Source organism: Papio anubis, chromosome 2 (assembly GCF_008728515.1).
Source record: "Papio anubis isolate 15944 chromosome 2, Panubis1.0, whole genome shotgun sequence".
NCBI classification, from domain to species: Eukaryota; Metazoa; Chordata; class Mammalia; order Primates; family Cercopithecidae; genus Papio; species Papio anubis.
This window is the reverse complement of record NC_044977.1, coordinates 46509724-46579248: the sequence shown is the minus strand read 5'-3', so window position 1 is coordinate 46579248 and position 69525 is coordinate 46509724. Positions and strand designations below refer to the sequence as shown.

At 59.2% G+C, this 69525-nt stretch overlaps 1 protein-coding gene across 2 annotated transcripts; it reads right to left on the bottom strand.

The window, feature by feature from the left end:
* Window positions 1–15314: 15314 nt before the first annotated feature.
* PLXNA1 (plexin A1) lies at window positions 15315–66876 on the bottom strand. Of its 2 annotated transcripts, XM_017955231.3 has the most exons (31): window positions 63957–66876; window positions 62216–62398; window positions 50377–50517; window positions 49159–49259; window positions 48863–48986; window positions 48628–48781; window positions 47688–47787; window positions 45994–46108; window positions 41795–41995; window positions 39837–39933; window positions 39578–39771; window positions 39325–39476; window positions 39128–39248; window positions 38643–38779; window positions 37287–37454; window positions 36934–37027; window positions 36313–36552; window positions 36085–36228; window positions 35454–35688; window positions 33631–33773; window positions 31630–31886; window positions 31154–31220; window positions 24668–24814; window positions 24414–24573; window positions 23641–23744; window positions 23201–23297; window positions 22671–22861; window positions 22320–22489; window positions 20123–20335; window positions 19885–20035; window positions 15315–18804 (listed from the first exon to the last, which is right to left on the bottom strand). In XM_017955231.3, exons 1-31 carry the CDS (start codon window positions 65280–65282, stop codon window positions 18709–18711), a joined length of 5823 nt encoding a protein of 1940 aa, XP_017810720.2. In that variant the 5' UTR covers window positions 65283–66876; the 3' UTR covers window positions 15315–18708. The 2 variants fall into 2 exon arrangements, with proteins under 2 accessions (XP_017810720.2, XP_009198429.2); XM_009200165.4 differs by lacking the exons at window positions 62216–62398; window positions 63957–66876 and adding an exon at window positions 60555–60640.
* Between the last annotated feature and the right edge of the window lie 2649 nt (window positions 66877–69525).

The window sequence follows — 69525 nt, the reverse complement described above, 5'->3', positions numbered from 1 at the left end:
GAAAGGGGACAGATTTTTGTTTTAAGCTTGATAATGCTATGATCTGAATTTTTAAGCCATATATATTTTATTTTGTTAAAAAAAACTACAAAAAAAGTCTCTATTCACAATGCAATAAAACCAGATACAACTAATATAAAGGCCCCTTGCTTGGAAATTTTAAACCTCTCTTAAGCAAAACTTGGATCAAAGAAGAAATAAAATCCCAAACTGACATATCCAGAAATAATAAAAACACTACATTGGAGCTATTGTTCCTCAGAGGAAAATTCATAGCCTTAAATGTTTATATTAATAAACAAAAAGCAACGCAAATAATTGAATTAAACGTCCAACTCAGTAGGTTAGAAAAAGAACAACAGAATAATCCTAGTCATTGTTTTTGGCTGTCCTGCAACGTGAATACTTTTTCTGTGAGCAGAGCCCCACAAAAGCCCAGGTCCTCACCTTCTCTACCTCACAGTACCTCACTGAGTGAGGCCAACCTGTGTAGTGACACATGTGATTTGCAAGGTTAAGCCACAACATGACTTTCTCTTGGGTCACTCACTCCGGGGAAGCCAGCTGCCATATTGCAAGGACACTCAAGCAGTCCCATGGAGAGTCCCCACAATGAGGAGCCACAGCCTTCCGCCAACACCAGCAGTGAGCAAGTCACCTTGGGAGCAGACCCACCAGCCCCAATCAAGCTTGCAGCTGGCGGCAGCCTGATGAGACAGTGAAGCAGAGCCATCAGCCCAGCCACTCCCTGGCCCTCAGAAGCAGTGTGAGATCATCAACATTTGTTGTCTTAAGCCACTGAGTTTTGCAATCATTGTTATGCGGGAAAAGATAATGAATACAATGGGAATCTAGGTAAAATGCAGGTTCTCCCCAAGCCTCATTGGGGCCTGAGATATGGGCATTAATAAGCTCCCAGTGGTGCCCAGGGCTAGAGAGCAGGACCTAGGCTCCACCATCAGACCCCCTCCCCCAACTTTGACTGGGAAGCTGGTGACACAAGCAAGGGCCACAGTGAGGGCATCAGAGGCTGCTGCAGTTGCAGCAGCGACTGCAGGATGGCCAAGGGCACTGCAACACTGGCAAATGCACAAAGGCAGCAGCCATGTGTACCTCAGTCCAGCCTTGCAGCACAACTTTGGCTGCATGGACTCCTGGAGGCTCTGTAAGGTCCCCTATAGCCTTTCAATAGATTTCATTCCCTTCAAATCAGAGCTCGTTTCTGTTTGCCTGCAGCTGAGAACTCTGGCTGACACAGTTGCTCTGTGGCTAGGGAACAGTTTTTGGCCAAAGTTGCACTGCAAGGTCACCACACGGGCCATGAGAACATCTCTGCTGGGCCTCCTGGGCATGCACGCCAAGGATGGTGCCAGCGAAGTGTGTGTAAATAACTTAGCACTCATGAAGGCCCAACACTGAAGGAGTGGGAGAAATCCCAAATGAAGACCCACCCAGGACTCAAGCTTATGACAGCGGAGTGGGCCCTGGTGAGTGGCAGGGCCCCTGGGCTCTTAGAGGATGTCTTGGAAGGATTGACCCATCACTGGTACCTGAGTGTACAAAAGGGAGGCACGTGTAATACACGTAAGCTTCCCAGCGTGCGCCCCAGCACGACGGAGCCTGAGAAATCCGGGGAATCATGACATGCACTAGTGATGGCATGAATCGCACGTGCTGTGGTCCACCAGGGGCTTGGCACCCACCGGGCTGCCTGCAGGAGATGCAAAGACTGTGTATTGGGGGTGGGTAGGTGGAGGAGGAAAAGCCAGCATCTTTGCCCAGGAGGACGTTTTTGTTTGCTGGGATGTTTCAGGAGCTCTGGGGAGCCCCAGGCAGGTGTGGGGAGAGTGCCTGCGGTACCAGCAGGACTGAAGTGGCAGAGTTTGGGGATGATGTGCTTAGGTTCAGAAAAAGCAAGTCCTGGGTTGAAGACTGAGTGGGAAGGGAAAGAGCCTGTAGACAGGGGCCATTATGCTGCCCCAGAGGGACACATGTTGGCACATTATTTGCCATCTGGGAGTATACACAGGTCCTCCCCTATTTCCTGACCCTGCCTTATCCAACTGCAGAGAATGGGTGTCCTGGGTGACCCAGAGAGAAGCGCTGTCTGACTGGCCAAGCACCTGGTCAATCTGACTCCAGGGCCTGGCTCACGCAGGGACCTTGACACCATCAAGGCTCTTAGTTGCAAACATGGGAGGCTCTATGCACTGACAGGGCTAGCTCAGAGGCTCTCCAGGAGGCCCAGAGGAAACAGGGACAAGGCAGGAAAGGCCACAGCCAGGACCACAGCCAAAAACCACACCCCAGCCCAGGCTGGTGTGGAGCCCCCTGGTGCTGCCATGGAGCTGTGGGTGCACCTTTGCATAGCCATGCAAGGGAAGATTGAGCCTCGGCAGGCAGAGCCGCCTGGGGTCGGGAGGGAGTTCAGATCCTGGGCAGCCAAGCCAGGGCAGTACTGTGCACTCCAAGGCCGGTCCTAGCGTCGGCCGCAAGTGTGGGAAGGGCTCCAGGTCTTTGGCCTTTGGATGCACTCTGAGCGAACAGCGAACTGGAACACGGAGGACCTTCCAGACTCGGCCCCAGCAGCTCCCCGACCTGTTCTCCTGATTCCAGACAGAGCGGCACCGCCTTGGGGCCGACCACCAGCACTTCTGCCACACTTTATGGGCCAAAGTGGGTCACGGAAGCAGCTTGGTTTCATGGGATGGGAAATGGACTCTGTGTCTTCCTGCAAGGGGCAGCACGGGATGTGATGGGGACACCTTTGCAATCACGGCCCTGACAGCCTTGGCACCTCCTAACCTGAAGCCCACAGTGGCTTCTGTGTGGGGAGGTCCTGTGAAGCCTGCACTCAAAGCTCTGTGGACACAGCAGGGTTGGTGACCACAGTCATGGCCCCACAGAGGGTGGGGAGGCCTGTGGTTCTTTAAAGCACAGAAGTTCTATCCAGGGATGGGAGAAGTTGTCCATTGTACCCAATTTTCGGGTCTTGCAAAGCCCTGGGAATGGTTGTGTAGACAGCTCATGCCACCTTGGAGAGGTGTCTGTGGTGCCAGGAGAGTGGGGGACAACTTTGCACACTTGTTTGGCTGGAGATAGGCAGAGTATGCGCACAGAAGCACGGCCGTGTGTGCAAAGACCAGCGTTCAGTTGTCATTCATTTCTCCATTCACTGGGTATTTACTAAGGACCTACTGTGTGCTGGGCACTGTCCCAGGGGCTAAAGACACAGCAGGAACTGAGACAGACAAAACCCTTGTTCTCACAGGCCAATAAATCAGATAGATAAAATGATGGCGATGCGTGCTTTGAGGAAAAGACGGCAGGACTGAGGGACAGGGGCCACTGTTGGAAACAGCCATTTGAATAGGGAGGGAGTCTCTGAGAAAAAGGTATTGGAGTAGTTGTGGTGGATGAAGAATTCAGACCAGCAAAGCTTAGAATTCCTAGGCCTGGTGGCTATTAATTTCTAGAGCCCAGTGGTCAGAACCCAGAAACCCAACCCCAGGATGACTGGCCATCCACCCTCATCGTGCCCCTTGCTGTGGATCTGCAAGCCTCCCAGGCACAGAGCAGCGGGGAAATTTCTCCTCTGAACTCCAACCCATCCTCACCATGGAAGGCATTTTGAGAGTCAGTTGCTATGGGAAGTATTTCAACTGGCAGGAATTCAAAAGTCAAGAATGACTGCCTATCAACCCTCAAGGGCCCCCACCTGGGAGATTTAATGGGCCTTTATCGGGCCTGCTGGGAACTCGCCCTAGGAATGAAGTGGCTCTGCAGCCATGCAGCAGCCTCCTAATCCAGGATTACGCTGCCAGGAGGCAGGGGCCATGCTGCCTGCCCTTTCTATTGATGTCCAAGCAGGCACCCCCAGCCATCATCGACCTCTGTGGGTGGAGGCAGAGGGGACAATTTCAACTACTGGATGGTTAAGCTACAGAACATGCCAACCTCTCACCTGCTGGTGGCTACAGCAGCTCTCTGGGTAACAGATGCCTGTCCCAGGTGCAGTGTCCAAGACTGCAGACAGAGATGGGCTTCTGTTGGTAACCTGAGCTACAGACTGCTGGAAAAGACCCCGGCTTGTGAAAAAGGCCAGTGAGGAGCCCTGCTGGTTAGGAGGAGCTGTCAGACTGGGGATGGGGTTGTGACAGTAATGCTTCCCCACCCGCATCATGCCCACCCTGGTTCAGATCTCTAAGGAAATGACCGTGATCAAGCAGCATGGCCAGCCTCCAAATGAGGCCAAAGAGGAGCTCCCTGCCTCCCGCACCGTGCTCCCTCAGTGGGTGGGAGCCAGAATGGGAAACCCTAGGGGTGGAGAAACCCTGGGGGAAGTGTGAGCCCCACCCCTCAAGACATTCATCAGGGTCAGGGCCTGTGGGACTTAGAGGAAGGACAAAATGCTGGTCACAGGATCATGGCAGGGGGTGAGGGCCCCTGTCCAGTAAGGGTTTGTTGCACAAAACAGACACCACTGCAGCGACTCAGGAGAAAGGTGTGGAGCGGTGGGAATGGCATGCTCACTCCATCACTGGGAAGGCTGAGAAATGACCTCTGGTGGGCTCCCTAGAAGACCCCCACTGGAAGTGTTGATATCCAGAACATTCCTCCCCAGCTGTGAGGCAGGGGTCGACAAGACATTGTATCCAAATTGCAGAACACCAAAGATGAAAAGAAGATCCTAAAAATAGCCAGTAAGAAACAAAATCACCTTTGAGGAAAAATAGTTTGACTGACAGCCCACTCCTCAGGGCAGCCACCGAGGCCACAGAACAGTGGATTTGTGTCTTCAAAGTGCCACAAAATGGCTCCACTTAGCATTGCATACCCAACAAAACTATCTTTCCAGAAAGAGGGTGAAATGAATCAAAGGTAACTTCAGAAAAAAAAAGACGGTTTATTACCAAGAGACACGTCAAAGGAACTTCTGTTCCACATTCTGGTGTCCATCATTGGCCTTCCTGTTTTCCCTGGATGCCGCCCTCCCTGCAGCTCCTCCTCTGTCTCCCTGGGAATTGCCCTCCCTGTCTGCGAGCTCCTCCTCTGTCTCCCTGGACCCCGCCCTCCCTGCCAGCTCCTCCTCTGTCTCCCTGGACCCCGCCCTCCCTGCCAGCGCCTCCTCTGTCTTCCCTGGGCCCCACCCTGTCTGCGGGCTCCTCCTCTGTCTCTACTGGATCACACGCCCTACCACTGAAACTAACTTCAGATTTCTCATTCTCTTATTAGAAGCAGTGCATTGAAAAGGCACCATTTAAAAAGTGAAAAGACAACTCACATAATGTGAGAAAAATTTTGCAAATCATACATCTGATAATGGATTTGTATTTAGAATATATATAGGACTATTATAATTCAATAATAAAGAGATAAATAACCCAATTTAAAAGTGGGAAAGGGACTTGAATAGACATTTCTCCAAAGAAGATATACAAGTGGCCACGAAGAACACGAAACGTTGCTCAAAATGACTAGCCCTCGGGGAAATGCAAATCAAAGCCGCAGCAGGGTCCCCTCACACCTGCTAGGATGGCTAGAATAAAAAACCCATAAGAACAGGCGCTGACAAGGAAGCAGAGAAACTGGGACCCTCATCGATTCCATCCATGGTGGAATGCAAAATGGTGCAGATGCTTTGGAAAATAGACTGGCAGTTCATTAGATGATTAAATATGGAGTTACCATGTGACCCAGAAATTCCACTCCTAGCTCTTTACAACAGAGAAATGCATGTTCACCCAAAAATTATACCTGAATATTCACAGCAGCATTATTCAGTTTAGCAAGAAAGTGGAAATAGCACAAAAACCTATCAACTGCCGTGTGGATAAACAGGGTGTGCTGCACCCTACAGTGGAGTATTACTCAGCCATAAAAAGGGAAATACTTACACATGCTGCAACCCGGGTGAACCTTGGAAACATGCGCAGTGAGAGAAGCCAGTCGGAAAGAACTACTAATTTATGATTCCACTTACATGAAACATCCAGAATGGGCAAATCTGCAGAGACAGAACACAGAACACTGGTTGTCAGGGGCTGGGGGATATGGAGGAAAGGGGACATACATGGTTTCTCTTTGTGGTAATGAAAATGTCCTGGAATTGGAGAGCTGTGATGGTTGCACAACTCTGTGAAGATAGAAAAAGCCATTGAGTTACACACCGTAAGTGGATGAATTGGGTGTTATGTGAATTCTGAGTAAAGCTGTTGAGACAACGAAAAACAAAGCATGGCCGGGCGCAGTGGCTCACACCTCTAATCCTAGCACTTTGGGAGGCCGAGGCCGGAGGATCACCTGAGGTTGGGAGTTCGAGACCAGTCTGACCAACATGGAGAAACCTTGTCTCTACTAAAAATACAAAATTAGCCGGGCGTGATGGTTCATGCCTGTAATCCCAGCTACTCTGGAGGCTGAGGCAGGAGAATTGCTTGAACCCGGGAGGCGGAGGTTGCAGTGAGCTGAGATCGAGCCATTGCACTCCAGCCAGGGCAACAGAGCAAAACTCCATCTCAAAAAAGAAAAAAAAAATAGGGTTTGGTGGCATGTGCCTGTAGTCCCAGCTGCTTGGGAGGCTGAAGCAGGAGAATCCCTTGAACCCAGGAGGCGCAGGGTGCAGTAAGCTGAAATTGTGCCACTGCACTCCAACCTGGGCAACAGAGCCAGATTCTGTCTCAGATAATAATAATAATAATAATAATAATAATAATAATAATAATAAACAAAAAGGCGAAGCATTTCTTCTCTTTTTCAGTTCTAACCCAAAACTTGCATATGAGATCCATCATCTACCCAGAAAGCCAAGCGCCACTCTGCTTCGCAGAAATCATTCTCTTTAGAAGCAGCTGGTGTTAAGATAGATAGCCCCTCCCCACACAAAATTACAATGTATATTCTTTCATACCCAGAAAATGGGCCTAGCCCTGCCCTGTCTAATGGAAATACAACATGAGCCAGGAGCATAATTTTAAATTTTCTAGTGGCCATATTTTAGAAAGCAAAATAAATAGGTAAAATTAATATTAATACCATATTTTATTTAATCCAATATATCCAACATTATAATTTCGAAATGTAACCCATTAAAAATGTTTAATATTATACATCTGATGTGTGTTTTGCAGACACAGGACATCTCAATTCAGACGAAGCATATTTGAAGTGCCCAGCAGCCACAGCAGAGAGCTGCTGTCTGTAAGTCCCAAGTGACAGACTGGCTTAGGCAAAGGGAGAAATGGGACTTGGCAAACCTAACTAAAGGCCCCGACAGTTCTAGTCTTTAGACACCACTGGATCCAGAAGTTTAAACTTTCTCTCTCTCTTTCCCCTCCCCTCTCTCCCTCTCTACCCACCCTCTCTCTCTGCCTCTGTCCTTTCCTCCTTCCCTCTCCCTCTCCTCCTCTCTCTCCTTCTCTGCCTCTTTCTCTCTCATTCTCTTTCCTCCCCTCTCCCTCTCTCTCTCTCTCTCTTCCCCCTTTCCCCTTCCCTCCCCCTTCCTCTCTCCCTCCTTCCCTCCTTCTCTCCCTTTCTGTCCTTTTCTCCTTCCCTTTCTCCCTCCCCATCGCTCTCTCCTCCTCTGCCTCTTTGTCTCCTTCTCTCTTCCCTTCGCTCCCTTCCTCTCTCCCCATCTCTTGGTTCTGAATTCCTCTGAATTATCTTCTCTCCTCGGTTCATGGAGTGGCCCCCAGCAGTTCTTGGTTTACAAACTCCCCGCTATGTAAAGGAGCAATCTCTTTTTCAGGGGAAGAAAATGTCCCCATGGACTGGCATGCTGAGCCCTGACAGGAGGAAGGGATCTTCTGATTGGCCAATTGGGCCCCATGTGTCTGCTGGGGGTGTGACTTCCTCTGCTGCTGGCAGGGCAGGAGGAGCAACATCCCCCACCCTCCACCTGCACCTGAGCCCGGACTCTCTAGGGCTGAGAATGTACACAGCTCTGCTCAGGCATTTTGTTAATGGAGCTTCTTAATTGTCTGTAACTTACCTAATTTTGCTCCCAAGCTTCTGTCCTACTGGGAAGCAGGAACAACATTCCAAACTTTGAAAATAGCTTAATCTAGTGCTATTTAAATGATCTCTCTTGTTTTCATAGTCTCTTGTGGGAAAATGGTAAGTTCTGGTCGCGGTTCAAGTTCCTATCAGGATCTTTCTCCCTTTTCTTCCTTCTTCCCAAGATGACACTGGGGCCTAACGCAAAGCTCCAGGGTCTTTCTGGCAGTAGGGAAGGGGAGGTCAGCTCTGTGGGCCTCCTGTGGGAATGCCTCAGCACACTCAGGGCCACCATGTACAGCTGTGCGGGTTGTACACTCCATGGGACGACATCAGGATAGACTAGAGTGTATTTGGTACTCCCTGGAGTTGTCTCTCCCCTCTGCTTCTCAGTCCTGAATGCCCCTGGCTTCTAGATGTGTGCTGGCTCCACAGCCCCGCCCAGCAGCCCCCTCCTCCTGACTCCAGGCCCTGCTGGTCTGCCAGGCTTCTCAGCACCTCTCTACCCCTTGAGGGGCCATAGGGAACTTCTGGGTCACTCACCCCTTCACAGGAAACAAGGGGTGCTGTCTCTCAGGGGAGAAAGCAGGCCTCTTCTTCACACCCACCTTTCTCAGTCCCACCAGGAGAGCTGGGGCCTCCCTCACCATGACCCCTGACTCTGCCAGATGTAGAGGGTTAACTGAGTCTCTTCCTATCCAAGCTTTGCTTTTGACAGGTGAGGCAGCAGAAGGGTTGGGCGACCCCGGTTCCCTCTGTCTCAATGGCCTGTGACCAGGAGGAATGAGGGCTTCTTTGTCCCAGGCAATATCCACCCTCCAGGAAACATGGGTTTAGAAGGCACGAAATCATCACACAGTTCCACCCCACCCTGCAGGGGAGGGCGCTGGCCATTATAATTGTTCCTTCATTCTACAATGGAGAAACTGAGGCTGAGAAAGAGACAGAGACTTGCTCCGAATCACAGGAGGCACAGGCCACAAGACCAGGATCCCCAGTCAGGCCTGCCCCTTCTGCTCTCGGGGACTGATCATTTTAAAAAGGAATTTGTGTCTTGAAAACTACTTTTTAAGGAATTTGTTTCACTAAGAGACAAGAGGACTTCTGGCTGTCTTTCTTGGACTTAAAACTGTTTTTGCACCCTCCCTCAGCCTTTCAGGCTGGCAAATGTGCAAAGAATGACAGGAATGTCGCACACCTGTGGGTGCCAAGTTGTCTGAGAAACCAAGCCCAGGGGAGGTGAGCCCCACTCAGAGCCCCACTTGGAGAGGTGGAAGTCACCGGGCAGGCTCGGCCACGTGGAACAAAAGACGAAAAGTGGTGGGGAGGGCATGGCAGGGGCAAGGGAATGCACAGGGCAGGCTGGGCCCCAGCTCTGCTCACACCAGGCAGCGTCTGGGTGGTTGATGACAGCCTTAGGTAGGACCCCCCGCCGCAGGCAGCATCTGGTGGAAGGAAGGCGGATCGGCAGAGGGAAATGCGTCAGGGTTCTCAGTAGCTATAGGTAGACAGACAGGTTGTTCTGAGTTGGCCTGTGGTCTCATGGAGGGTAAGTCCCAGGGCCTGCAGGGCGAGCGTGAGAAGAGCCAGGAGGCTGGCTGGCTTAGGACTCAGGGAGAGTCCATGTTTCAGTTCGAGTCTGACCCGTGTCCCAGCCCAAAGGCTGTCAGGCGGGAGGAATTCTCTTCCTCTGGGGAGGGTCAAGCTTTTGTTCTCTTTAGGCTCTCGCCTGATGTAGGAGGCGTACCTGCGTCTGGGAGGGTGGTCTGGTTCACTCAGTCTCCACCCAAATGCTCATCTCATCCAGAAACATCCTCACAAGCACTCGGACAAGGCCTGGCCACGTATCTGGGCATCCGAAGCCCAGGCAAGTTGACACATCCAGTCACCATCACAGGGCACCACAAAGCGGGGGGGCAGCAGGAAGCTGTGCTCATCCAGGCCAGAGGGGCAGGGAGAGGAGGGGCTGTCACCGGCACAGGCCAGCACAAGGGAGGATGCCCACCCCAAGGGAGAGCCAGGGAAGCTGAGAGCGGAGCCTCTTCTCTCTCCCACCCAATCTCCCTCCAGGCAGCCAGTGGAGGGGGCTGAGAAGTGGACTTTGCAAGGTCACACGTCCCCAGAGAGAGAGAACGGCAGACCAGAGACAGACCCCTGAACCAGCGGGTAGAATGTAGCCCAGAGATCCGTGCACCAAGAACAGAGCCCTGCCAGGGTCTCCAGCCTCTCACTAGCACCTTGCCATTGATCAGAGGAAAGCCTTTACGTGGGCAACAGCTTTTTGCTAGAATTTAAGATTATTTTTACCTCTTGTAGTTATTTGTACAGACCTCCTCTATTAGGAATGGTTCTGTCCTATTCACGGTATCCACTCAGTGCCATCAAGTTTTCCATTTGAACAATTTCTTCTAGTCGAAAAAGGGAGAGTGTTTTCAGAGAAAAAGTCCAGATAGATGGAAGACCTGGGTGCATGGAGCGAGAGATGCGAAGGCGAGGGCATGCCAAGGCTGTGCCCCGAACTCCTGGTCAGCCCGACTTCTCTGGGGCCTCCTGGCAGGTGTGGCAGGGAGCACTGCCTGCTGGGAGATTGAACCTGCAACCCAGCAAGCAGGGATGGAACCACTTGTCAAATGCCACCCAAGTCCGTGGTGTCCAAGTCTTCAGACACATAACCTGGTTCTGCAATTAAAATGGCTGGAAAACAGAAGGGGAGCACTGGGGATCCAAACAGGGGAGACAGAAAACCAAGCGTAACAGGGGGCCTCATCCAAATCTAAGCAATCCCTCTGTGAAAATTCAGGTTTGAGACAGTTAAGGACATTGGAATATGCAAACATTGATTTTGTTAGTGTGATAATGACACAGTGGTTATATAAGGAGAAAATGTCCATTAGAAAAAATACAAACAGTCTCATAAACAAAGAAAAGCGTATTTGTCAAAGCTGGGCTTCAGGAACATTCACCTGGGAGCAATGAGTTGCAAGGTGAAAACTGGAACCTGAGATTCTGGGCAGAGGCACAGATTCGGAGAGAGTTGGGGATGTCCCTGGACAGGGGCACAGCCGACAGGACTCGTGCTGTCTGGGAATCTGAACATCCTGAGCTCCTTCTCCATCCTGGCCCTGCCTGGGGTGGAGGCCATGGTGCTGTTCCTGGGGTAGCCCTGCTGCCTGTGACTGCAGCCCAGCGAGGGATAGGCCTGCCACAGACAGCATGTGGCAGGTCACCCAGGCAGGACTGCTTGGTGGGGCAGGATCTTCTGTGGGGTTGGGAGGGTTCCATCTGGAGGTGGCTTTGCCAAGATGGGGAGCCCATGATGGGGCATGGTAGGGAGATGAGAGGCTCTGCCCTGGACATTGTGAGCAGCAGCCAGAGATGCCAGCATCCCTAGGGCAGTGAGCAAGGAGAGGCCAGGGCTGCAGGGAGGCTGGGGTGCCAGCATTGCTACAGCTGGCGGTGCGTGTCTCCTGCTTGAGGACAGTCTGTGGCATTCGTGTCCACACAGTGAAACTCAAACTCTTTTTTAAAAACTTTATTATTAGTTTTAAATGTGAGAAAACACATGTAACATAAAATATAACATCTGAACCATTTTTAAGTGCACAGCTCAGTGGCACTGAGCATCCCCATTGTTCTGCAGTTATCACTGCCATCCGTCTCAGAACGTTCCTCTTCTCCACTGAAGCTCTGTCCCCATCCAACTCTAAGTCCCATCCCTCCTCCCGCACCCACCATTCTATCTCCGTCTCTATGACTGTGACTACCTAGGGACCTTTAGGGACCTCGTGAAAGTAGAGTCATACCGTATTTGTCTTTTTATGCTTGGCTTATTTCAAGTTCATCCATGTCGTAGTGAGAATTTCCTTCCTTTCAAAGGCTGAATGGGATTCCACTGTTTGGATGCACCACATTTTGTCCATTCACCTGTCGATGGATGCTTGGGGTGCCTCCGCCTTTTGGCTGTGTGAATAGTGCTGCTGTGAACGTGGGTGTGGAAGTGTCTCTGAGACTCTGCTCTCCATTCTTTTGTGTGTTTACCCAGAAGCGGGGGTGCTGGGTTGCATGGTGATTCTATACTTAACTTTTCAGAAGCCGCCACACCTTGTCGACGACAACTGTACGGTTTTCCTTCCCACCAGCAGTGGGGAGACCCTCCCCTCCACCTGCGCACTTCTCCACAATCTGCAAAACCCTGCTGTTCAAATGGACTAATCCCTCCTCTGGCATGTGGCCTGGGTTTCCCAATCAGAGCACTTCATCCTTCAGGCCGGAATGACTGGCTCAAATAGCAAATCAAGACATTGCCCCAAACATTGGCCAATGAAATCCCTACCTGAATGTGCACGATGACCAAGCATGTCCTGTTTTCACCGGGACTGCTCAACTGGTAGGCCTAGAGCTGCTGGTGGTCATCACTGCCCCCCACCTTGGGAAGAGTTGGCCTGAGAATGAGGCCCATACAAAGGACAGAGAAGGAAGACAGACTCCTCATGACCTCTAGGAGCCCCTGGACCCAGCCATGCCTGAGGTAGATGCACCCTTGGACTTTTCAACTTCAAGAGCCCGCCAGTTCCCTTTCTTGCTCTAGACAGCTTAAGTTTCTATCATTTCTAATGCAGGGGGGCACCCAGCGGGAACATGTGCTCAGGTGCCTCTCAGGGTGGTTTTAGCTGGATGCAGCAATGATGGCTGGAAAGCCCATCTCTCAAACAGACCCCACACTGGGGAGAGTGCATGAGTCTCCCAGCCACGGGGGCAGACTCAACGGGCTGTGGCTGGTGGTATCTACAAGGCAGCTACAGGGGAAATGCTCCTGAGAACATGCTTTCCTCAAAGTTCCCAAAGCCCCAGGGCTTCGCTCACTGCCAGCTGCTCATGCCCGTCTGCTCTGTGTCCAGACTGTGGGCATCAGGCCCTGGTATTGTGCTCAAGGAGTCTCCAGCCACTGGAGGAGCACTGCAGCACGAAGTAGAGCGTCTGAATTTGAATCCTGGTCCCACCATGGGTAAATGTGTATCCTTGAGGGTAGTGACTTCACCTCTCTGCTCCCAGGTTCTCTTCCCTGCAATGGGGCTGGTCCTGGTACTGACTTACAGCCTGGCAGCCTTGTATGCTGCAGAAACCACTCCCCAACATCCGTGTACCATTCCCCAAAGGTCTGTGGTGCACCTGCCTACGTGACCAGTGCAGGCTGGCTGGAGGCTCTACTCCAGGACTAGACGTTCAGCCTGAATATGACCCAAGTCACTTCCATCGACAACTCCATGATGGTTGTCCTCAGAAAGAACACATCTGCCCCCAAAGCTCCACCATCAGGGCTGATGGCTCTCCAGGGAGGCCCTAAAGGGGCGCTGTGGACCATGGGCTCTGGGGACACCTGCAGGAGCCTCTTGGTCTCCAGCCTCCTCTGGCCTCGTCCCGAGACTGCCAGATACGAATCAGAGCCCACCCTCCTCACTCCCCAAGGCATAGCACCTCCTGCACCTCCCTGCACAGAACTGACCTGGCCTCTTCCGTTCCTCCAGACACAGGAATGCTCTCCCCGATGTCACCTCAGCTGGCTCCTTGTTTCTCAGGCCTCGATTCCTCCATCCCTCCCCAGGCCTTCCCTGCCCACCTGGCCAGGTGGGCACCCTCCCATGCCACCAGTTTTCTTCAGGGCACTGCACCATCTAGAGTCACTGTATCAGGTTTTAGCCTGGCCTGTTATTTTTTATTTCTGCTCAGAGCCTGTGTTTGTTCTCGAGCTGTGGCTGCTCTGGGGCCTAGGTGGGAAGTCCGAAGTCACCTCTGGATCTGCTCTGGGTGGGGAGGTGCCTCCATCCTGCCCAGGCCCACAGGCTGACCTCGCCCTTGCCTTGAAGAGAGCCCATCCAGGTGCCCTGCTCAGAGCCACCAGCATTAATAGCTGATGGTTTAATACCCTCAGGAGCCAGTGCACTCGCGCAGCAATCAGAAGGCCCCATCACCGCTGCTGTGTAATTGCACCCGATCACTCGCACAGTGAGCGCTGATTGCGGCTCAGAGATGGCTCAGCTTCCAGGCTGACGGGCCGGAGCCCTCGGAGGCCTAATGAGGGTAATTGAGGCAGGGCTGATTGTGCCAGAAAAAAAGCTGAAGGGGACTGAACCATGAGAACAGGCTGCGTCACACCCTAAACGGGACCACATTTGCTAAATTTGTTTCCGATGCAATTTTGTGGTGATTACACTGATTTCTCTCCAGTTACTGAGCCTGGCACGGAGCTGGTGCTTGCAGCACCACTGTCAAGATGCGCCTGTTTGGGAGTGGGAGGTATTGATGATGACTTATGGGCCACTGTCAGCCCTAGCAACAAGTCCATGGAGAGGCTGGAGGGAGACAGGTGGGAGCTTGGGGGTGGTGGGGAGGGCCTGGGGTCCCAAGGGCCTAGGTTTGGGCAGGCTGCTGCTTACCACCCTGTGGCTGGGACACATTGTGCAACCTCTGTTTGCTTCAATTCCTCAGCTTCAGCTGCAGCTGCCACCAACCTCACAACTTCCAGGGTTGCTGGAAGTCCCAGTGAGTTCACTTACAGGCAGTGAGTACTCAGATGGTCAAGCCTGGGGTCTGCCTGAAGACACAGCTACAAAGCAGGTGCCCAGGACCCTTGGGGATGTGTCACACCTGACCCTGCACCCACCCTCTGTGGCAGGAGCAGCCACCCCTGTTGGTCCATGGATGAAATGAGCCCAGGGATGGGGCCACTGACCAAAGCCATGCACTGGCAGAAGCTGCGTCCACACCTCCATCATTAGTATCTGTACACATTTTCAGGAGATGAAGCAGCATAGCCTGTCTCTGTTGGAAAGACCAACATTTTTCAAACCCGGTTCCTTGCCTGCGAATCTGGGAAACACAATTCCAGCCTTGGCTACTGAAGGCAGGGGGCCCAGGACTGCAGCCTCGGATCCCCCAGGCTGTTGCCTATGGGCCCCTCGGGGTCAGAATCTGATTTTAGTTAACAAGGCACCCCGAAATGCCTGCCTTGCAGCATGGGCTGGAAGCAACTGCTCCGAGCTAGGGGTGCCACGGGAGAATCGCCTGGGGAGCATATAAAAGTGACCACCGCTCAGCCCCAGGAAGCTCCAAGGCTCCAGTGGGAGTCAGGCACTGGTGTTTTAGCTTCCGCCAAGGGCTCCAATGTGTCACCTGGACTGAGCGCACCCAGCTCACAGAGTGTGGCCATCTGTCCTGGGTGTGGCTGAGTCTCCCAGGGAGAGACGCTTTGGTGCTTGGGATGTGCCTGCGCTCCTGCAACCGCCCCTGCCTCCCAGCAAGGAAAACCTGGAGCCAAGAGCTTTTAGCAAAAATGTTTAATCTCTCCTTAATGTGTGTGTTTATTTACAAGTACTAAATCTGAAGAACAGTAAAATAGGAAATAGCCGTATATGTACACATCTGAGGGCCGGGCCCACAGTCATTGGTGCTGCTTCTGCAAAGAGCCCCGGCTGAGGGTGCCCGCCCGGACCGTCCGAGGGATCGCTCTTCTTCTGGGAGGGGGTTCTGCGGCGTTAAAGGACAGCTAATTGTGGGCTTTGTCTTAAAAATATCTCTCTCTCTAAATATATCTATTCTAGCTGTGTAGCACCAACGTGAGCCACTGAATCCAGACAGGGAGAGAGCCAGGGCGAAGGCTCTGGTGGGATGGCACGCCGCTCCGGGCTCTGCCCCGGACTCCACGCTGCAGGTCTTGGGGCCCCCAGCTCTTCAGGCCAAGGGGCCGGTGGTCCTGGGGCTGGGGAGCACAGGGGAAGCTCGAGGTATATCAAGAGGCCAGGCTCCCAGGCGGAGGCGTGAGCTGTTCCAGCACTCCTGAGCCAGGCGCCGGGAGAGGGAGGACACGGAACAGGGTAGGAAATGCTGTGGAAAGCAAGTGGCGGCAGCAGCACGCCAGGTGGGTGTCGGTTTCACAGCACATGTGCCGCAGCCCCGGCTCCTGCAGACACAGGGCCCACGGGAGCCGCTCACTGCTGCTGGGCACAGAGCGGACTCCAGCGGCAGTTCCTACCAGGGCCTCCAGCCCCAGGCCAGAGCTCTCGGGTGCTGCAGTTAGGCGCACAGTGGGAACCAGTGACAAGTGGGAACTGGGACCCAACTCCACGACCTGGCAGAGGGAGGTATGGTGTAGCTCGGAGACTGCTGTCCCAGTAGACAGCACGGGTAGTCGGCTTGATCCTTGCGCATGTAAACAGATACTGCTAAAGTGCTTGCGCCTAGACACAGCCATGTGCTCTGTGGTGGCCAGGCCCCCGCCACATGCCCCTGTGGGAACTGCTCCATATGAGGCCTGTGGTGCACCCCCTTCATCACCACTGTCGTCCCCACCTCCCGCCCATGCTACTCACATGGACAAGGGCACCCTGGCAGGGTAGAGCAGGGCACAAGGCCTGAGGGTGGGGGTTGGAACTGGATTCTGAAGGTGATGCAGGAGCCCCTATCTAACCCGTGAGGAACTGGAAGAACCAGGGACTTCAACCTGAAGCCAGCATCCAGGGAAGACTTCGGGGGAAACTGAGGTTCCCACCCCACCGCAGCCAGGAAGCATCGGAAGATAGGTGGAGGCGGGACGGGAAGGCTCATTTCATCCATGGACCAACAGGGGTGGCTGCTCCTGCCGCAGAGGGTGGGAATCCCAGACAATGCTAGGGGCTACTGAAAAAAACAGCCCAGCCACTATATATGGACTGGCCCCCAGAGTCAGCTCTGGCCCCCAAGTCTACCCAGGGAGTAAGCCCACCTCCTCAGTGGGCTGGCGGCAGAGGCGGGCCCAGGCCTGAGCTGGGCATGGCAGCAGCAGAACGCCCCAGCCCTGGCACGGTGCCCACGGGGCCAGTGAGCTCCGAGTCAGCAGTCACCCACTCCACACCGACCCACGTTCAGGGGAGGGGCGGGTCTCTGCGGCGTCATCTGGCTCACGCTGCTCAGGAGGGGCGACTGCGAGACTGGCACACCCCGTGGGGCCGAGTGCTCTCCTTGGGCCTGGCCGAGGATTCGAGGCTGGGGCTGGCCACAGTTAGCTGTCCCTTAAAGTCCATGGGATCTTCGGTACCATCAAAAAAGTGACCTTGAAAAGGGGATGGACCGCTTGTTTGCTTTTACAAGTGACTAATTAAAAAACATAAAAAAAGGTCTAACAACCTCTAGTATTCAACACTTGCAGTTTTAAAAAGATCAACTCAGACTAAACGCTAGCACAATCATGCATGCCCCGTGGTGCCACGGCACCCCGGAGGCTCTCAGGGTCAGCAGGAAGTCCTTTCCTTGTCATGTCAAACCAAAACAGCGGCCCGCAGGTCAGGGGACTTCAGGGCTGCTCCACTCCAGGGAGGCTCCGGCCACTTTCTCCACAGTCATTTGGCATTGCTTTCCCACTGCCTTCATTTTTTTGTTCAAATCGTCTTTAAAATTCCTCTTCAGTTAATGTACAGTACCCCACTGGGGCTGGAGCCTGAGGCTAGAGCCACATATATATATGTGCATATATATACATGTACAGCTTTAAGAATGCATTCTCTCTTGCTGAGGGCAAGGGTGGACACCGCTGGCCTCCAGTCCCTCTGGTCACTGCCCGTCACTCATGGCCCAGATAGATCCAGGCCACTGCAGGCCAGAGGGCCCCTGCCACAGACCTCAAGGCCCAAGCAGAGTGCAGCAGAATTTTTTCCCCTACAAACAAAAACAGTCCCCAGATGTCCCACTGCTCTGGAGGGGCCAGGACCCTGCTGAGATGCCACACTGGAAGCCGCCGGGGCAGGGACAGAGAGAGTGGAGAGAGAGGAGTGCTCAGGGGCTGCCCTCAGGGGCTCCATGGCGGGGAGCTCGGCCTACCCTTGAAGGCAGCTGCCAGGGCAGCCTGCGTAGGACGCGGAGGGGAATAAATAACGGGAACGTGCTCTCTGTGACCCAGGGCCCCTGGCCCAGTGGCTCCCAGAGGCACAGCCCTGAGGACGGAGAGGGGCTGCCCGGTCCGTCTGGAAGCCACCCAGGAGTCTGAGCAGCCTGGCCCACAGCCCCTCCATAGGAGGGAGCAGGGACTCTCTGGGGCGAGGTGGATGTGGTGCTCCGGCCTCGGCCACGCAGAGCACGCGGTGAATCTGAGGATGGCAGCGGTGCAGCGGGCGTGGGTGCTGGATGTGGGAGGCGGTGGCAATGGGCTCAGACTGACTTGAGCTCCTCTTGCCCGGCTATGGGCTTTTTGCCTCTTTCTCCAGCTGCCAACCGGACCCCCAGACCCTCAGACTCTGCCGCCTGGGGGCAGCTTGGGAAGCCGGGAATGCTGACACCCCCAGCCTCTTGTCCCGGTCTCAAGGGGACAGCCCAAGCTGGCTACCCCTCCCCCTGGAGGGCCCTGGCCTCACCCCTCAGCCCCTCAGAGGTCAGCCCTTCTCCCATGAAGGCCACCAGGCAGCTCTTGCCAGGCAATGAAGGTCCTTGGCCGGCCTAAGCACCCTGTGCTGTCCCGGCCCCTGAGCAAGCAGCTGTGTGCGCAGCTGTGGTGTGGCAGGTACCATCACCTCCACACAGGAAGAGCCGGGACCTGGCCGGGCGAGGCAGGGGAGGGAGGGCCGGGCAGTCGCTGCACTGCGGCGGCCCGAGCACCACCGGACACTCCACACGCATGCGGCGAGGGCTGCCCCGGTCCCTGCTCAGCCGCCCTCACGCTGCGTCCTGCTGGACGATCACAGCCGGGACTCAGCTGCTCAGGGCCATCGTGTCCACCACCTGCTCCAGCTTGCTCCGCAGCCGCTGCCGCCGCGCCTGCTCGTCCTTCTCCAGGGCTGCCAGGATCTGCAGGGCCAGGAGAGCTGTCAGCATGCCGGGCCACCAGCCTCCACACACTCAGCAGGCCCAGGACGGATGCCTCCAGAACAGGTACCAGAGGTTCAACCCCATCTATCCCTGGCCAAGGGACCTTGGTTGTGAGCCTGGACCCTCCAGGACCCCAATACGGAGAATGAGCCCCACCCCTGTCATCATCCTACCCTCACCCCCTAAAACAGCAGGCTCTGATCCTTTGGCTGCCTGGCTATGCTGCTGACATGTCTCCATCCAGTCCTCACACCCTGGGGTTTCTGTGCCCCTTTAAAGCAGAGCTCCTCAGAGAGCCTCAGCTCCCATTTCCCTGGTGAGCCCCAGGACCCCAGGCTTTTGTCTCCACCCCCCACCCTAATACATATGGTCTCTGGTTGCTCCTCTGCTCCCCTGGGGCACCTGCCTGAGGACAGCCCTCTGCCTCCTGCCTGCCTCCTGTGGCACCCTGGGAAGGCTCCTTGCCTCTGCTGCACCTGCCCTGGCCTCCCCAGGGTGGCTCTGGTTCACTCCCGTGGCCTTCCCAGCCCTCAGAGCTTTGGCACAGGCTGAGCCTGTCCTGCCTTCTGGCCCTGTGCTCTTGTCCTGTGCGGCCCAGGAGCCAGTCCTTCCTGGATGTCTCCTGTTCCCTTCCCCAGTTCCATGTACGTGGCCTCACTCCAAGTCAGCAGAAAAGATACTGAAAGGAAAGCTCTGCCAAGACCCTATGCCCAGCCCTGGAGACGCTGGTCCAGCCTGGAAAACCCTGAAATGTGCCCCTCAGGGAAGTTGCTCACCACCCACACACCCTCTCCCTCAGGAAGAAGCTGCCATCCCATCTTCCCCACCCCTGACCCCACATGGCTGCACACAGTGACTCCACCACGGCCTTCTCCGCTCAGCCTGGCAGGCTCCCTCCTGGCACCAAGGAACCAGGTGGCCAGCGGGTACAGACGAGTGAAGGTGGCCCGTGGCAGCCCAGAGATTCAGGGAGAGGTGGCAGGGTTGGGCAGAGCAGGTGGCTGTGACAGGGGCCAGCGAGTCCTCCCAGCCCAGCCTGTGGGCTCCCATGGTGTTCACCTCATCCTTGTACTTGCTGATGTAGGAGTAGATCTCGTGCAAGGCGCTCATGCTGTTGAACTGGCTCAGGTGCAGGCGGGACTGCTCAGCCAGATACGCACTCATGTCCTGGTCGCTGATGGCCGGCATCTTGGCGATGTCCGCATAGTACCTGCAGGTGAGTGGCCAGGTGGGCACATAAGCAGAGTCCAGGCTGCCCCCCAGGCCACTGCCCCCAACCCCTGCCCCCTCCGCCCACCTCTCCACCCAGCTCTTGTAGTTGGGGATGTCCTTGGCGTAGAGCAGCTTGTTGGAGGGCGAGTCCTTGCCCAGCTTGTGCTCAGAGGTGGAGCAGGAGTCCATGAAGGTCTGGGCCACCACCGACAAGCAGGCGTCCGTGATGCTGTTCTTGTGAATGTCGAACACAAACTGTGGGTTCTTGATCACATTCACCCAGAAGCGCAGGGGCAGGCTGCAGGTGAGAGTCCAGGCGCCGCTCAGACAGGCCTCTGCTCCCTCCTGAGCAGCGACCTTGTGGCCCTCCTGGCTCCGAATCCAAAGTGGGCATGGCTTTCCATGCAGATGAGGAAACGAGGCCCACAGAGGTACAGGGCCCATGGGTAAGTGAGGGCCGTCCCCTGTCGCCCAACCAGAGATGTGCTGCTCCCACCACCTGCATCTCACGCAGAGCATCACAAGACAGGCGTGCTCAAATGCACTCGGTTGCACAAGGGCAAGATGTGACCAGGCCCTCAGGGGCCCACTCCACACAGCCACCGCCCTCCTAGGCCTGCATGCTGGCTTGCACTCCTGGCTCCTGCACTGAGACCTGCAGCTCAGCTCTGGCTCAGGAGACCCATTCCTACAGAGACCAGCCCTCTGTGCCCCAAACACCACCTAAGGGACTGCCATCAGCTGGGCTGCCTGGCAGCATTGGCCACATGTGGCTGCTTAACTTAAATGAAGTTAAGAGCCCAGACCCTCAGCCACACCAGTGCCATTTGAAACGCTCAGGAGCCACCACCCTGGACAGCACGGGTCTAGAATGTTCCACTGTGACAGAACATTCTCCCAGAGCATGCTGATCTGGAGACACTGTGTCCCTGGAGGCCCCCCTCTCCTGCTGTGCCCAATCAGCATGGCCCAGGAGAGGGGCTTCGTGACACTTTATCTCAACCCAAGACTCCGCGAGCAGTGGGTGGAGCTGGGACAGGTTGGGGTGGCTGCATCCCAGGTTTGGGAAGCAACACATGGGCTGGACAAGACCAAGTCAGGGGTGGCTGCTGGCCTGGGAGCCTGCAGAGGTGGCAGGGACAGTCCAGGAGAGAGGGGAGCTAAGACAGTGGAGGTCTCCCTGGTGGGAGATCCCAGCAGGATGCAGGGTGAGGAGGGGCACTTCCTGGTGAAGCAGGGTCCAGCCATATAGGTGACGGCATCCACCTGACCCCAAGTATGGGGGAGCAGTCCCACCCCAGAACCCCTGGGCCATGCAGTTTGTGGGGGCTGGTGCACAGAGAGGCGCTCCCCTGCAGCAGGCAAGGGTGGGGCTGTCTGCTGGGGTGGGGGCCACACACACACACACACACACACACACAGCAGGGACCTGCTCCAGGAGCTAGGGTGTGGCTAGGGTGTGCCAACCGGGGCAGGGGGCTACAGACCAGAGCCTGGGGGTCCTGAGTAAGAAGTGAGGCCAAGGGCTGGCCTGCCTGTGTGGCAGAAAGCCAACATTGCCAAGTTGGGCAGCCCATGACCAGGGAAGAAGCAGGTCACTGTCCCAGAAGTAGGCCAGGCCAGAGGAAAGCAAGGGACTAGCTGGCCAGGGAGGCAGACACTCTGGGGAGAGGCCACTCAGAGGCTAGGTGCCTCTTCATAACGAAACTCAGCCTCACAGAGCCCCAGCTCACATTGGTGTAGCTGTGCACGGTGCAGTCTGGGCAGGCCCTGCTCTGTACTCCACCTGCTCCGTGAGATCGTGGCAAGTGGCTGGGTCTCTGGGCCTCAGTAAGCAGGCTCTGGCCCGGCCCTGCACTGCAGTGGGGAGGCTGTAAATTCTTCGCACTAAAGAGTACCAGGAGTACCTGCAATCCCTGTTGCCCTCATCACTGCAACCAGCTGGCTCAGGGCTGGTCCAGTGTGCCCTGTTTCTCATGCTGCAGCCCACACTCATATCTGCACAGCTGTGCACACCCAGGGCCACTCACACCTGCACACAGTTCCTGCAGCAGTGGGAGGGGCTCAGCAGCTGGAGCAGAGGGTGAGCCATGGGTCAAGGGGCACAGGCAGATAGGGAAGGCCAGTTAGCACAGGGCTGGCCTGCCATGCCCCTGCTGGGTTGTGTCCCCACGCCAAGGAGCCCCAATTGCGGGCTCCTGATCAGAACAGGCCCTCGGGCCCTGGGAACGCATCTGGCCTGGCCCTGGGGGATGCCGCTCCGCACCCCCACCCTGCGTTACCAGTTGCTCTTCCAGGTGTGGCGCACGTCGGCATCGTGGATCTGGTGCTTGTCAGCCTGCTCGTCCAGGAAGTCGAACATATACTTGATGGCCAGCGGCAGGGCCGAGCCCCGGTGTGCCGTGCTGAAGATGGTCTCAAACAGGTCGTCCACAAACTTCTGCAGCGTGCCCTGCGGGCGGCAGGCAGGGACACTGAGCTCCAGGGCTCTGCCTGGCTGCCTACACCTCCTGGGTGACTAGGCAAGTGGCCATGGGAGCAGCGTGGGGGTGAGGGCCTTGCTCCGGGCTTGGCGCTTTCTCCGAGCTCGGTTGGCCCAGCGTCCCCTGCCCCCATCTGCCAGCCAGGCCCACCTTGGTGGCCAGTAGCCGCGTCAGGTAGATCTCCGAGACCATCTTGCTGCCACGGTCGCCCTCGCGCTGGTCCAGGTGGTCGTGGTTCTTCACCAGGTGCCACAGCTTGGTGCCGCTCTCCAGGTCCGGCGTGATCATGGGTGTGCGCGAGCGCAGGCTGTCGGGGCTGCTGGCCGTGCGCAGCATGCTCTCTGCAGCACCAGGCTGTCAGCGCCCGTGTTGGCTGGCACCCCACGCCCCCCGCCCGAGGCTCAGTTTCCCCATCTGAAAGCTGGGGATGGCACCCCCACCCATGTGGGATTTTGGGGCAGCCAATGACACCACAAAGGTGGCATAATTGTGTATGGACACACAGTCGGGGGGAGGCACAGCCTCCGGAGTTGGAGGGTAGGGTCAAGAACGCAAGTGACAGGCTTGACACCGGCCCCTGGGTCCTCCCGTCCGGCTGCTGCAGCGTGGGAGCCCGGGGGACGTCCTGCCCAGGCCAGGGACCCATATGCTGCCCTCTCGCCCGCTGCCTGGCCCCTCACCGTATCTGCTGAGGGACTTGGTGAAGGTGGAGGAGTTGGAGATGTTGTAGGCAGACGTCTGCTTGGGCACCAGTGCCACCGAGGACCCGTCTGTCACCTGTGGGCAGAGGGCCGGGGACCCTGTGACCCACCAGGGTGCCCCTGCACCACCAGACTCCTGCTCCCTGGCTGGGAACCCAAGTGACACCCTAGTGCTGTGCCTGGAGACAGCCGCCTCACTCAGTCTGGGTCTCTACATCAGGACAGCCCAGGACTGCCGGGCAAACCCACAAGCCCAGCTTGGGTCCTGGGATGGTCCACACACATACGTGACCACCTCCCCTCCTCTCCCTGACAGATCTCACTGCTGTCCAGCCCACATGCTGCAAACATTGGCAGCTGCGCTGTGGAAGCCCCAAGGGGAGGGAGGCCTGTGCTAGGGTCGGAGGGCCAGGAGCCACCTGGTAGTGAGCCAGTGTGTTCAGCCTCTTCCAATCGTTGTCAATCTTGGTGGTGACGTCCTCATCCTGCAGGATGATGCGTGCCATGCGGCCCTGGCGCCACTCTGCGGAGAGGAGGGAGTTGGAGGGTGGGGCCGCTGGGGCCTCTTTCCCTCCTCCATCACAGCAGTGATCCATCACACAGGTGGGACGGGGCCCACCTGCAGCTCCTAGCGCCAGCACAGACCAGGGACACATCTCCACACCTGCTGCAGCACCCTTAACCTGCCATAGCCCCCCGCAACCTGCCGCAGCCCTCCCAATCTGCCATAGCAACCCCAGCCTAAGGGGGTCTGCCCTGCCTTCCCCAAGCCTCAGGGCCCCAACTCCTCAGCCTGGCACCGAGGCTTCTACAGGGCCCCAGCCTCTCCAGTCACATCTGCTGCAGGACTCTGGGCCCCACCCCAAACCTGTCGCATCCCCTCTGGCCCTCAGTTGCTCCACCTGCCCCTCTCATGAGCCTGAGTATCCCCCTCAGGGCTCCAAGAGCCCACTGCCTCCCAGAGTACACTGGAACCCACCACCTCCCAGAGTCTCTGCCCAGGGCAGGGCAGCCACCCTCTACACCCAACCTGGGACTGGACAGCCCACTTGCCATTCCACTGTCCTCCAGACCAGCGCCAGCCTGGTGCGGAGGACTGGCCTGGACTTCCCCGCCAAGCTCAGTATTGGGCCATGGCCCTGCCCCTCTGCTCCAGCACACACCCCGGGCAGCCACGGCCCTGCCCGCTCACCCAGGTCCATGTCCGCGGCCTTGGGCCGCTGGGAGTAGGGCACGCCCTTGTAGGCAGCGTCCAGCAGCTTCTCCTTGGCCTGGGTGACTGTGTCACAGTCCAGCCCCTTCACCGGCACCTCAGGTGCATTCTCGTTCTCAGGGTTCACACAGTTCAGGGTCTGCGGGCGGGGTGGAGCAGGGCAGCAGTGTCAGCCCCACAATTGGGGGGTGGGGGGCACCAGGGCACCCAGGACAGAGGGTGGTCATGCTCACCAGCGTCTTGTAGTCAATCTGCTGCCGGATGAGCTTGTCCTCACTCAGGGAGTAGCGTGCCTCACCCGTGATGGCGTCGATGGGGCCCTTCTCCATCTGCTGCTTGATGGCGCAGTAGAGCATGAACAGCGGCTCCCCAGCGCACTCCTGTGGGGGAGATGGCATAAGGCTGCAGCCAGGACCCCCAAGTCTACTCCCTACCTGCCCCTCCACCCGTCCAGTGCCAGCCACGGTGTTCCCGGCAAGGAGAAATGAGCAGCACTTCCCAACTCTTTAGGAGGCAAGTATAGCCTTAGTCCCAAAGCCCAGCAGAGACTGCAAGAAAATCAGGAAACAAAACATACCCACCCCACCCTACAAATATCCCATGAAAACCCTAAATTACACACGAGCCAGGAGACGCCGTAGCATAGCAAGGAAAATGGCGTGGCACACGGGGCCTGCATCAAGGAGGGCCGAGGCCTGTCTATTTCACCCAGAAGTCTCCACGGGTCTCAGCAGGATCCCCGCCCAGCCCCAGCCTCCCAGGGGCCTGCTCCCCAGCTGGAGGTGCGCAGGACAAAGCTCCCCATGGCCCGCCGCCCGCGGCACAGGCGGACCCCATACTACACAACGTCAAGTGTGACTGTGATCCGCTGGCCTCTGAGGGACCACCCAGCTAGGCCCTCCATATTACTCTGGGACATACCTATGGTGTGTCATGGATGCTGATATACCCACCGGGGGAGGCTTGCTCACCCAGGGAGGTTCACCAGCACCCAAGCGCACAGCACAGGGCCAGTAGCACAGTCCCGGACCCTCAGCGGGCACCTGACCACTCTGACCCCTCACCCTCTGGCTCCCCATGCTGTAGCATGAGAACTGCCTCCTGTCCCACCTCAGGGCCTTTGCAACTGCTGCCTCTACAACCAGAAATTTCCCCTGGTGTCTTCATGGGCCCTTCTGGACACAACCCAATGTGCCCTTTCCAGAAAGGCTTCCAGGGAGCTCCCAGCACACGTACCCCCAACCACCACCCCACTGGTCTCCCCCGCCATCTGTTGTTCTCTGAAGGAACCTGCGCACCCCTGCCAACCCCTCTAGAGTGGGAGCTGCCTGGCCTGCTCACCATACCCTACTGCCAGCACTGGCTGAGCCTGTGCATGGGACATCACAGACACTTGCTAGACGAACTGAGTGAATGGAGAGCTGTCCCTGAGAAACATTCACATCTGGGCTGGCTGAGTCGGCCACAGAGGTGAGGCCCACCCAGAGACTAGGCACACGGTCTGCTGTAGGCCCTGCCTGCCCAAGGGCCTTCAGGTGTGTGTGCACCTCAATGGAGGGGCAGGCTTGGCAGCCCTGCTTCCTATCCAGCCCTGGCAAACAAACAGCAGCTCTGCTCCTGTAACCAGAGGCTTCAGGCACCTCGTTAGCATCTGCGGTAATTAGAGAGACAGCTGTTAAGACCATCCCAGACCTTCCAACAACATGCCTGTCTTTGAAATTATGTTTTATTTGCAAACTTGGTTTCATTAAGTTAGCCACGAAGGAGGAGGAAAAGGGGTGCAGATCTGGATGGAGAGCCATTAATGCGACAGGAAGACAAGAGCCTTTGAGGGTTTCCCAAAGTGAGACACCTGCCCAAGGGTTCCCAGGTCTGGCCTCAGAGAGTGAAAGGACCGCAGCTAGTCTCTGAAGGTCAGGGGAGTGCAGCTATTGGCCCAAGGTCACACAGCAAGAAACTGGAGAAGCCAAGATCTGAACCCAGATCCAGCTGACCCCAAAGCGCCTGCCCCATACAAGCCAGGTGTCCCCAGAGAAGGCTCAGGCTGAGCCGGGCATTTACACTCAACCCAGGCAGCAGGCCCCGCCCCACTCCACCCACTTCTTCAGCCAGGCCAGCCTGGAGGCTGCAAAGCAGGTTCCAAGAGCTCAGAGGCCAGGGAAGAGGAAGGCCCAGTCCTTTTCTTGTTGTAGCCTCAATCTCTTGTGCAGTGATGGGGGAAAAGGAAGACCTCAGACTCCTCCCAGCACCAGTCAGGAATGTGCAAAAACTGCCCAACAAAAAGTGCCACTTTTCTAATAGAAGGATAATACAGGCAGTTCCAGAAATGACATTACCACAAGCACTTCTCCACGGTGGGCATGGGGAGGTGGGAGGATCAAACCAGATCCCTACCCCACACCACATAAATAAAAATCATTTCTCAGTGGAACACATGAGCTTGAAAAGATGGGAAGTGTGTATGTTAAAAAGTTCCTGGGTGCGGTGGCTCACACCTGTAATTCCAGCACTTTGGGAGGCTGAAGTGGGTGGATCACCTGAGGTCAGGAGTTTGAGACTAGCCTGACCAACATGGAGAACCCCGGTCTCTACTACAAATACAAAATTAACCTGGCGTGGTGGCACATGCCTGTAATCCCAGCTACTCGGGAGGCTGAGGCAGGAGAATCGCTTGAACCGGAGAGGTGGAGGTTGCAGTGAGCCGAGATCGCGCCATTGTACTCAGCGTGGGCAACAAGAGTGAAACTCTGTCTCAAAAACAAAAAATAAAAATTCCTATAATCTAAAAGAAATGACCCTAGTAAAACAAGCAAAGGGTAAAAATGGACATTTACAAACTTGGCTTCAAAGAAAAAATAAAAGCAGCCAATCAAATATGTAAAAAGATGTCCAAGGTTTGTTAAAGAAATGCCAACTAAGGCAACAACCTACCAGTGTGTACTTTTCAAATGGGCAGAGGTAAAAAAGATCAATAAGACAAGTGCTATCCCAGGCCTGGGTAAGATTCTCAGATGATGAACTGGTACATTTGCAACGTTTTTTGGTAGGATAATGCAGCAGCATATATTACAATGAAAAATGAGTGTGCCTGATCACCTGCACTCACTCTTCTGGAAAGGCACTTAAACAGGACCAGGCAAGCAAAGACAACTGCATCCAAATCCAAGCTGTGCAGCCCTGGCCATCAGCGGTGCCACAGTTAAACAAATGATGAAATGGCCACACCATGGAACATTATGCAGTTGATAAAAACACAAGGAAAGTATTTGTGTGCTCACCCGAAAAGGTGGGCCTAACACTATGGCCAAGGTGAGGACAGAGCGGGAGCGAGGCACAGTGAAAATTGTGGTACTGAAAAAATTTAAAACTCTCTAATGAGAAAAAAGGTCTGATACTAACCTTCATCTTAATATTAAAAAGCATAGTCTATTCATATTTGTTTCAATTCAGACCCCAGCCTGGGAGGACAGGCACCAAAACTCTGGTGGTCATTACCACCAGAACCGCAGAGGGGAGGGGAGTTCACCCCTCCATCCTCCCTTCCAGGTTGTTTACATGTGCTAAAATGTCATGGGTTACTTTTGTAGTTAAAGTTTTTGTTTCTAAAGACAGCAAGGAATGAAAAGTATTTGGGTTGTTTAAAAAGAGTTTGTGTTCTCAAAGTTCATCCATGTTGCGGCATGTCAGAATTCCCTTCCTTTTTAAGGCACTACTATCTCATTGTATGCACAGACCACATTTTGCTTATTCATTCATCTGTCGATGGACACCTGGATTGCTTCCCCATTAAGCTGATGAAATTAAGCCAGCCACGAAAGGACAAACAATGCATGATTCCACTCATATGAGGTCCCTAGAGCTGTCAGATTCACAGAGGCAGAGAGTAGAATGGTTCCAGGGGCTGGGGAGGAAGGAACAAGGAGTGGGTGTTCAATGGGGACAGAGTTTCAGTTTTACAAGATGAAGACTCATGGAGCAGGTGGCCATGGCCAACACTGCTGTAAATGCATCCAATACCACTCAACTGTGCACTTAAAAATGGTTAAGATGGTAAATTTTATGTCATGTGTATTTCGCCATAACAAATTTTTTTAAGTTTGTGGCACACTAAAAAGAAATAAGCTATCAAGCTATGAAAATAAATAAAGGAACCTTCAAAGTAGATTACAAAGTGAGGGGAGCCAGTTGGAAAAGGCTACAGTAATAGTGCACGATTCCACTATGTGACATCTAGAAAAGGCACAACTTATGGAGACAATGAAATCAATGGGTGCCAGGGGCTCAGGGGGAGGGAGAGATGACAGGCGAGCTTGGGGGATTTTTAGGGCAGCAACACTATTCTGTGTGATGCTCTAACGGTGGATACATGGCATCGTACATTCATCCAAACTCACAGAATGCAGAGCACCACGAGTGAGCCCGCGTGGAAATGAGGGGCACTGGGTGGTGAAGATGTGTCCTGGCAGGTTCATTGACTGGACCAAATGCACCCCTCTCCTAAGGATGCTGACAGTGGGGAGACTGTGCATATGTGGGAGCAGCAGGTGCATGGGAAACCTCTGTATCTTCTGCTCAATTTTACTGTGAATCTGAAACTGCTCTAAACAATAACATCTATCTTAAAAAAGACAAAAACAAAAAAAACCCCAGATATGGTGGCAAAAAAAAAAAGTCACTGGCTGGCTATGTGGACGGAAACAGCCCTGGGCCCATCTCAGTCCCATCCAGGGGGTGCCCAGCTCCAGCATGGGCACCTCTCAGCCTTGGGCCATGTCCTTGCACCCAGTACATGCCCTCCCTTGCATATATAGGGGTCCTCCTAGAACTGGAGGAGGGCAGTGATGACCTAAGGAGATCTAACAGCTCCTGGCCCCTGCCTGCCCCCTGCACTGGGACCCCACTAATAACGAGGTGGGTTGGGGTCATGGGCATGGGCTGTGAAACCCCCAACACACAGCCTGCACCCCCTGTACCTGCACCACTCCCACCTAAATGGTCACCCCTGCCTCCCTCCTCCCTGTGTCCCCTTCCTATGGCTCCCTTGGCCAAGACTGGCCTCCCTCTCCCTCCCTCCACTGCCCACACATCCCTCAGCGCCTGTCCCAAATGTCCCCAGCTCTCCATGGAACTCCCGATCCGGCCTGAGGATAACGCCTCCACAGCGCCCCACTGCCACCCTCTCTGCTTATAGCACCCTGTGGGGACACACTCTGCACTGGCTGAGGCTGCCCCCTGTATCCTGGCATGAAAGATAATCCACACCCAACGTCAGTGCTTACAGGCATTTGCTGCCCTGAGCCCTGTCTCTGTGGGTGTGGAGAATTGGGATCAGATGGGGACCCAGGTGAGCGGGGCCCTCTTCACCTCACCCAGGGCGCCTGCTGCTTTAGGCTCACAGAGCCCAGCTCACCCAGCATGCACACATCTGTGCAGTCTTCATAGAACTGTACTTTCTACAGGACATGCACGACTTTGTGTTACCTGCTTCCAGTTCTGCCTAAGGATGTTATAATCTACTGGGCACTTGCTATGTGCCAGGGACTGCTATATACACGTAAATGTCCCACCTCCAGAGATGACCTAGGACAGACAAGCCCTGCCCCTGCCTATCCCACCTGGCGCCTTCTCCTCAGTAGCCTCTTCTGCCTGGGACTCTTTTCCCTCTCCCGGCCTGGTCTTCAGACCTCTGCTCGAATCCCACCCTCCCTGCTCGGCTCTGCCCCATGGCCTGTCTGCTGTATTTCCTGTCCAGTGTTTCTCTCCACAGTGAGGATGCCCAGCCAGGACTCCGCTCTGTGCAGGGATCTGTGCGCTGATCACCTGAGTTCAGCAGTATCTGGCTGCAGGAGGCCTGAAAGCCCCACGGGCCAGTGGAGACAGATATGCCATCCCTGGATTCCATAAGGAAACCAGGAGAATCGAACCCAGGCAGTCAGCGCCAGCTCCCACCCTCAATCACTGGGCTACACTGTCAGTCACCCTCACCCACAGAGCAGCGGCAGGGACCACTGAAGCCAGGCGAGGAGCATGCACTTCACCATGCATACACTGGGCTCCTCCCACCTCTCAGGAGTGGGCTAACCAGGCCTTTAGACTTTCCAAGAGAAGCCATATACCCGAGTCTGTATAAGTTCCAACACTGGAAGTGCAGACAGCAATTCAACTGCTTATAGCCCAGTTAAAGCCCGCCCAGATCCCCATCCAGCCTGGGCCCTGGCCTGCAGTCTCTGGCCTACACCCTATTCCTGTTCTGAAAATGGCAGTGTCCCTCTGCTGGGGGGTTGGAGGGGCTTGAATGGACAGCACAGGGGAAGCCCAGTGCAGCCACCTGTCCCCATGATAGGTGGTGGACTAGAGCCTTCAGGCACCCCCAGGCTGGCCCCACGCCGGGTGCTGGACTCTCAGAGGCCCCTGCCCAGGGTGCCTCCACCCTCCTGAGCCCAGGCCAGCTGTAGGCACTGAGAGCCTGTATCTGAACTCCCACACCTACCTTGGTGGGCTGTGCAAGGGCCTGACAGCCTCAGAAGGAGGGAGGAGGGAGCCGGGAGCCAGAAGCCGGGAGTAGCTGCATGTCCAGGGGCCTAGGCCTGAGCCAGAACTCCACCAAGACCCCACCTGCTGTCATTCTCCAGCACCTCCCACTGATCCCCACCTCTCTCCATTTTCCCCTCCCGCTGTTCAATTGCCTCTGACACCTGCTTCCTCCCGCCTCTGCTTACCTTGAGGAACTTATACAAGAGGAAGGTGAACCAGTTGGTTAGCATCTTCTCTGCCACCGACTCAGTCCTGGGGGGCACAGAATATGGGCAGAGTGGTGTCATTCCAGCTGTCCAGCAGGCACAGGGCCCCTGCAGCCCTCATCCACCAATCCCACCCCACCCTGCCCCGCTTCCTGCAGCACCGAAGGTCAGGTCTCGAAAGGCACCCACATGAGTGGGCAGCAGGGACTTCCGGGGCTGCCATGGAGACCCCAGCCCTTCACCCAGAGCCCCGGCCTGTAAGTATGAAGACTCAAGCCTGGGTCCTCACTATCAGTACCTAGGGAGGTGGCAGCTGAGCCTCAGAGGCCAGGTGAGTCCCCCCATCCCTCCCCAGTGGGAACCGCCACAGCAGTGTCTCTGGGCCTGCTAGGCCGGCCTGTCCAAAGCTGGAGGCATGGGCCTGCCTCCCCCAATCCCAGTGCCCCCAGGCTCACCGGCGCAGTAGCAGCTTGGGGTGGTTCTTGCTCTCCAGGTTCTTCTCGATGAGGTCGGAAAGCAGCTGCTTGAGCACGCCCGTGGCATATTCCATCTCGCCCTGCAGGGCCGTCATGATGAGCGAGGCCACGTTCCCGCGGTCGCGCATGGAGAAGCTGCGTTGCGCCTCCAGCGTGCGGATGAAGGTCAGCAGGAAGTGCTTCTTGGTCAGGAGCTGCCCGAACAGTGTCAGCGACTTCTCCACATTGGCCTGCACCTGAGGGAGCACACGGAGCTCAGACCACAGAGGAGCACCCAGCCCCAGCCCCAGCCCCCAAGCTGACCGGTGAGGGGCTGTCCAGGCCTGGCTGGTATGGCAGGGCCCCATCAGAGGACAGACCTGGAAGGCAAGTGACAAGTTGCCCTGACTCCTCAGCTCAGCGGGTCATTCTCAAGCTTCACCTGTCCTTAGCAAAATGGACATGACCTGGGTGCTGCCACCACTGTCTGTTGCCATCAGGGCAGCCCTGGCCACAGAGTCCCTGCGGCAGCCTGAGAAGCCCACCACAAGCCAACATGACAAAGGTGTTAGCAGTGCGGCTGGGTGGAGAATGAGCGGGGCTCCTCACACCACCCACTCCATGGCTGGGCCCTTTGAACAGCAACCTCCACAGCTGGCCTGCAACAGCTCAAAGGGAGTCCAACTCAATGCCCCCATACACTGGGAACCAGGAGTGCAAGTCTACCATCTCCCTCCGCCTTGACAATGATAACCAATGCACAATCAGCCTCTGCATATCATGGATGAGGACACAAGGTTGGAGACAGGAGGAGGTTTGATTAGGGCCACACTGCAGGTAGGAAAAAGGAGTGGAGTAGAGGCACAGCTGGTTCCAGGGCCCCTACTCTCTTTCTCTCGTTCATACTAAGGTTTATCAGGGCAAGGTGTTCCCTATTAGGCAAAGCCCAGAGCCACCAGTGATACCAGGCTCCCAGCCAAGGCCAACAGGTATCAGGCAGACAGGTAATGGCCCAGGTAGAACACACACAGTCACGGCTCAAAGAGACAGTCTGACAGACACAGCAAATGGAGGCACTGAGAGAGAGATACAACCTGGGGAAGCTGTGGAGCCCCGCGTGGCAGCAAGCCCAGGAACAGGATGGCAGCACTCAGCCACATGCAGCCCCAGGGCCCAAGGTGGGAAGGCCTGCTCAGTATCAGCTCAAAAGGGACTACCCACCAACAGAGCCACCACAGGGGACATGGGCTCCCCAACATCCAAGGTACATGGTGGGGGGGTGCCCTCAGCTGGAGAGTGTGACCCAGCTGACCTGCTGAGTCCCTGGCTGTGGCTCGCCGAGGACTGGCTCCTAGCCTGCCTGCCGCTGGGGGCCCTTTGGGGACGTGGGAGCCAGCCCTCTTTTCCCTCGCCAGGCCACTGCCAAGGTCCACGGGGCAAAGCCCTACTCTCTGAGGCCCTGGTGCTATGCCAGCCACACGCTCCCATCCCAAACTGCCATAGCCGACTTCATCAGCCACCCGCACCTCCCAGCACACGGCCCCCGCCCAGCGAGGCTTCGCATCCAGAACCACCCAGCAGACCAGGCCAGCGGAGCCGCAGGCGGGAACCCCCGCAGAGGCAGGGCCCAAGGGGCAGCCACCGGAGAGGTGCCAGAAGCCCAGGCTGACAAGTGGTTTGCTGAGATGAGGCCTGGCATCCCATGCAGGCCGTGGGGCCAGAGCCTCCTCCTGCCCTCTGGAGGTACTTCATGGAGCAGAGCCACACTGGCCATTCCCCTGCCCCGGCCCCAGGGCTGAGGGCCCCACTGTGCTGGCCTGGTCTTGGTTCTGCCTCCTAGCACCTGCTCCCCACTCGGCTGAGCCCAGAGCCCTGCAGGCCTGGACCCTCCCCCAGGCTGCACAGGCTGCCCCATACCATCCATCAGCACCTAAGGAGCCCCAAAGGCAGAAGATAGCAGCTGCCTCTGAGTTCCTGTGACCCCAGAGCCAGTGGTCCTACCTCCATCTCCTTGAGCACAGGGTGGTCCTCGATCCCAGGAAAGAGCACCCGCATGGCGTATGTCCGATAGTCGAGGAAGGGGATGCCGGCACCGTCCAGGTCGTTGGTCAGCTCATGGATGTCTGTTTGCAGCTCTGCAAAGGCTGTGGCCAGATGTGGCATCAGGGGCAGCATGCCCTGGTGGCCCTGCTCCATGCCCCAACCCTCCCACTCTTGGGGCCTACATCAAATTCTGGTTGTGACACTTACTGGTTTCATGATCTTAAGGAAACTACTGTGACTCTCCATCCCCCAGCTACTACAGCCCTAGCACAGGCATAGTAACTCTCCTCTGTGAGCTTCCCACAGGATCAAGCAAGACAAGAGCAGAGAAAGCATCGGCACCAGGGGCAGGCTGGGCGGGGCCTCCTGCATCTCAGACACTGGCAGTTAAGCGTAGAGCAGCTTTGGAGTTCGGGCTCCTTCCAACCGCTGGGAGGTGCTGGGGTGCGGCCAGGGGTGAGGTCCCAGGGCTGCAGGCTGTCCCCAAGCCCCCACACCACTGCATGCACATCTCGGGCCTGGTGCGCCCTCAATGTGGCTCACTCTGCTCAGGGCCAGCTTTGCCTCTGTCAGGAACAAGGGCAGGCAGGGCAGTGAAGCCCCTGACAGAACATTCCAGAGCTGTGAGGTGTCAGCCCTGCAGCAGCCCGAGGATCACGCTATCTGATCAGAAGCCAGAGGAGTGCCAGACAGGCTCTGGGGGACATCTGACAGGTTTAATTAAGAGCTGGAGCCTTCGTCTCCTGGGCACTGCTGCCAGGCATCTAGTTATCTGCACCTGGCTGGCCTGGAGCAGCCGCCAGCCACCGTATCCACACATGCCAGCCTCACCAGACAGCCAGCCTCAGCAGGTGGGAGCACAAGGGAGGCCCAGGCCACCTGCCTCCCACCTGGCCCCAATACACACCTGCCTCTGGTCCCACCAGGGCTGCCCAAGAGGTAGGGCCACCCTCAGCCCACCACAGGGCCATGTAGGTTTGTCTGGGACTGAGAGGGCTCCCAGGATGCAGAACTTTGCATTTTAAGACTGGCTGAGTCCTGTGCAAACAAAACACCCCATCCCAATAGAGTCCCAGTGGATATCATGACAACCCCATGCTGGACCACATGGCTAACGTCCTCCACTGCAGCAGCAGCACTCCTAGTATCTGACCCCTAGAGCCCTAAACATGTGTGAGTTACTATCTGCAAATGGTCAAAGTCTCGCCCAACATGGAACAGATTTCTGCCACTCACACCTGCCATGGATCAGGAGGATGGTGTGGCCTGACTCCCCCTATAGACATATCAAGGACAAAGGTCAGCTCAGGCCAAGATCTCTATGTGCCCAGGGACTGCCAAAGCACAAGGGCTCCCCATTGCTGCATGGCAGAAGCACCCCTCTCTGTTGCTCCATTGGCACCAGCCAACCCACCACCACTCCCAGTGCCTGGGGAAGTAGGCACTGTCACTGTGCTCACTCTACAGATGACAAGACTGAGGCACAGAAAGGTAAATAGCCACCCCCAGCCTTATAGCCCAGCTGGGATACAAACGCAAACAGTCTAGCTCTGAGTTCTGTGTCACAAGCAGCACCCTGAGGATGTGGTACCTGCTCCAGGGCCAGGCCCTGGTCAGGCACCCGCCCACTGCCCTGGGACCAGGCCTGGCACAGCAAGGCTATCAGGAACATTGTAAACTGAGCCAAAGCAGGGTGGGGGTGGTGGGAGGTAGGTGTGGGGATGGGCCAGGGCCTGGTTTGGAGGTGGCAGCTGCCCCAGTGAGCCCCAGCCCCAACAGACCTTCCTTGCATTCGAGGGCCACGCGGGACTCCAGGTTGTCCATCTGGAGCTGCAGCCGCTTTAGTGTGCGGTCAGCATCTCGTGACTTGCGCTTGTAGGCGATGAGCACGGCCACGATGACCAGCAGTAGTAGACCCCCACCCCCGCCGATGCCCACGATCGCAGGCAGCGTCAGCAGGCTGTCCGAGTACACCTGCAGTGTCCCTGGCGAGAACTCGAAGCCGCCAGCCCGCACCTGCCGGTGGGTGGAGGCCACTCAGGAGCCACCCATGCTTTCCACTAAGCTTGGGAGCCCCTCCCGATGGGCAAGACCCTCACACACACCTGCCTGTGGGCAAGGTCCCACCGACAGGGGCACAGAGTGGTCAGCAGGGTGACACTGGGACCCAGGGCAGGCGCCTGTCCAATCAGGGCAGCATTGGCATGGCAAGGGCTCAGGGTGGGTAGGCAGTCTGGGGGGCTCAAGGAGGTAGCAGGCTGAGGGCTAAGGCAGGGCCTGCACTGGAGCTGAGCACCCTCTGAGCTAGGGGTGAATCTGGGGCAAGGTCAGAGCTGGGGCTGTGCTAGTGGGTCAGGGTCCACAGGTGGGGCATGGCTCTCCCAGCTCCGCACCCCCGGTGGACAGACGCACCGTGACCTTGTGCTGCCCTGTGAGGTTGGGCGCCTCGCACAGCAGCTGCGTCTCCGACACAGTAAGGGTGCAGGGTGTGGAGCCAATGAGCACTGTGTAGTTGAGTCGGGAGTTGCCGGGCGCAGGTGGCAAGAGGTTCCGGCCCTGTAGGAGGTGGGGGTGAGCCAGAGCCCAGGACGAGGGGCCTCCTCCCTGGCACGGCCCAGCCTATGGGCAACGGTGACCCACCTTGAGGATGAGTGGGGAGCTGGGCTTCAGCTCCAGCAGGCCAGTGGGACTGAGTGGCTCCAGTACGGGGTCAGGGTAGTAGAGGAAGGAGGTGGAGTTGAGCACAAGCAGGGAGCGCACGTTGTCCATGACGAAGCCCAGCTCATCCGGTCGCTCCCCCAGCTCCGGTGGGCTGCGCACAGGGTTGGCCACAGACGGGGCGCGGCATACCATGGTGGTGTCATTGTACACCAGGCAGCCCTGGAGACACAGGGTAGGGATGCTGGGCGGGACCTCCCCGAATGGCCCGGCAACTCCCAGTGACAGAGCCCCTGGCCTGGGGGCTGCCTGCTCCCTGCATAGATGATGCCAGGCACCAGCAGGGCAGGTCCTGGGCCACCCACCCCACATGGACCAGGGACATATGGCCTGAAGGAGAGGCGTGCACAGCCAGCAGCCCAGAGCCAGACCTTCCACCCGCCAAGCAGGACAGATGCCTCCCCAGGGGTCTCCAGGCACAGCCAAGGTTGGCATAAGCTGGGAAGGGGCAGGTGTAGGGGCAGGGACATGAGCATTTATAGCAGGAGCCCCATCCCAGGTGAAGGCCTGGACCGAGGTGGGCAGCTGAGGGCAGGGACTCACGTTCTCCCTCTCAATGCCTCCGTACTTGGCCCGGATTCGGGGCTCACGGACAGTGGCCAGGTTGGTGCCCGTGACCGTTAGGAGGGTCCCACCACTGGAACAGAACAGGGGTGGGGGGGTCACCAGATGATGCTGGGGCCCAGTGAGCTGGAAACACAGGCCACAGCTCAGCCAGGCAAAGCCTGCCTTCCCCAAAGACAGGAAACAGGTAAAAGCTCTTGGCAAGGGGTGTTTCCCAGCAGGACAGTACCCAGCATGCAGGAGGGACACCGGCAAGTGCCTGGTGGAAGAGCTCCTGGCTCGGCGCTGCTCTCAACAGCTGGGGACAGGGAATGGGTGCTGCTGGGCCCCACCTGTTGATGCTCCACTCCGGGTCGATCCTCAGGATGGTGGGGTCCTCGGTGTAGTTGTACTTCACCTCGGGGTTGGTGAGCTGGGCACGGTTGATGTTGATAATGATGGGAGCGCTGCCAGGGCTCTGCCCGGGGGGTGTCAGGCACCGGATCTCACGGGAGTTCCTCCTGGAGGTGCCCGAGTGGGACAGTGAGGAGCACACAGGCGGAACTCAGGCAGGTGGAATGTAGATGCATTGAGGAACAGTGGGCAGGGTGCCATCTGTCACAGGTACTGCCTTGGGTGGCTGCATACTATCACTGCTACTTTCCCTCCCGGGACTGTGTATGTCTGTCCTACCCTCTCCCTGGCTCCCAGCCCCTTCAGGCCCCCACTGTTGCCCAGCCTGGCATTTGGGACCTGGTCTGCTGCCTCTCCAGGTCTGCTTTCATCACAGCCTCCCTGTCGCCCACACCCACTCCAGATGACCCTGGCCAGGGCTCCACACCCACCAGGCCTCTGCCTCCCCAGAGGCAGTGAGCAGCAGGCCCACCCCACACATGCCAGGCTGGGAGGTAGGCTCACGCTGCCCTCCCTCTCTCCCTGGGGAGGGCCGGAGAGACTAAGCCCTGGCCTGACCTTCCCTGTCTGTCCCAGGGCCACCCTCACTCAGCCTGTGCTCCAAGTGCTGGGAGCCGAGTGCCCATTCCTACTACCCTGGGCCAGGCAGACACCTTCCCTCTTGGCACCTGTCCCAGTGGGAAAACCTTGCCCTATCCCTGCATCCCAAGGGGCTGTGAGGAGACTAAATGAGCTGGCCCAGGTGTCATGGGGACACCCCACTGGGCAGGCAGCCGGGCATGGCCCGCACCTGGGTCCGGACCTTCAGCTCTTCCACCACTGCCAGGAGCCCCACAGCCGCCAGGCCCCCTCAGCTGCAGACACCAATGATTAGTCTGATAACGGGTAATTACCACAGGAAAATATTTAAAGGGACGTTCCATTATCATCCCTAATCTAAAATTATCCACTTCAAGCCTCAGGGCTTTTGTTAAGATTTCTGCTTTCTCTCTTAAAAATTTTTTAAAATACTTCTTATTTTGTACCCAAGGGATTCCCCATACCCACAGGGAAAAACCAAGGCAGAGGCAGCCAGGTTGCCCCGCCCCCAAAGGCAGGCCCCGCCCCCATCACCGCCCAGTCCTCCCACTCTGGAGGTAGCCTGTTTCCATGGCAACTTCCGCCTCTGGGTTTCACAGTGATCACCCCAGCCAGGCTCTCCATAGCCTCGTTGCCCAGGCAACAAGAAGGGGCATGCAACCATCTGAACCAGGAGGAGGGGCAGCCAGGCCCCCACCCCCACCTGCACCCCGTACCAGGAGAAGGAGCAGGGCCGGCCACCGACCGACACAGCCACATCACTGCCTGCATTCAGGTGACTTCCCTCGATGCCAATCCAGGTGCCCCCTGACAGAGGCCCGCGGGAGGGGCTCACACGGTAGAAGGTTGGTGTCTGCAGGAAGAGGGAACTTGCTGTAGCTCTCAGGAAAGTCCCCTGGGGGCCACATGGGGACAGGCCCCACTTGGCCTGCTTACCCCTCCAGTTCCCCAGACTAGGAGCCCGCATGCCCGGGAGCTGCACTTCAGAGGCAGTACTCCCAGGTTTCTCAGGCACAGCCCAAGGTAAGCCAGGGAGCCCTGGAGCTGGCCTAGGCACAGGAGGGGAGGGGCGGCACCCAGGCCGTGGAAGAGCAGTGGCAGAGCGTGGCCAGACAAGGGGCCCTGAAGAGGAACAGGAGCCCTCAGTGGCACCCTCTCAGAGCAGCAGGGAATAGGGAGACAGGGAGGGCGGCAGACTCACCACAAAAGTGAAGCGCTTGGGTGACAGGGCGCGGTAGTGCGGTGAGCAGTCTCGCACGCACACCTCCACCAGGGCATCATGGGCCCGCACGGAGCTGGCGTCCCCGATCTCACAGACGATCCTGTGGGCAGGCGGGCCTCAGGGGTTGCAGCTGCCCCGCCCCGTCCCGCCCCGCGCACACCCAGGGCTGTACTCACTGCTCCGCACTGATGTACTCGCTCTCCACGGGGCTGCACAGCACCTTGCCCACGCGCACACCCAGACGCACATCCTCAAACCGCAGGCCCAGGTTCTCGCCTGTGATGGTGAGCCGCGTGCCACCCTGCCTTGGGCCCGTCTCGGGGGACAGCTGCGGAAGGCAGAGGCTGGGGTACAGGCGTCCCGTCGGGCGTAGGGTTTGGGGTCGTGTGGAGCGGGGCATGGGGTGTGAGGCAGGGCTGGGGGCCCTACCTTAAGGATCTTGGGGTCGGCGCAGCGACTGCTGCCGTGACGCGCGTGCATCCAGGATGCAGGTGTGTCGGCCGCGCAGTGGTGTCGCAGGGAGCAGCGGCGCTCGGCCACGCACCATCCGCATTCGAAGCGCGGGTCGGCCTTGAGGCAGAGGCCGCAGCTCTCGCGCAGGGCCGGGCACTTGTAGAGGTGTGCTGCGGGGAGGGGTGCGGTCAGCTCGGGCCTGCCCACTGTCCACCCCGCCCGGGCGCCCACTCACCCTGGATGTTCTGTGGGTTGTCGATGACGAAGTTGCCGTTCCACACGACCGACAGGTTCACCGGCAGGTCGCTGACGTCGTTCCCCTCGTAGGAGTACTGTTGGGTGATGGCAAGGTCAGGCTTCCCAGCTAAGCGGCCTCCAGGCTGGAGCCTCAGGTCCACAAAGCCGCCAGGGTGCTAGCTCCAGGAGAAGTTTCTGCAGCCACAACCGCTCCCTCTCCACCCTCACCCTACACAGGGCTTCCTTCCTGGCTCTAGAGGTCCCTCTCTCCAGCCTAGCAATCATGAGGTGCCCTTCCGGGGAACCTCTGTGCTTCCCACAGTCACCTCTGTGGCACCCCCTTGGAGACCACCTCCAACCACAGGCAGCCTCTGACCACTCCCTGCAGTCAGCCAGGCTGGGAAATCAGGACTCCCAGCTGGCCCTAGAATAGGCATCAGCATGCTCTGTGAACCTCAATATCTTTGCTGAATGGGCCAGGAATGCCCTGCCTTGAGGTGGGAGATCTGTGTCCCTGGACTGGGGCATAGACAGGCAGAATCACTGTCAGGTGCAGCCCTGCTCCCCGTCCCCTCCCCAACAAGGCTGGGCTGGGCCCAGGGGAACTGCCCCTCTCAGGGAGCCTGGCTAGGGCTCCAGCTGTGCCCGACTTTCTGCCGCGGATGACCTCAACTCTGTTCCCGTGCTGGGGCGGTGCAGGGAGCCCAGCGTCTCCAAGGGGCGGCCCGGCAATTCATCATTATTTTATCTGCAGGAATTTAATTGGATCCTATCAAATTCCCCGATACTCCCTCTTCCCTTTAAACACAGCTGAAGGGAAGATTAATGTGGGCCTGGTGAGAAGGGAGGGTGGGGAGGGAGACGCAGGTGGAAGGTGCAGGGCGGGCGAAGACTTGGTGATACAGCAGAAATGTCTGGAAAGGCTGGACGGCAGAGGGAACTCCAGATAGCTGTGGTGGCCAGGAGTGATCCTCATGGCAGACCTGCAACCCACCCTGCCCCAGGAAGCCTGTCGTGACCCTCCAGAGCCTACCCCACGCTGCTGGGACAGACCAGGAGTCAGCCAAAGGGCTCCAGACCTCTGACCCCATCAAGGCCCTCCCCAGGGCTTCCAGGGGATGGGGTCCAGCCAAGACCTTGTCGACAGACCAGTGCCCCACACAACAGCCCAGCCACCTGCCCCTGCAGTGAGTTCCTGGAAGCCCACAGCTCCCTGGATCACACCCGTCCTGAGCAGAAGGTGAGACAGAGGCCTGCGGGGAGTGCAGGACTTCAGCCCAGGCCTCCAACTGCTGGGCAACTGGGCCCCACTTCCCCACCACTCAGGAAACAGCTGGCTCTATAGAGATCCCCTGTCACTGAATGTACTGCACCTGACAGTAGAGCTTTTCAAACACTATTGTGTCAAATCTGAAGGTCCACACATACTCTTCTAGGACCACAGGCAACACCCATCTGCTAGTGTGCAAGTGCGGGCCAATGGGAGTGTTTTCTGCATTTGGCCAGGGATGGACGGAACCATGCGCTCTGGCACCCTGACCTCTGCCCTCCGGGAGCACAGTGATGAAGGCTGGCTGCCACCTGGCTATTCCTGCACACACTCAGACCTGATGATCAGCCCATGCCTAGGACCCACGGAGACTGCAGTGTGCGAGTCCCATGAGTCTGGCTGCTGTCCACTCCCACACTCAGGCTGCTCCTACCACACATCTGGGTGTTCTCAGCAGCTACCAGGACAGCATGGGTCCCTTGCAGCCCACTTGCCCACATGACCCAGGCACATCTAAAGGGCCTGGCAATGGCCTGGGGAAGCCAGGAGTGGCTTCTGACTCATCAGAGATACATGTGTGCACGTGCACTGCCCTTTGTGAATAAGCACATGCCAGGACCCAGGGCCATGAGGATAACCGGCCCATTCCTGCTCATGGCCCCCAGCCCCTGCCGTGGCCACCTCACCGAGGAATTCTGGCACTGCAGGCTGGAGCTGTTGAAGCGCAGGGCGGTGACACGGGCCGGGCTGCCTGGGATGTGGAAGAGGCACTCATATCCACGCTGGCCTGACTGTGGCTGTGGCAGGTTCCGTGCAGCCAGGGTGATGGGCTTTACCACTCCCACTGGCACATAGATCTGGGTGGAGGGCAGGATCTGTGGGCAGTCCTAGGGATAGGAAGAGTTTGGCTGAGCCCGGGGGTGGAGACCAGTGAGCAAGGTGCACCTCACTGCACTCCAGATGTGCACTGGGCCTGTGGTGCTCCCAGCCAAGCACCAATGTGCCCATTTTATGCACTGGCAAACCGAGAACCGCTGGCTGGGACAGTGACTGCATACTGTGATCCAGACTAGCTCTATTACCTCTGGCCCCTGAATGCCCTGCCCCATGTTCTAGGACCCCCACCATTCCAGAGACCAAAGGAGCCCCATCTGGCCAGCAGCTGAAAAGGCCCCAGAGGCAGGAAAGAGTGGGGTTCTGGGGCTGCAGGCTCTGCACTGGGGGCCCCGGGAGTGTATAAAAATAACCAGAGCCCAGCAGAAAAACAGGCCTGGCCTCTGGGGCCAGCATTTCGGCAACAATAACTGATGCAATGGCCCGGCTTCCTTGCAGCATGGCTGCTGCTGGCCTCAGGAGATGGTCCCTTGGGAACACTGAGAAGCTGGGCTTTAAATAGGGATGCTGAAAACAGGCTGTAATCCCCAAGCCCTGCAACAGCCCCCAAGGCAGGCAGGCAGGCCCAGGCCCAGCTCTGCAGAGATTTTCCAGGACCCAGGAGGGGGCCTGGACTCTGGCCCAGCCCCTCAGGAGCTCCAGGGAAGCAGAGTTAACAAGGCCCAGCTGGGCAAGCTGACCACTAATCTCTGGGTCTGCAGGGATGCTCCTGTATCCACCAGGGAGAAGCAGGTGGTGGCACCTTGCAGCTAGGGCCACTGGCCCCAACTTAGGGGCTGCACTTGCAACTGTGTGTTCCCACCACAGCTGCAGCCGGAAGGCACAGGCACACACAGTGGCCATACCTATGCCACACCTCCCTGGCAGTATGAGGTGCACCCAGTGACTCTGCATGCTGAGGCTTAGGCTGGAGTCTCACTGTGACACGGGCCTTGTCACCCTAGGGCCCCAGCCATGAAAACGGGTGGCTCAGGGCACTGAGACTCCTTTCAGTCCAAGCTAGGCTGCCTGTGAGCTCCGGAGAATGGTCAGTCTGAGACCAGCTGAGCTGCCCCCACTGTCCACCCAACCGAAAAATGCCCAGAGGAGCCCAGGCAGCTCAGCCTGCAGCAAGCCAGAAGGCGACTACGGTGAGGCCTGGGCTTCTTTGGTGCCTGTAAGTCCAGGAAACCTCTTGGCACAAGACATGAAGCTGGCTCACCCAGCGTGAGGTCTCAGTCATGGCCCACCCCTAGAACCCAGGTCCCAGCCAGGAAAAAGCACCACCCACCACAACACCAGTGTGAGTGTGTGGGCCCAGCAGGCATCGAGGCCAATGTCGCTGGCCCCTACCTGCCTGCCCCATCACCCTGAGGCTGGCCTGTCCCCTCGCCACCCCTGCCCTCTGCCAAGGGCAGGAAACTGACTGGCTGCCTGGGCCACACCCGGTCCTCTCAAGTGCTCCCCGCACCCCCACCCCATCTCCTCCCCAACACCAAGCTGAATGAGAACCCAGGAAGCTCTGCACCCATGCGGCCCACTGGGTCAGGCCTGGGCTCAAACTCCAGTGATCACCTGACTCCACTTGGCCCGATTCTGACCCAGGCCCACAGTGGTATGGGTCTCCTGGGATCAGTGACAGTTCAGAGCCAGGTCCAACTGCCCCCAAAGGCTCTGATTACAGCCTTTTCCCTAGTGCATAGTCTCCCAGGTAAAAGGCTGGAGGTCCCTCTTCAGGGCCAGGTCCAGTTGTCCCCAAAGACTCTGATTACAACCTTTTCCCCAGTGCATAGTCTCCCCGGAAAAAGGCTGAAGGTCCCTCTGGGAAACGCTGGAGGAAGACTAACTGGTTGCATTTTGCCAGCGCACCAGGCTCCTTCCTCAAGGGACCCCAGTCTCCCCTTCATGCAAGGAGTCTACAGACCTGCTCAGGTCTGGGAGCTGACTGGCAGGGCACACAAATGTTATGTGAAGATGCAAACCACACCCCGCCCTTTCTGCAGAGTCCAGAAACAGGCATTTCTAAGAGAAAGTCCTGACTGAGCGCATCTCATGAGCTCTGCTTTGGTGGGGGCTCCATGTGGGAGCCCTTAGGCCCTGGCACACAGAACCAGCTGCCTCCATGGGCTCAGTCTGGCGGCCCTTCCCATCAATATGCACAGGCCACTCCGCCTTCAGACAAAACACACAGACCCCAGTGTGCACGCAGGCACAAGAAGGGACCACAGAGACCCCCTACCAGCATGGGACAGGGGGCGGGCAGCAGCCTTGGGGGTTAGGCCTGGCTATCTCAGCAGGAAGCTGGATGTAGTATGCTCCTGTCTCAGGAGGTGGCTTGAGGAACCCACCAGAAACAGAGACGGAAAGAGGGCTTGTGAGGGGTGGGGACTGCCACTGGCCATTGTGCCCTGAGTCCGGGAGGACTCACGTCACGCCCCTTAGGAAACAGCTCCATAAAAATCTGGGACTCAAGCTAAAAAAAAGAGTAAAGTATTTGTGGAGAGAATCCATTCCCCACACAGTCCTGCGACCCCCTAGCCCAGCCCTGCCTGCTCTGCCTCCCCATGCCCTGAGGCCCAGGGCCACTACTCCAGGGTCCGTTTCCTCCAGTCCCCAAGGGTGCCCCGAAGTTCATGGCATGGATGGGGAAGGCTCAGGGAAGGCCACCACTGAGGAATTGGGCTATCTCAGCCCCAAAACCACCCCAAGCTGCCCAGGGCCCTGCTACCACCCCTGACGACCACTGTGCTTTCCCCACCGCCTGAACCCTAGGCGGCTCTCAGCGCCAGAGCCAGTGCATCTATACACCCACCCCACAGTGACTTCACACCCAGCTCTCCCTGGCCCGAGAGGCCCCAGGACCACCTCCCGCCTCAGATTCCACCTTGCGCTCTGCCCACACCCCAGGATACCTTGGCCTGGCTCCTCGGGCGGGCCACACCCCCAGGGAAGCCCCCCACTGTGTCCCTGGCTCCCACACACTCACTGTCATAGGCAGTCACCTTGACACAGGCACCGTGGTCCCTGCGGCCCCGGGCTACCCTCCACTGCTGTCCTGTGCCCTGATGTCATGCCAGGGAACAGAAAAGTCCAGTCCAGAGGGTGATGCTAGGGGCCAAGGGGGCCTCTGTGACAACGGACCCAGAGGAGAGAAGGCCGCCATGCAACTTCCTCAGCCCCCAGCCCCCAGTCCCCAGCCCGGCAGGGAAGTGCAGCCCAGCTGCAGCCTCCAAGGTCTCCCTGGCAAGCAGAATCTGCCCCCTCCAGCCAACGGGTGTAGTGTCCACAGCAAAGGAAAGGGACCTGGCTGCAAGTCCTGGCTCCACACCCACAGCCAGAGCTGGTGGGGGTGGGGGCCGCCACAGCTCCAGCCCCAGCTTCGCCACTCAGCGCCTGTGGGCCCTGGGTCCTGCCTTGTCCTGCTTTAAGTGCCTCAGGTTCCAAAAGGAATAGCCCGCTGCTCATAAAGCCAGTGCCTTGCCCAGCCCGGAATAATTACTACCTAATTACTAGCAATTACTACTCAGCGCCTGGTGACTCCAGAACTCACCAGCCTTCAGGCATATTAGGCCAGCAAGCTCCCCTGCCTGACACGGAGGCCTCTGTGCCTGCCAGGCACCCGCACCCCAGGCTCTGCACGCACCCGCTCTGCAGCCTGATAGTGCCCCCCGTTGCACCCAGGAGCCTGTGTCTGCAGCCCCCACACAGAGGCCCAGGGGCAGAACTCATCTGAGGCTTCTCCCCCTCCCTGAGTGTCACAAAGGACACCCAGGGGTCACCAACAAATACCACAGGCCTGGCTTCAGGCCAAGACAGTGACCCCACAGGCCTCCCAGCTGGCATCCAGGGTCACCTTGCTGACCCAGGCTGGTGGTGCATGCACCACACGCTGACATCCCAGACACCCACAGGCGCTCCCTGGGCCAGGCCTCAGGTGACATCCAGATGGGATGTTTCAACCCAATTCTGCTCCACCTCTGAAAACCTGAGCCTCACCCTTGCCTGGCCTTACCTCAGACACGTTGACACGGCCCTCCAGGAAGGCGCAGTCAGCCACGTTGTGTGTGCACACGTGGCGGTATTTGCACCAGTGGCAGGGAAAGGAGCCGTTGACACAGGACAGGCAGCTGCAGGGAAAGGGTGGGTGCTGAAGCCTGGGGACCCGCAACCACATGGGGTCACGCACAATCAGAAGGACACCATGCCGCCCCTGCTGGTATTCATAGTGCCACCTCAGGGCCTTGGCACTGACTGCCCCTGGCCTGTAAAGATCTTTCCCCAAACCTGAGTGTGGCTGCCCCTCTGCCTCCTCACACCTCCCCGACAGCTGGTCTTGCCTGCCCACCCTCCTGACCCCAAGCTCCCTTTCCTCTTTGCCGCTTTTTCCTCCAGAGCCTTGATCATCATCTGACTGCCAGCCAGGCATGGATACTCACACCAGAAATGTGTTAGTGCAACTAAGGAACTTCATTTTAAGTCTTGACTCCTTTTAGCAAACTTAGATTTAAACTGAAGCAGCATGTGCTGCCACAGAGCTGAACAGGGTCATGCACATCACCTCCCTGCAGAAAGCAGGATCGCCAGGGCAGGAGCTTGTCTGTTTTCCTCTGATACACCCCAGGGTCTGCCAGGCTGGCCACTGTAGGTGCTCTGCCCACAACTCAGCCTTGCACAGGGCTGGCACCTTGCCATCTCAACAGCCTCCAGGAACATACCACCTCCATCTCCTCTCCAGGATCTCCTGACCCGCCAGCTCCCCTAACCACCCTGCTTCTCCTGCAGCCCTTGGCCCCCTCCAGGCCTCTGTCCCAGAGATCCCCCACCCCACCTGAGACACGAGATGCTGCATCCTGGAAATAAAAAGCCTGCCTGGCTCACGGCAGTTGCTCCACAAAGAGCTGTGACAGAGTCCATCTGTGAGTCAGTCAACAAACAAAGACATACCCGAAAAGCCAGGCACCTCCTGTCTCTGAGGCCAAACCCTACTGCCTCAGCCTGGGTCTTCTGGGTCAGGGAAGGAGTGAGGGCTCTCCTCTGGGCTCACAGTGGGACTCATGGGAGGCCCCCAACTCCTCCCATCCTTCCTCTGAGGCTGGGGATACTCACAGCCAAAATGGGCAGCAGGCATAGCAGCTGCCTCCCAGACATACTCCCTGCCCAAGCCAGGGAACTGCACAGGGGCCAGCACCAACCAGAAGGGACCTGGATGCTACATCATCCAACAGTAGCCTCCCACAACCAGAAGCAGCAGGCACCCCCTGCCCAGGCCCCCAAACCAGCCCTCAGCTCCTTCCTGAGCGCCTCCCCTCCACGCCAGTGCCCATGGGCCACTGTCCATACCACAGTGGCAACAATGCACAATGTGCCCTTGTAGCCATACACAGCCAGCTGGGGCCCTACAAGATCCCTGTGTGGCAGGCACTGCCGCCCACTCTGACTACTGCCCCCTGATGTGCCTGCCCCAGCCTCAGGAACCCTCTGCACTCATGGCCTTGCCCTGGTTGGCTCCTCTACCTGCAAGCTGCTCACACAGTGACCTCTCCTCCCTCCCGGACCCGGCCTCGGGAGCCCCAGTCACAGAATCACCATCTGCTGCCTGGCCACATGAGGGCAGGTCTGCAGACAGCGAGCACAGTGGGACCACAGGGACGGGGGTGTGGCAAGTAGCCCAGGTCCAGGTGGGCGGAGGGGCCCAGGGACACTCACGACTGGTGGACGCTGCAGTTGTAGAAGACAAAGTCCACAGACGCGAACTTCTTCCCTGTCTCCTTGGACTTCAGGTAGAGTTTCACCACCCGCTGGTCTCCTGCAGGAGCAGCATGGCTGAGTCACCAAGACCGCTTGCCCAGGACCCCCGCACAGGTCTAGTCCAGACAGGGGAACGACTTGCCCGGAGACCCTCCTAGCTGCCACCATCAGTCACATCAAACACGCGTCCAGCCCCCTCAGCCCCCAGGTGACCAGGGCCTGGGATCTGCCCTGCTTGCCTCCTGCTCAGTAGCATGAGGGGTTCAGAACTTCGAGACTCTCCCTAGGCTCCCAGGCTGCCTGCTCCTGGGGAAGAGCCTGCAGAGCGACTGTCCAATGGGCTGTGGCAGCCAGAGGGGTCCTGTACCCCAAGTCCCCATGACACTGTCCCCCACCAAACCTGTGCCACACATGGCCCACCCCTCACCCGCTCCCACCTCCAGCCTGCGGCCCCCTGCAAGACCCCAGGTATCTGCCATGTGGTCCCTTCATCCCGCCTACCCTGCCCTGCTTTTCCACCCTCTGGGTCACCATGGGACACCTAAAGACCTTAACGCCAGAAGGGATAGCAATAATTATGATAGCGGAGGTGAAGTATGCTCATGTGTCTACGTCTATTCCTACTGTAAATATATGGTGAGCCCATAAGATAAATCCTAAGAAGGATGTATCCGCTATCCACCTCCCTGGCAGGAAGGCTCTCGCTCTGGCTGCATGCCTGGAGGGTTTTCTCCACTCCCAGACCAGCAGGTGATGAGACCCCCCCTCCCATATCAGCTGTCAGAGTGTCACCAACATGCCCTTGGAACTGAACAAGGGAGGCGCTAAACAGGCGGCAACTGGATTGCAGCCCTGGACCTGGCCAGGCAGCGGGCCCCACTGTGTTGGGGCCACTCACCCTGGCCCCGCGTGATGGGCGCCACCTCCCGGGCGGAGGGCGAGCGGCAGTGGATCCGGCCGTCCTCCAGGACGCTCTCAGATTCTGTGAAGTCCTCGAAGGAGCAGTTGACACCAGCTGAGAGGTCAGGCACATTCCAGGCCTGCAGCACGAGCTGGGTAGACAGAAGGAGGCGCGGTGAGCAGCGTCCCCACGGCTGTCCCCCACCGCTTACCACCTGGGGTGCCACACTTACTGGGACCTGGGACATGGTGACAGACACATTACGAGGCTGCACAGTCAGCTGCACGCACTGCAGCAGGTCCGCAGCAAAGCGCTGGGGCTCGTCTGCTCGCTCACAGGCGTCCCGCCTCGAGCAGCTGTAGGCAGAGGGGTTGAGGCTGGGCGGGTGGGGAGACTTACAGGGCTTGCATGCCAGGCGGGACCTGGGCAAAGAACTCGGGGTGGCTTGCCATGCACCAGGCTCCCCCTCCCCACTGTGAGACCACCATGGCCCTCCCCAACTGCCCCTGCCCACCTGCCCAGACTCACATGCTGTGCAGGACACACCAGCCACAGTGGGGGTCCCGTGACCCCAGACACAGCTCACAGGACGTGTACTGCACACAGCTCTCCACAGGCACCCGCGTCACCTGGGGTGGGGGAGGTGTCAGGCCCCTCCAGTACCACCCCAGGGGTCCCAGCCATCCTCACCTCTGACTCCCTACTCTGCTCTCCTTAGGCCCGGGGAGGCCCTGCACTTCTCAGTCTATTCAAAGGCAGATCTGGCAACCCTGCCCTGGCCAAGCCAGGTCGCACAGGTCAGGCCTCTAGAGCCCTGGAAACCCAAGGGGCAGCAGCCAGAAAGAACAGTCCATATGGGAAAAACCAATCAAAGAAGCACCTGCAGCTTCAACCGGAGTTCCTCTCCATCTGTCTGGACTCCATCCCAGCTCTGAGCTTCCCCAGGGATCAACGGGCTTGGCGGGTCCCAATCCCAAGCTCCAATGCAGGTCCAGACAACACTCAGAGGGGCAGGCTGGCCTCAGCTCACTCTGACTCCTTGGCTCAGCCCAGTATCCCAGTGCCCACGGAGGCACGTCCCTGAGGTCCCCAGGAAGGCAGAACCCCACTGTGCCCAGGAGGAGCAGAGGAAAAACGAGCCAGCCGCAAGCGGAGGGAGGCCTGGCCTCAGCTGGTGTGCCCAACCTGGCCCCACCTGCCCCATCTGCCCACCCTCCAGCTGCCACGAGGTTACTAGGTTGGGTCAAAGGGCAGGGGTGGACTCCAGGCAGGCCAGGCCAGGGACTCAAGTCCATGGCCTTACAGAGCTGGGCCAGGCATCAGGCTGGGTAGACCAGGCCAGCCACAGCCTCCATGGGCAGACCCACTGGACAGAGACCCAGCCCTAGGCCTGAGGACTCAGGGGCCCAGCACACACCCCAAACTCTCCAGTGACACCTGTCTCTGAAATCGCTCTTTCACACATCTGTTTCTGTGGTCAGGAAGTCAACAGGGGAGGGGTGGGAATTCCAAACCCAGCCCAGGAAAACATGGAGGCAGCAATGAGGCTGTGGGGCCCCTGGTGACCAGACCAGTTCCCCTGCAAACCCAGTCGAGGCAGAGCACAGACCGGCTTGAAACCACTTTCACCAGGAGCCACAGATGCCCAACTTGTGATGTGGCCCTACCCCTACTGCTCTGTGACTGGGGTTCCTGGTAAAAGGGCCCCCACCTTCAGCCACACCATCTGACTGGTGCAGTACCCACCTGCTTCTCAGTCATGGCGTAGAGGTACTGGTGGTTGGGGCTGAGGACGAGGTCTCGCAGGATGGGGCTGCCCTCCTGGGCCACCACGCTCTCATAGGCCAGGGCGGGCCGGCCACTGGGGTTTGAGAGGTCCACCAGAATCTGCAGCAGCAAGGGGTCCTAACTGGGGCTGTGCTGATACCTCCCTGACCCAGCCCCACCCCCCATCGAGGGTCAGGAGTCTAAAGCCCCTCCCCGAGCTGCCCAGACATGCATGAGCAGACAGTACCAGCGCCAGCCATACTCACTCTCCACATCCCCAGCTCCAGCCTCAGTGCAGGGCAAACTCAGACCCCAACAGGCCAGTCTAGGACTCAGCTCCTTTATCAGTCAAGAGAGGCCAGAGGGTATTGGGGCCTGGAGACAACCACAGCCCAGCACCCACCATGGAGCAGCACGGCCACACCCAGGGTGAAGGCTATAGGAGTCCCACGGTGCCTAGCCATCCCTGGGGCCAGGCTGGGCTTTTGAAGCAGGGATGTTGGTTGTGGGGGGCAGAGGCCAGGGTTCACAGGAAGTCTAGGGCAGTGGACCAGGAGACTCCAGGATGGGGTATCCTAGGGGTGGGGGCATCCCAGCAAGACAGTGGAGGAGGATGGGTGTCTCATTGGCATGGAAATGTATTCCAGATCCCAAACAAACCAGGCGTTAATTAGCCAGCTCTTCTCCTCCGCAGCTTGGGATGCTGCAAGTATTTTTAGTTGCTTTTACCAAACAAATGTATTTAATTAACAGAGAGACCCAGGGGGCTTTCCAGAGATGGGACTCTTGGGGCGTGTCTGCCCAGCTCTGAGTCCAGGGCAGGCTCTCAGGCTGCGGGCTGTGGCCTGCTTCCCCTAGCCTGACCCGCTCCTGCTCCCGCTCTACCTCTCCACTTCCACTTCAGGGCAGGAGCCTGGGCCCAGACTCAGTACCCCTCCTCTGTGTCCTCACGGTGACAGGGCAGGGCAGGTCGGGGGCAGCAGGGCCCAGCGAAAGCCCCTGGTTGGAGCCCGATCCATCAGGCCTGGGCTGAGGACGGCCAGCCAGGGTGGGGCGCTGTGTTTCTGGGCCAAAGAGGCTGTCGGCTGGGAGAGGGGGAGGGCTGCATTCCTGAGCGCCGCCGGCCACCCCCTACATCCGCTCAGCTGCCTCGCCACCAAGCAGGCTTAAGTCAAACCAGACCCGGAAGAGTGGAGCCCAGAGCTGGGCAGGGGAGGAGGCGGCCAGGATGGGCCTAGCTGTCCTGGCTGCAGCGCCATGGCCCACAGCCTCTGGGAGGAGAGAGGCAGGGACAGCGGGCGGCCTAGGGGCAACCAGGCCACAGCCGCCCAGCACCCCTGCCAGTGGGGCCTGGACGGCACCCACACCCGCACCCAGTGCACCCGCACCTGCCTGCCCTGCAACCACAGCAGGAGTGGGAGTCCTTGTTCAAAATGACCACTGGCCTAAGGCCTGCCTGATGGACGCTTAGGATGCCAGCACCACAAATTCCCTGCCTTGCTCTGGGTCAGTGGCCAGATGGTAGGTACTCAGACCCAGGCGGATGCCAGCCAGGACCAGCCTCTGGGCCACACTGCCTGGGTCCAAACCTCTCTCTGCCTCTCGCAGACATAGTTGTTCTGAGCATTACAGGAGGACCAGGCTAGGTGTGCCAGGCAGGAGCAGGGGGACCCAGGGTGGCCAGGCCCACAGCAATCACCACACCTGAGCAGCCAACCACACATCTGGGCCAGTGGCTTAAGACAGCCACCAGGGAGTGGGGGCAGGAAGGCGAGGAGGGCAGGACACAGACTGGGTGGAAGCTGGGGCAGGCGTGCCCAGTGCGCAGACCTGCAGCTCCAACTCAGAAGACCCCGGTTAGGCACTGCGATTCCTCTCATTTCCTCCATCCCCACAGCCCTGTGGATATCCCCAGTGGTTTCCCACTGTGAAGCCCAGCCCCAGCTCCCCCTCCCCTACCAGCACCAGGGGATATGGCCCCTGGCTGCTCTTGCCCCTGGCAGTAAGGCCTCTTCAGCCTAAGCTGATGGACCCCGGCCCAGCATGCAGGGAGCACTTGAGAGGTGTCTCAACAAGGACATGACTCGCCTCCCCAAGAGCCAGGGCCACATGACGCCAGAGCCTGACCCTGGCCCGGCCTGCCAGGCATCTACCCACTCAGGGCTGGGGGCACAGATGTCACACCAAGGGGTGAAGAAATGGGTCAGGGAAGGGCAGGTCCAGGGGGCACACCAGCTCCAAGGCAAGAAACGGTGGGTGAGGGGTGCAAGGAGGGGTCCCAGGAAGGGAAGAAGCCATAGGAGCCATGGGCTGGGCCCCAGGCTGCAGAATGCCCCGCTCCGCCCAGCAGCATGTCGACCAGACAGGTGGCTCTGACAGCTGCAGCCGGGAGCACACGCGTCCAGCTGTCCATCCGCCATGTACCCATCTGTCCACCCACCTGCCCGGCACTGGGTCACCCCCACCCCTTCACGCACACAGGCTGGGCCCAGAGAGACAGAGCTCCAGGAGAGGCCATGGCATGGCCAGTGTGAGTGGAGCACTGAGGAGGCTACTGCGGCACAGCACACCAGGCCAGAGGATGGACGCGACACAGGCACAGGCCCCACACTGTTCACTGAGGCGCCACGGTCCAGACTCAGCAGGGCCCCTGTGCACCCACACATGTTCTGCAGGGCATCCAGCTAGGACAATGGTCCCCAGGACATGTGTCTGTGTTCTAGCCAGTGTTCAGGGTGAAGGGCCTGTGCAGCCAAGCCAGCTTTATCAAACCACACAGACAGGAGGTAAACTGAGACTCACACATCACCTGCCAGAGGAACCCTGGGCCTTGGACTCACAACTGCACCTGGGAGGAGCACAGAGGCTGCTTGCAAAGTGGGAAGCAGGAACCAGCACCCGGCAGGAGGGCATTCCAGGAGAACCGGAGCGCAGGGGCACAGACGGTGGGCCTGAGGCCAGAGCGGCTGGCAGGGCAGTGAGGCACATGCCAGCTAGGAGCCCACGTGCCGACGCCCACACCCTGGCCACAGCTGTCCACTCGCGGGCCACCCGCCTGGAGGCAGCCCACCCTTGAGGTGGCTGGGCCCAGAAGCTCCTCCCACAGCAGCTGGGCAGCTGGCAGGGCAAACGAGAGGCTTGACGTGTCCCGGGCGTGGGGCCGGGCCACAGGCATGCCCTGGAATCCTCCCCCAGCTGTCACCTCCTTGATCTGCAAATCTTTCCCCAAAGACCAACAGAACCTTCCACGACTGGCCCCAACAGCCCGCCCTCCCACCTCCCAGCACAAACCAGGAGCTGGCGCTGTCCATGCATGCTGCCCCATGCTTGAGAGGACTCTCCCCTTTACCCAAGCGGCTTCAGCAGAGCTAGCAGCCTCCCTGGATATGGTCCTCGGCTGCACCAGGCCCCCACCCACCCCTAGCTGGGAGGACATGGGATGCCCCCACCTACTTCTGCCTGGACCGTCTAACCCTGGGTCCCTGTCCTATATGCACACAGGTGAGTTGACCCTGGGCTCTGAGCCGAGACCAAAGTGCAGTCCCAAAGCGCCGGGTCCCAAGGCCTCTCCGTGTCCGGGCCAGGCCAGGCATGGCCTTCACTCCTGGACTGAGCACCTCCCACTGCCACGGGGCTCACCTGACCCTCCCCACAGATAGGCCAGGGAGTAGGTCCACCCCTTTGCCCGTAGGACACAGCAGGCAGGGCTCACTGCAGGCCCCAGGCTGGCCCTGCTGGCTGTACCCACTCCCATCACCACCACAGCCCTGGCCAACTGCTGCAGGCGGGCAGCTGAGGGCCCGGCCAGGTCAGCTGTCCGTCCCGCCCAGAGCCAACAAAGGGCCCATTCTCCGGGCTGAGGGCAGGCGGGGGTGCCGGGAGGATGTCTGGGCCACCCAGGCTAAGTGCCAGGGCCGGCACGCGCCCCAGCCGCCAGGAGGCAGGGGGCTGCCCGGCTTGGCCCTGACCTGGCAAGGGGAGTTGCCTGGCTCTGCATGCCCTGTGATGGCAGCCAGGGGCCCGGCCCTTCCCCTGCCTGTGAGGCGGGGATGCACCTGTGGAGCTGCCTCCTGGCTTCAGGGCTGGGAGAAGGACAGGATGAGGTGGGAACAGGCAAAGACCAGGGGCAGCAGCTAGGGAGGTGCCCATGTGTGGAGGCTTCACACGCCTCTCAGCCTTTCTGCAGAGGCGGCTGCCAAACCCGTCCCCAGCCTGAGGGGGTCCCAGGAAGGGCTGCTCGAGGGGCAGGAGCCTCTGCTGCCCTCACTTCTCAGGACCCCCCCGGGGCGCAGAGCCCACCTGCCCCTCCCCTTCCCAGCCAGAACTGCACAGCTGAGACAGGCCCCAGTGAACCCACTCCCGGACCCTCCTCACCCCTCACAGGACTGCCCCTTCCTCCGGCTGTAGACAGGTTCTAGGCCTCCTTCCTGGGTCCCCACCACTCTCAGAAAGGCCAGGAGGAACTGGATACTGGAAAAGCAATTAGTGATTTCCTCTTGGCAGTAACTGGGTAATTAAAACAGGATTTGCAGGAAGCACGAGGGCTGGAATCAGGCTAGACACACCTGTTGGGGTAGAGGGTGTCCCAGGAATCCCACCTCTTCCACCCCCAACCCCGAGCACAAAGGGGAGAGCAGAGACTGAGGTCAGGGTCCTGGCAGGTGAAGGACAGTCAGGGCTGCCTTAGACAGGCTCCAGCCTGCCCCAGCAGCAACCCCTCAGCAAGGAGTGGACCTCCCCAACCCCTGGTCTCATCTGCCAACATCCACCTCACAGAGTTGTGTGAGAATTCAGGAGCTCATGGTTTCAAAGGGCATGTCTGCTTGGCCCTGCTGCAGGGCAGATGTGCACAGCTGCCCGGGGAACCTAGCCCCAGCTGGTGAGGCCACGGCTAGTGGGAACCACCAGAGACTGCACCGCCTCGGTCACATACCACTGCCTGGGCTCCCGGCTAACCTGGGGCTTGGTCACGGCCAGACTGTCACCAGCACGGGTCCTGTGGGGACGCAGGCAGCAGGGACCATCTGCCCCAGTGTCTTCTCTCAAACCCACCAGCAGCCTGGTGCCCTCTCTCCTCCATCCTGTGACCTCAATGCCACTTCCAGCTCTGACCCTAGTGCCACCCCATGGTCCTGGGCCCTCAAAGACCCACATCAGCACCTACCCCCACATCCAGCTGGTCCTGCCACCTTCTCTGGTGAAGTGACCCACCACACAAGCACAGGCAGCCCCTGAAACCCCAGAAGGCACAGTGCGGTTCCCAGCACCCACGGGGGCACCTCTGAGCTTTGGCCCTCCTGTTCCTTGTCCCCAGAACACCCTTCCAGCAGACCACCCAGCCCCCTGGGTTGTTTCAGCCTCCATACCCACTGCGCGCTGGCAGGGCCTCCTACACCATGGTCTCTGCTGTGGTTGGGACCACAGGCCCCATGTGCCTGTGGGGGAAGGTGACTGCCCAGTGCGGATACTCACGAGGCCACCCCTGCCAGGCTGGCCATGAGCCCGAGCACACACAAGACGAGGCATGGGGAAGCCACTGCTGCCTCCATCTTATCAACGGTGTTGAGGGACCCGTGCCCGGGCTTAGGCCTGACTGGCCAGGGCCCTCTGTGAGTGCCCCATGGGTGGCCCTGCCAGCCGCTGGGAAGCAGAAGGGATGCTTATGCACCCTCACGCACCACCAGCTCTGGGATGGCACTCATTATGCCCACAGGGCAAACAGGAGGTTGTCGCTCCCTACATCCTCATGGCTCGGCCCACAGTGGCCAACCACATCCAGGAGAGGCAGAAAGCGGGTGGCACACGCTCACCAGGAAGCACAGATGTCGACAGGTTACCGTGCATGGCCCCCCAAAGGGGACTGGGACTGCTGGCCTGGGCAGGCAGTGGCAGCACACACTCAGGCCCCACAGAGAGCAGCCACGACAGGCAGCTGGCTCCGCCCCATCCCACCAAGACCACTGGCGGGGGCACAGCAAAGACGGACCCCGTGGCCCTCCCCAGAGCACGTGCTTCGTGCCCGTCAACCCCGCATGCTGCCGGGCACTGAGACAGGCCCCCACCAAGTCCTTCAGCAGCAGCAGAGGCGGTCCCAGAGAGTTAAGGCAGAACAACACAGAGGCTCCACAGCCTGGCTTCCAGGCTGAAACCCAACAGAAATCCATCCTTCTGCCACGGGAATCCACACACAGTCGTGCTTACAACAGGCCTGCAAGGACTGGCAACACCACAGCCATCCAGAGTGGGCAGGATGCACAGGCATGTGTGCTTGAAACACACAACAGGAGGACATGGCACGCACCACAGCTGCCCACAGGTAAGGAAGAGTCTTGCCAAACAAAAGATGACGACTCAACCCCAGAGCCCACATAGCAGCACACAGCATTGACGGAGCCGGCCAGGGCGGTCACCCTGGGAAGGGAAGGACCAGGAGGGGCTGCTGGGGATGGTGGGTGCCTATGCTCTCCCGTGACACACCCCCAATGCACGCTTCCGTGTGTGTCACTTCCATGTGGTGTCTGTTACAGGCTGACCATGCAGGGCACGGGACCCTCCTGCAGATTCGGGAGTAGGCTGCATGCTGCAGGCGCAAGGGGCACATCCCCCAAGAATGCCAACAGTGCAGCAGAGGCTGTACCTCAGAATGACTGCAGGCTTCAAGGGCAAGTCACTGAAATCAACTCCCCTCGTCCCTCACTCAACAACACACAAGATGAAACTCAATGGTGGGGGACAGCAGCCTCCCCGTGGCGGGGCTGGGGGCTCAGTCCTGCCCTGCACCTCCCTTGGGTGAGGGCTGCCTATGGCCAGCACACTTCTTGTCCCCCTGGCTCCAGCTCTTTCAGGACGGTCTTCTACCACATCCCTGGCACAGACCCTGACAGGGAGGCTCACTGCAGACCTGATGAGGCTCAAGCTGCCAACCCCACAGTGGGCACCTGCCACCAACTGCCTTGCACTTGCGTGGGCTGTGAGATGCCACTCAACTTCCAGAACTTATAAATTCCAAAATCCTGCCTGGGGTCCGGGGGTATGAGGGGAGTACAAAGAGGCCTCTAAAGCATGCTGAAAGCTTCTAGAGCAGCGGGGCCTAGGGGGCAGGTGTTCCTTGTCCCCAGGTAGCCTAGGCACACAGCAGGTGCTAAGCTATCTGCAGAGGGGAAGACGGCCGGGCGGAGGACACCTCCAACGCTGTGCAGGGCTCCAGAGGCTTCACTCCAGCTCCAGGCCCTGCAGGCCACCATTCCCAAAGCTCATGGATGGCAACTAATGCCACAGGCCTCCTAAGCACTTCAGAGACCCAGCTGCTGCAGGTCCCGCAAAGTGCTGAAGAGTGGTGTGGACCAGGCAAGCTGCAGGAGGTGCCGCAGCATGAGTCCTGAGGGCCCATGAGCACAGGGACAGGGGCCAGCCAGGCCAGGATGCACACAGGGGACCGCCGCAGGGAGATACTGTGATGGCTCATCAGGGGCCAGCTCCAGAAGGAACTTGGAGCCCCATGCCTCCCTGGGGTATGCCCAGACGTATCCAACACCCAGGGAAAGAAACCAAGGCCCCAGAGGATGGGGCTTCACCAGGGCCATGCCCCATAACCCAGGTGGGTGGCTTCCCTGAGCTATTCAGGGCCACAGTGCAGGTCCTGGTGGCCCAAAGGGATGCTTGAGTTGGTCCTGTTATACTCTCTTAAAACGTGGATTCGTTGCCAACATTTAATAATCAAGAGATCTCACACAAAACACAGGTTTCCAGAATCTCTTGAAAAACCGGGTGCCCAGGCAGTTGGGCCTACATTTCCAGAATGGGCAGACTGGGACTCAGACAGAGGCAGCTCCTTTTGCCTTGCAGCAGCAGCAGGACCAGAGCAGGTTGGCCTCGGGTGCCCCTCAGCCGGCCCACAGGGCAAGGCTCTCCCCAGCTTCCCTCTGTAGAAGGATGGCACCTGCTCTGCAGGAGGCCGGGGCCTGTGCTCTCCCCTCCCATGGGGGTACTTGGGCTGATGCTACAGGACCTGAACAAGGGGCTGCTCCTGGGAGCTCCTGACACGGTCTGGGGTCCCCAGAGGCCACGAGAGGAGCTGGGAGCAGGGCCCAGGAAGTTCGCTGAGAGAGGCACCCCATGGGGAGACGCTGCCTCTGTGGGGGTGGGGCAGGTGCCAGGCAGGGCTCTGGTGAAAGGAGGGGGGACAGGGGCACCCCTAGTTAGCCTTATAGCCTAAGTTGGCAGGTCTTAAATTAATTGGCTACAATTTTACACAACAGTTTGGCAGGGGCTGGCCTGGGGCCAGCCAAGTCTCTGGAGCTCCCCAGACACTTTTTAAAGTCCGGAAAGGACCGGCCTGGGAAAGACGGGGAGTGGTCAGCCTGGCAGGCCTGCCCCTGGGTCAGGCGTGGGCTGGGGGTCCCCAGGGCCCAGCTCCAGCAGACCAAGTGGAGAGGGCAGGAGGCGGGGCCCTGAGCTCTGAGAGCATAGCCAGGCCAGCTGCCTCAGGGGAAGAGGAGCCCTATGTGAACAGGCAGGAGGGAGCCCTGGGGGTCCGGCCCCTCCCAAGGCCCTGAGGGCAAGAGGGAGGCAGGGCAGCCTGGGGGTGGGGCTCAGCATGGCCCTCCTTACCCTGGCTCTGGACCCTGGACCACAGCCAACCCCACACACAGGCTGGGTCAGGATGACAAGGAGAGACAAGGAGAAGTGAAGTTCTGCTGCCCCCAGGCCAGGTCAAGAAGAGGCCTGTGTGGCCAGCAGGGAGCAAGCGTCCTTCACAGTGGAGCAAGGCCAGAGGCCTCGCGCTGGAGTCTGCAGGACACAACAGAGCCAAGGCAAGCAGAGTGGGACTCGAACTCAGGCCCCAGGACAAGTGAGGGTAGATCCCCTCCTCCTGGCCCCTCGCTCCAAACCCAGGGCACCCTCTGCCCATGTGGCCTGTGGTGGGAAGTTAGGCTTTGAAGGCCCCACGGTAACTAGGGAGGCAGAGCGGATGGAACAGGCACCCACTCTGAAACGCACCCACAGCAGCAGCGCCCCCAGCCAGGTCCGAGGGCAGGAGCTGGCCAGACAGCCAGGGTCTTGGACTGTAGCACAGGTGGGAGTGGGTGGTGAAGGGCTCCTCAGAGAGGGGGTCACTGAGAAAGGGGCCTAGCTCTCGAGGCTAGCAGAGAACTCTGCCCAGCCTCCTCCAAGGAACCACAGAAAGGGAGGAAAGAGCCAGCAGCCCTGAGCACCTGCCTTGAGCACTCAGTTTCCCCACCTGTAAAACAGATGACAGGCTGCTATGAGGCCTCTGCAGGGTGCTGGCACACGGTCAGCACTCATCACACACCCCAGGCCACACAAGCATGCCAGGTCCGCATGGTACGAGGAGACACCAAGGCCCAGAGAGGCTAGACGGCTTGCTCAGGGCCACAGAGTGGGCGGGAGAGGGCTAGGACCCACGCTGACATGCAGCCATTTGCATGACATTGAAGTTCAAAAACCCTGCACGGGACATGCCCAGCTGCTGGACAGTTTGAGAGCAGGTGGATTTGGGTGAAAGAGTACAGGTGACAGGTTCTTCACTGACATGACCGTGTCTGCATCCAGGGGGACAAAGCAGAGGTGTGCCTTTCCTGGGGGGGCCTCCGAACAAACTTCCAACCCAAGTCCCTGATTACAGATTCTGCCAGGCCAGGAACCCTTGGGCACAGCTGACCCCAGATGCTCCCAAAGGGTGCCATCCACTTGCACATGGCCCACGGCACCCAGCCCAGACTTATTTGGGGGTGGAGGGAGGCGGTATACAGGATGGGCGCTGGGAGGCAGGTATGAGCACCTAGAGCCTCTGAGAACTTGGGGCTCTGAGGGGTGGGGGCCCGGCCAGGGTTACCAGGCAGGAACTAGCCATGTCAGGCCCTGAGGATGCAGCCTCCATCTTCCCAGCTGCATCTTCCAGCAGCTGCCCACAAAGCCAGACTCAAGCAGGCGCCTGGTCCAGGGAGCAGAGGACAGGCTCCACCCCTGCCTGCCTCCCTGAGAATGGCCCTCCTTAGGACTCGGGGTAGGAAGGGGAAAATTGGGAGAAGGAGTGGGGGCAGGAGGGAGGGGAAGAGTTGGCAGAATCTCATCCCAGAAGCAGCCTCTTCCCATAGATGGGCCCAAGCCCAACTCCGCAGTTCCATGCTCCGTACCTCAGTTTCCCTCTGTGGGACTGGGGTGAGGAGGCAGGGAAACAGGCCAACTGGCACCCAGAGGAACAGCTGTGCGTCCTGCTGCTCCCCCAGCAAAGCTCCGACCTAAACAGTGCCCCTGGGGCAAAAAAGAGTGAGTGCCGGGCAGTAGGAACAGGGTAGGGTTAGAGGAACCTGTTCACTGGCTGGATAACAGGCTCTGGGGCGCCCCCACGAAATGTCTCTAAGGTGCTGCACTGGGCTTCCACACAGGCAAGGCCCTCTGCCTGGCAAAACCCACCCCAACACCCACCCCATGCGCTCGAGAGCCCTGTGTGCCTCCCAGTGTGAGGAGACGGAGTGCAGGCTGGGAGGACAGAGGCGGGGGACCTCATACCAGAGCCGCAGGGCAGCACCCTACATGGGGGCCAAGAGGGAGGTCACAGCAGAGGACCCGACTCAGGGGTCACAGGATTTCCCTCATCAGCCTCAGCCTCATAGCCAATGTGAGCAGAACCAACAGGACCCCAGGGCACCCCCACCCTGGGGGGCCTATAGTCAGCAGCTGGGCCCCCATTGGCCCCAAGACCACCAGCAACCCCCACCCCAGCCCAGAGCCTGAACATCTGGCTCATTTCTCAGAGGGGAAGTTGAGGCTGCAGGGGATCCCCCCCCCAGAGATCACAGAGCCAGGGAGGGGCAGGACTCCCCACCATTCCCAGGGCAACTACCATGGCAGAGATGGGAGGCCCCCTTCCCAACACTGGGCATGGGGCTGAGAGCTGCAAGCGCTGGCCAGCCCCCAGCCCAGCCCCGCTCGCAGGCCCACATCTGCATTGGCACCAGCCTCTGGTACCTGTTATGCACCCCCAGGGCCCACCACTGCCCACTGGGCTGCTGGGATGCCCAGGTACCCCCACCCTTCAGTCTCTCTGCGAGCTTCCTCCACACCAGGCCAGCCTGGTGCCCACCCCAGCCCAGGCAGCTCCCCTCAACCCCTGCCCTCCAGGAAGCTCTGCACTGCCTCTGTCCAGCCCACCGTTCTGGAGAAGGAAAGGAGAACCCTGAAGACCAGACAGCCATCCCTGCAGCACCCAGCCCTCACCTTGCCACTGTGGGGCCGGCCCAGGGCTGCGTGCTAGAGCTCCTCAAGCACCAGCCAAAGACAGGTGGGGGCACTACCCTTGCCCTGCCCTTGGCCCAGTAGAGGGGATGGGGAGAGGCAGGGCCAAGGCCTCCGGCCCAGCAGAGTGCTGAGGCAGCAGACACTGGATCTCCTGGCTGGGGAGCAGGGCCCAGAGGGGAGGGGGCTGCGCAGGCCTGCCTTCACCACCCACACACAGCAGCCTCCCCAGGAGGTCAGCAAGTGCCCTTGGAGAGCCGGCCCCAGCCTCAGCATCCCTGGGCCCCTGCACAGGCTCCTGCGTGGTCTCAAAGTGTCCTAGATTAGCAGGCCCGGGGCCAGTCATGGGCAGAGGCACAGAGGGGAACTGGGGTCCTTCAAGGTCACTGGGCCCAGTGTAGGGCAACATTCCCCCTGCCCCCCATATGTCAGATCTAGCCTCCCACAGCATAGAGCAGCACTGGGCCCGCCACCTGGGACGGCCTCAAGCCTTTGCTCCTGCTCCAGGCAGGGACTGCATTCCAAGCCCCCTCCTCACCCCACCTGACCCAGGCCTGACCTTGCGGATGCGGCCACTTCGCGTGCCGGCAAATACCACAGTGCGGCCCTGGTAGTCATAGGCAGCCACGGCAGTCAGGCCATCATCCTTGTCCACGAACAGGGGCGTCCCCTCAATGGTGACTGTGCCCCCCAGGGGCTGGTTGAAGTCCTGCCCACAGAAGTCATCGTCGATCTGCAGGGGCTGTGGGAAGGGGCAGGGTGAGAGCCACTCCCTGGGCGCCTTCTCCTGGAGGACTGGGCCTCCCTGGGCAGGGCTGGGAGTGCAGCTGTCTTTCTAGAGAGGTTGGGGGTAGCCCCCAGAGGAGATGTGCAGACAGAGAGGCTTTAAGACAGGAGGGAGCAGGTCACACCTGAAAGGCAAAGGGCGGGCTCCCAGCTAAGAGCGCGAGAAAGCAATCAATAGCTTGAGGTTCCGGAGCAGCTGGGGGCCAGCGTGGAGGGGGTGCTGCTCCACCGCCAGGCCTAAGGAGAGGGCAGGGCAGGCAGGGAAGGGGTGTGGGGAGAAGTGGGGCAGATGGTCCTCGTCTGCAGCGGGTTCGTTGGCAGAGGCCAGGCTGCTCAGGAGGAAGGAGCAGGGGAGGCTGGGTCAGGGCTAGGCCACACGGAATGAACAGGTGGGAGGGGGCAGTGGGAACTGTCCCCAGGGAGGAAAGAGCAGGCCCCAGCCTTGGGGCAGGGCACAAAGACAGAGTGTGGTGGGGCTTCACCCAGGCTCTGCCCCTCCAAGCCTCAGTGTCTTCATCTGCATGGTGCAGAGAAAACACGTTCCTTGAAAAGCCAAGGGGAGGGTAGACAACTGCATCTGCTAAGCACACATGGGCCCTGCTTCACACAGGTGGGGAATGTGAGACGGAAGGGCTGAGGAGCCCTTGCAGTCCCACTCTGCCCTGAGGACAAAACCAGCATCACCCTCAGGTCAGACATGGGAGACTACAGCCAGAGAGGGCCAGGCCTTCCCCTGTACCTGGCCTCGGGGGTCCCAGGTCTGGGCCGAGTCCCAGCCCCTTCACTTTCCACCCTAAGCAAAGCCCGTGCCCTCTGAGCCTGCCCAGGAGTGTGAACAAGACGCTCCCTGAAAGGCAGCAGTATAGAGGCCCAGCCCCAGCTGTGCCTTTGGGACAGGTGCCAGGGGGCTGTGGCTCCCTGGAGTCAGGGTCACTTTCTCTGCAAGGTATGGACCATGGCCTGCACCAGAGCACCATCAGCTCCCACTGCCGGGCAAAGGCAGGGGCCCAGCGGGCAGGTGCCACCAGGGCCATGTGGAGGATGCAAACGCTCCATGGAAATGGTGTCTGGGCTCACCTGACAGGTTCTGGCCCCAGCCTCTCACTTGCTGTGTGACCCATGGCAAGTTACCCCACCTCTCTGATCCTGTAGGATCATTTGTAGGATGGGGACAAGATAGAGCAGGCAAGCACCAGGCACAGGACCAGGCATGTGGCTGGCCCCTGGCTGACCGGGGGCTGTGGACTATGCCAGCAGGGCCTCGTCATCCCATCTTCTGAGGCACCAGAGAGCTTCATGGCTGGAAGCAGCCTTTGGGGCTAGCACCCTGGGCCCAAACCTACTCTCTGGGGGATGGAAAAGGGCAGCCCTACCTAGCTGAGCCTTTGGGACGGCCAAGCCAAAAGGCAGGCCGAGCACGCAGCAGGCACCACTGAGCATGCATCTGACACCGATGCTGTCATCCCTGGAGGGAATGGGGCCGCAGGAGGAGGGGGCGCCCCTGCCATACTCACCGAGTTGATGCAGCCCAGCTCCTTGTTGAGCAGCCATGGCAGAGAGAGCTTGCCCTCGCCGCGGTAGCAGGACTGGATGCGCTCCTTAATCTTCTCCTTGATGGCCCTGAGTGTGAACAGGCACAATGCTGACTCCTTGGGCGGCTTCACACGGTTCTTCTGGCCCTGGGCGAACACAGTGAACAGCACATCCTCGTCCTCGGCCAGGCCCAGCTGGCGGGCAAGGGCACGGCCGGGCCGGCTCAGGTAGGCATCCTGCACCAGGCGGTACTCCACACCCGCCTGCTCGCAGCCAATGGGGAACTCGACATACGAGTAGAACTTGGGGTCGTCCACACAGAGCCGCACAATCTTGGAGGTGAAGAAGTGCTCGCCGGCAGCATCGGGTGAGGTCAGCTGTGTGTCCAGCTGCAGCGTGAGGTAGTAGACAAACTGCTCGCTGCGAAAGCTGTACACATAGTAGATGTCAAAGGCCGGAAACTTGGACAGCGTGTCGGACGGGATCTTGAGCTGTGATGACACAAACTCATCCTGGTATACGAAGCCAAACATGTCGGCGTCCTCCTCGTTGGCCATGAGCCGACGGCTGGACAGCGTGGGGAAGTACTCGGACTTGCCATCGATGGGCGTGCCCACAAAGAGCTTGGCCTGGCCCTGGCCCGGCGGCCCGGCAATAAGCACGCCCGCCATGCTGCCCGCCTCCCGCACGCTGGACAGGTAGTGCTCCTTACGGTGGTGTGGCTCGCCCAGCTTGAAGAGATCGTCCAGCCGCAGGAACTGGCAGATGCCCTGGGAGGCGCTGCCACAGGCCAGCAGACGGTTAGCGGCATAGTCCAGCAGCAGCAGCTTGTTGACATTGTCCGTGCTGCCTAGGCCATGGGGGCAGGACTGCACGCTGGGCGGCGGGTAGCACTTCTCGTTGTCCTCCACGGGGCCCGTGACATGGGCCCGCAGCAGCGTCAGGTTCCCCGACAGCTTATAGATGCGGTTCACTGCACCCACATACACCTCGCCTGTCTGCTCGTGCACCACCAGGTGGGTGAGGCCCCAGTCACTGGCCGAGAATGTGCGGAAGGGGGGCTGCGAACCCCTACCTGCCCTGGGCGAGCCTGCCTCAGCCCACATGCCCAGCAGCGGCAGCAGTGACAGCAGCAGCAGTAGCAGGAGAACCTGCGGGCTCCGCGGTGGCAGCGGCATGGCAGGCTGGGGCCTTGGGCCTCGGAGCTCTGGTCCTGCTGGGGTGAGCATCATGGTGCTGGAAGCTTCAGCCCTGGGTAAGGGGCAGGAGAGGACATGTGAATGCAGGCATGGCCCATCCCATATCATGATCCCCCAGTGTGAGCCCTTCCTGTGGTGGGCGTGCCCACTCCACCTCCAGGAGGTAGGACCTGACCCACCAGGAGGAGCCAGGGGCAAACCGGGCACCTCCCTGGCCTGAAGCCCTATAAGCTGTGGGGTGCACCAGGCATCCCCAGGACACCTGGCAAGAGGTCACTCTGTCGGCACCTGTGCCCTGCCATCACTGGTGAAGGCCAGGAACAGGAAGGCAGGTGACAAGGGCCTGAGGAGAGCATCCCTCACCCAGAACCTCCCTATACCCTGAGGAGCAGGACCCTCCCCACCGCTCTGTACTCCCAGGGTGGGCACCAGCTCCCTGCCTGAGGCTGGTGGGGACATACTCCACCACCATCCCCTACAGAAGCTTGACACAGATGGGCTTTAGTGCTCACTCCCGCCTCCACAGCCCTGCCTCTCCCCTAAACATGCCCTGACAGCCCACAGCACAGGCACCACGGAGGACATGGAGGCCCAGGCCACACAGGCAGCAGTTCTCACTGTGGATAGGTGGCAGCCTGGGCTGCCACCCCCTTGGTGCCAGTAGGGCCTGCTGCCCTGGATGTGCCTGATGTGCTGGGGCCTCTCATCCACTCCTGGTTGGAGCCGGCCACAGCAAGGCTGAGAGTCCTGAGTCCTGAGTTCAAGCCTTAGCCAGCCAGTTTGCACACACCATCCCAGACACCCTTTGTATGGTCTGGCCCCATTTTATAGATGGGGAAGCTGAGGCCTGAAGATGGATGCCTTCTCCAAGTCTACTGGGGAGCTGGGCACAGTCCCATCAGCCTCTATGCCTGGTGCCCACATGCAATGTGGAGCTGCCTGCCCCTCCCCCAGGCCTCTGGGACCACTGTCTCCACTCCCCACCCCGCTCAGTCACCCGGTTCTCATCTGCAGCACAGGACTCATTAAGGGTCTCTGTTACTTATTGCTCCCATTCTCCAGAATGGCCCTGTGAGAGCAAGGCCTGGCTCCGGGTGGTTGCCACTGCATCCTCAAGCCAAACCAGGGGCCCAGGAAGACAATAAAAGTGAGCGAATGAATGAAGGGTATGCGGAGGGCCAGCCAGGGCTGGGGGCGGCAGCCCCCATGCTTCCCCACTCCTGCTTCACTCTCCCTACACCCACTGCCCAGTGTGTGTGCAGCACACACCCACTGCTCAGGTGGGGAAACCGAGGCTCTCAGAAGCAAAGAGCTTTGGCTGGAATCCCAGAGCAGGAACTGCAGGGTGCTCCCAGCAGACTACCAGCTGCCTTTGCCGGACAGCTCCCCAAGAACAGCAGGGAGGAGTCCCCACTCCCACCCCCGCCCCAGAACTCAAGGAAGACCCAGGAGCAGGCTCCTCACAGTGGCAGTGGGGCCAGGGCTGGGAGCTGAGCACATGTGAACTCCAAAGAAAACATGAATCACTCACCGTTTATCAGTTCAAAGCAGGCCTGCAATTACCAGGGGCTGGGCTCTCCCCTCCTCTGGGATAATTATACACGTCTTAATGCAATTATGGGCCCTACTTTTTATATTCAACAGGAGGCACCAGGCTAAGAAGCCACCATCCAAACTCCAGCCTGGCCCTGGGCCCACCGCCCCAAGCCCCACCCTCACCCTACTGCCCCAAAAGAGGCTGCTGGGAAGGGACTTGCCTGCGGGCACAGGGCTGCCGGCCAAGAAAGGGGGAGCCCCAAGCCTAGGGCTGGGTCCCTCATGCCCAGCATCTAACAAAGGCCACTGACAATGCTTGGGCCACTTCTTCCACCTTAGGGGTATAAGACTTGGGGCTCAGACTCAAGGTCACCCAACTAGTCCCAGCAGGACAGGGCCCAAATTCTGAGCTTCCAGAGACTGGGCTGGCCAGCCAGCCTGCAGGGCTCAACTCTCACAGGCCTGGGTCTGCCCAGGAAAAAATGCATTCATTCCAAAGCTGGGCCCAGGCGCCAGGTGCCAGCATGCCAAGGGGCCATGCTGGGGCTGGGAGGGGAGCAGCAGCAGATGCTGTACTCTACCGAGGAGCAGAGCTGGCCACTGTGGCCGGGGAAAGTCCTCAAGGGCCTTTCCACCTGCTCTGGGACCAGGTAGCCTGGAAGCTGGTGCAGGTGGGCATTCGTGGTGGGGGTGGGGGCCAGAATAGGAGGAGCAAAGGCCTGGGGTGGGAAACACTGGCTGTGCAGAGGGCAGTAAGAACGGTTGTGGCTCTCCGGCATGGCCAAAGCTGTTCTGGGCTGAGGCAGAGCCAGAGCCAGGGCGGGGGAGACTGGACTAGTGCTGGGATGCTGATGGGGCTAGCCAGGGAGAGAGGCAGAGAGAGACCTGGCAGCCGCGGGTAGGAGCCCCAGCCCAGGGGCTCGTGTCCTGGACAGGAGGGGATCGCCGCCTGGTGGAACGCCAAGCCAGCAGTGTCCCCTTTCCTTTCCTGGCCTGGGTGACACCACAGCTCCCTCTCACCCTGAGAAACAAAGGCCCCCAAAGCCCTCCCCACAAGGGAGAGTCCAATCCCCCCAAGTCCTCCTGCACTAGATCCTGCTATGGCTCAGGCAGGTTGGGGTGTGGCGCTGCTATCCTGCCCGGTGGCTCACAGCAGCAGCCGGGGAAAGAGAGCTGCACCTGGCACCCCGCCTCCCCCACAACGGGGGTCATGGGAGGTGGTCCCAGTGGCCCTGCTCCCCACCAGTCCTAGGGAATCTGGATCTGAAGGCCTTGGAGTCCTGCTCTTGAGAAAAAGTGCCCACCTTTGCGGGCCTTCCCCTGGGGCATCCTCTCCTCCCGGCCAGCTGCTCTAAGCTGCTGTGTGCACGGGGGCCTTCCTGGGGGCTCAAAACAAGCAGGCAACGACCATGGGGGGCCAGGAGTCCAGCAAAGGGCTGTCTGCTTTGTCCACAGGCACCTCATGTGTCCCCTGCCCCCAGAGCACACACCAAGGCCACAAACCCAGGCCTCTGCCCGTGCTGTCCTCTCTGCCCAAAACGCCTTTCCTGGGCCCCACTGGCACCCCCCAGGAATGGAAGCCTGGCCGTGCAGCGAATCACTGGTTCACACGCCTGCCTCTGGCAGGGGGCTGGGTGCTCCTCAAGGGCTGGGCAGCGTCTTGGTGCCCCTGGTGCAGCACCTGGCCTCTGCCGCACACTCCAAACCGCAGGAAGGCGAGGGGACCTGAGGCAAGCTCCTCAAGGGCCCGGGGAGCAGAGATTGCGCCCCATCCCTACACCGAACCCAAAACCGGCTACGTGTGAAAGGAGGTGGGGCAGCACGGAGCAGCCCGAGCCACAGGAGCCGCACTGAGGGGACAGAGGCTCGACCACGTCCCCTCCCCCGCACACACACCCCTTTCTTTCAAGGGGCGTGGCCCCAGCACCCCACACAGAAGTCGGGGGCAGCTCGCGGCCCGAGGCCGCCCCTCGGAACCCCTCCCCTCCTTTCCAGGGCTGCACCTGGGACCTCACGCCGGCTGAGGGGCCTCCCTGGAGTCCCCACTCCCCCTTCCCCTGGCAGCCGGAATCGGCCCGCCGCCTCCAGCTTCGCCGCACACCAGGCCCGGGACTGTCCAGGAAGCAATCGGAAGCCTCCGGGGTAAGCGGCTGACCCTGGAGAGGCCCCGAGAGGGGGAGGCCGAGGAGGCCCGAGCGGGGCGGCCTCCCAGGCGGCACCCAGAGCCCACTTCCCCGCACCCCGGGCCACAGGGGGCGGTGGCAGCGGTGGTCCCGGGAAGTGGCTCCAACTTCCACCCCGCGCCCCAGGGCTGGCCGGGGGCTGAGCCCGCACGACCTCCTTCGGCCCCCGCGGCCCTGCCGGGCGGCTCCGATCCCAACCCAGGCCTGGCCATCCCGTCCTCGCCCGCGGACGGAGGTCCAAGCCGAGGTCCAGCGGCCGGGCCGGGCCTGGGCACCGCAAGGGCCTCCCCGCGGGGCCGCCGCAAACTTTATCCCCAGCCTCTGCGGAGGGGCAGCGCCCGCCCCCCGCCGCCCCGGATCTGCCGCGGGGCTCGGCGGGCCCGGCCGGGGGGCGGGGGAGGCCGCAGCGCTGAGCCCCGGGCCGCGGTCCCAGCCCCGCCGCACGGGGGTGCGGTCTCTCCGCGTCGGCGCCGCGGCCGCGCCCGGACACACGCGGACGCCTGGGCCGGAGCCGCAGGGACACGCGGGCCGCGGACACGCGCGCCGCAGTCCCCGCGCACACCCCCTGGCTGCCGCCTCACGAGAGGGCCGCCGCCGGAGGCCGCCCCGCGCCCACTCCACTGGCCGCCCGG

Bases quoted from the DNA above. Each gene is read 5' to 3' on its own strand.
- PLXNA1 (XM_017955231.3), bottom strand. From the start codon at position 65,282: ATGATATGGGATGGGCCATGCCTGCATTCACATGTCCTCTCCTGCCCC. The intron at 46,109-47,687 runs GTGAGTGTCCCT...CTTTCCCTGCAG, and splicing joins AACTGCAGCGTCCACCAGTC to CTGCCTGTCCTGTGTCAACG. The intron at 37,455-38,642 runs GTACGGGGTGCA...GGGCACCTCCAG, and splicing joins CGGCCCTGCTCCTTCTCCTG to GAGGAACTCCCGTGAGATCC.